The sequence below is a fragment of the Notolepis coatsorum genome (assembly GCF_963971535.1).
Source record: "Notolepis coatsorum genome assembly, chromosome: 5".
NCBI lineage: Eukaryota > Metazoa > Chordata > Actinopteri > Aulopiformes > Paralepididae > Notolepis > Notolepis coatsorum.
Genome location: NC_140169.1, coordinates 13,880,398 through 13,952,486, shown reverse-complemented (window position 1 = coordinate 13,952,486; position 72,089 = coordinate 13,880,398). Strand labels below are relative to the sequence as shown.

Below are 72,089 nucleotides of genomic sequence, written 5' to 3'. Positions count from 1 at the left end.
CAGAGAAGCTGCAGTTTGACAGAGAGGGGGATATTCAGTGTACTGAGAGGTAGACAGAAACATAGGGGAGACGCTTTCTGCTCAAACCATACCACTTGGAAGAAAACACACCTTGTATTTTGCATTTGGCATTTTACATTTATTCTGAAACTTTATTCTTAATTCTGTAACTTAAACCACACACATTTATTCTTAAGATTGTTGTGAAACTATATTCTGAAGACTTTTGGAATACATATAGTGAAATGTTTAATCTGAAAACCTTGGAATACACACAATCTGAAAATAAAAAGAAACCTTTGAATCTTTTATTTTGAAGAACTTTAAAAAAAAAAAAAAAAAAAAATTATTTTGAAAAAATTCTGAAAACTCCTCCCCTTCCGTAACCAGATGTCCCTCTCCCTCCTAAACCGGATGTCCCTCCCCTCGAAACCGGATGTCCCGCCTCCTTGAATCCTCGACCAATCAGAGAAGGGGGCGGGACTTATGGGGGCATAAATCATCTCAAAAGGGGCGTGGTTACAATCAATCAAACTTTCCTTATAAGGAGTGACACATTGTGCTTCCTTAATCTCTCTCTCAGGAGATCAATATTCCCGAAATATAAGAACGCAAAGGACCCAAGCACAGGTGTCACAGTTCTTCATAACTGAAACATCTCCTGAGAATGATTCGGTATGGGATATTACATCTTATTTATCTGGTTGTGTTTTTAACTAGATGTCTGTATTTCTATTTACCTGCCCTGGCAGCCAGGAGCCTACTCTTCTTTGCACTTTATTTTTTATTAATCTTTTAATTTGGGTCACACAAGTGTTTCATTGTATTATTGACCTCTTTCAGTAAAAGTGTTCCCAGGCTTTGTTTTTACAGCACTTTATATTCATACAGTATTATGCTCAAGTTGAGGCTATAGTTCAGCCAATTTATTTAAACAATGTTAAATGCAAATAAAGCCATTTAAACTTTAAGTATGACTAAATGCTTTCTTGACTATATATAGTAACTGTTCCAAAATGCATAGATTTCTATGTATTTTAGGGGTTTGTGGGGCTAGCTCTTTTTAATATAAATGTCATAGATTGTTTTATTTAGATTTCATAGATTTCTATGCATTTCAGGAGTTTGGGGGGCTGGCTCACCAAAATAATTAAATAACATAACCCTAAGCCTAACCCTAAAACCGAAATGAAGTTAAAAAAAAAATAGTGACAAAAAACGCCCCAAAACCGCAACAATTCTTTTTTCGTGCGCGCTACGTGCACGCTCGATGATAGGTGTCCCTTATTTCTATTGGTCAAAGGTGGCAACCCTAGTGGGCCGGTGTGTGGGCCGGTGTGTGGGCTGGTGGGTCTGAATGTCCCATGCTGAATTTGTGTCACTGACTGTACATGTCGGGGTACTTCCCAAAGGTCAGTGAATACCACGACCACAACACCCGAGGGAGTTCCACAAATCATGTGCAACCCAGATTTGTCTCAAACAAGGGACTAAACACATTTCGCAATTATGCCACATAAATGTGGAACACCCTACCCACAGCCTTAAACATTTTTGAATCCCTACCCACCTTCAAAACCGCTCTAAAAAAGCACCTTCGGGAGGCTGCAATTCGAAACTGGCCGCCATAAATGTCCGAACATCCTCCCACCCACCCACCCCCTCCTATTGTACAGTTCCCTCCCCCTATGTATATATTATCTGCTAGGATCTCTGTTTAACAGTACTGTATATTTGCATATCTTGTATGTCACAAATGTAACAGTACTGTATATCTGTATGTCATGTATGTCATAAATGTCATGGTTAGATTAGATTAGATGATTAGATTAGATTTTTATATCTGTATATCTGTATGTTGTGTATGTCATAAATGTCATTATGAATTGAAAATGGGGGACCCTGATGTAAACAAGATGAAAGTCTTTCTCTGGTCTGCATCCCCTTAACAATTGTATCATGTATGTATTGAGTTGTACTGTACTGTACCCATTCTGCAATCTGTTAATTAAAATGTTCAATCAATCAATCAATCAGTAACTCACGATTAGCCACTCTGCCCCTAGTGGCGGCCTGTAGGCGTGGCACTTTGTGGAAGACCAGTTCAGACCATGCCAGAACACTATCTATGATGTGGCATCCTTGTTGTTTCTCTGTATGATACATTTAATTTTTATTGGAATTTTCTGTTTATTTTCTGTTTATTTTCTTTTATTTGTCCCGTATTTATACAGGTACTGTAAGCTCATTTGAGACAGAGATCTATTTTTCAGGAGAGACCTGTGTACAACATAGACATATACTGTAAAAACACATTGGATAAACAAGTACAGTTCAGACAGAAGGTCAGTCGAACATTAGCAAACATGTATATCAAATGAAAAGTACAAGCAACATCTACCCTATCAGAGTTCATAACTGTAAAATCTTCTCATCACACTTATACCGATATATGATATAATATGGTCATCAATATATCGTGCATCCCTATTTGTGTTTGTGTGCATTAATAAACTAAAATGCAAACATTTACAGAGTTGGGCCACGATGGGCCGAACATAGAACAATCAAGCTCCTCTGGTCAGACACGACCAGTGCCACAAATTGCGTTAAAGGCTACCGTCTCATTTCTAGAACATGAAATGCGAACGACACAAAATGTAAAACAGTGGCCAAAGTGACCTTGCCATTTTCTATTACCAACCATTACTTACACACGGTGCACTTACCTCTCACGGCCACAGGGTGCCAATCTTCCATGATGACAGCTGAATGAATGAATGAATGAATGAAAACTTTATTTAACAGATTGCAGAATGGGTACAATACAGTACAGCTCAATACACACACAATTGTTATGGGGATGCAGACCAGAGAAAGACGTTTGTCTTGTTTACATCAGGGTCCCCCATTTTCAATTCATAATGGACATTTATGACATACACAACATACATGACATCATGACAATTATGACATAGGGACATACGTGACATACAGGTATATAGTACTGTTACATTTGTGACATATACGATATGCAAATATACAGTACTGTTGCCCAAAATATATACATGCGGTGGGGAGGAGACTGTCTATTAGGAGGGGGTGGGGGTCGGGGGGTTTGGACATTTACGGTGGCCAGTTTCGAATTGCAGCCTCCTGTAGGTGCTCGTTAAGAGCGGTTTTGAAGGTGGGTAGTGATTCACATTATTTTACGGCTGTGGGTAGGGCGTTCCACATTGTTGTGGCATAATTGCAAAACGGGTTTAGTCCCTTGTTTGAGCCGAATCTGTGTTGAACATGATTTGTGGAGCTCCCTCTGGTGTTGTGGTCGTGGTATTCACTGACCATTGGAAAGTATTTCAACATGTACATGCGTACCTGAGTGGTGTAGTGTATTTTGTAGACCAGGCCCATTGCAAGTTGCTGTACTCTGCCTCTCTAACTATCAGGCCAACCTGACGTTTCATGATTAAAGTTTGGTCTTCTTGTTCCCCAGGACTACCCTGATGGTCAGAGAGAATGTCCCATGACGGGAGAGTCACCTGGCCAGTCCATGCAACAGCTACAGTCAAATGACCCTTGAGCAAGGCACTGAAACCCCTACTTGCTCTATGGCTGTTGCTCCTCACTTTCTTACTGCCCCTGATCTGTAGTGACATAATATTATAGAGTATACATGTGAGAGTTACAGTAGTACAGTTTAAGTTTAAGTTTATTTGGATCCCCATTAGCTACAAATGGCAACAGCTACTCTTCCTGGGGTCCACACAAAACGATAAATACAAACAAACAACATAATTAAAAATAAAACCAACAATAAACATACGAAACAATATACATAACATAATCAAACATACCCCCCCACACCCATCCAACCCCACCCACCTCATTACATTAGCATTATACCAAAATATTGTAAAATGACTAGTAAAATAATAAAAATTTTATATATCAAGCATTGTGCCGAGTTAGGAAAGTGCATGTCTCACTCACAGTCAGAGCTCCTGATAACACCACATTCTAGGGCTCTAAAACCTTAGTTATGAGTCTTTAACCATTTTCATGAATCTTTTTATCAGAACATCCAGATAATAACAAGAATAATGATAATAATAATAATAATAATAATAATAATAATAATAATAATAATAATAATAATAATAATAATAATAATAATAATAATAATAATAATAATAATAATAATAATAATAATAATAATAATAATAATAATAATAATAATAATAATAATAATAATAATAATAATAATAATAATAATAATAATAATAATAATAATAATAATAATAATAATAATAATAATAATAATAATAATAATAATAATAATAATAATAATAATAATAATAATAATAATAATAATAATAATAATAATAATAATAATAATAATAATAATAATAATAATAATAATAATAAATCCCTGACCTTAGCTGAAAGCACTGGTTCTCTGATGGTTCCCCTATAGGGGTCAAATGTCATCATATGAGCTCACCTACAATTTCCGACCAGACGCCGTGACCCTGACCTTCATCTCTCCGCCAGATGGACACGTGACCTCAGTCTGGCCGCGACGCTCGTGACCTTTGACCTATGGGGAGGAAAACAGACTGAGCACCTCGCGGACAGGTCAGGGGTGACCTCACGATCCTTCAGGTGACCCTGATCTTTCCTCTTCCTTCCTTTTTTCTTAAAATGTTTTTGCTCGAGTGAAGTTTGGAAAGTTGCACGTTCTGGTTGACATCAAAACGGGGGGGAAAGGTTTGTATTCTCACAGAGGTCTTGAGAGAGAAAACAAGCGTGTACATAAGCGTCTCGCTTCATCTGAAAACACTCCACTCCTGCAGGGGAGCCTGTGGGTAGAGAGAGCAGAGGGGGCCGGGTGTGGGTTGGGGTCGTTGTGTTGACGTGGTGCTAATGTGACAGGGGAAAGCTGGTGTGGGGAGCCCACAGCACAATGCAGGGAAAGGCGCCACACTGAGCCAAACTGGGCCACACTGCTGGGCCTGCTGCTGCTTTGCTCTTTTCCAGGCCCACTGAAGACATCAATCTAAATTTTTTTTTTTTTAAAGATCGAAGTTAAGACTTCATTGGGTTAAATGAAAGAGAATGAATTGTCATAGAAGATAGTTCCTGAAATGAACGTTTTCACAACAAGGTCTGTGGATTATCTTGATTCTGGAAAGAGATAATGATTTTTTCAAATGTTTTATTATTGTTATTTATACAAACCGAGGGCCGTTCAGCTTCATTCTCTTGGAGTGACGGCAGACAGACGGCAGACTACGGAATACGAGCTCTGTGGTTTCCTGCCATCATCCGGAACCAGGTACTGACTCATCATCAGAACCAGGTACAGACTCATCATCAGAACCAGGTACTGACTCATCATCAGAACCAGGTACTGACTCATCATCAGAACCAGGTACTGACTCAACATCCAGAACCAGGTACAGACTCATCATCAGAACCAGGTACTGACTCACCATCAGAACCAGGTACAGACTCATCATCAGAACCAGGTACAGACTCATCATCAGAACCAGGTACTGACTCAACATCAGAACCAGGTACAGACTCACCATCAGAACCAGGTACAGACTCATCATCAGAACCAGGTACAGACTCATCATCAGAACCAGGTACTGACTCAACATCAGAACCAGGTACAGACTCATCATCAGAACCAGGTACAGACTCATCATCAGAACCAGGTACTGACTCAACATCAGAACCAGGTACAGACTCATCATCAGAACCAGGTACTGACTCATCATCAGAACCAGGTACTGACTCATCATCCAGAACCAGGTACTGACTCATCATCAGAACCAGGTACTGACTCATCATCAGAACCAGGTACAGACTCATCATCAGAACCAGGTACAGACTCATCATCCAGAACCAGGTACTGACTCACCATCAGAACCAGGTACTGACTCACCATCAGAACCAGGTACTGACTCATCATCAAAACCAGGTACTGACTCATCATCAGAACCAGGTACAGACTCATCATCAGAACCAGGTACTGACTCACCATCAGAACCAGGTACAGACTCATCATCAGAACCAGGTACTGACTCAACATCAGAACCAGGTACAGACTCATCATCAGAACCAGGTACAGACTCAACATCAGAACCAGGTACAGACTCATCATCCAGAACCAGGTACAGACTCATCATCCAGAACCAGGTACTGACTCATCATCAGAACCAGGTACTGACTCATCATCAGAACCAGGTACTGACTCATCATCAGAACCAGGTACATACTCATCATCCAGAACCAGGTACTGACTCACCATCAGAACCAGGTACATACTCATCATCCAGAACCAGGTACTGACTCACCATCAGAACCAGGTACTGACTCATCATCAGAACCAGGTACAGACTCATCATCAGAACCAGGTACTGACTCACCATCAGAACCAGGTACAGACTCATCATCAGAACCAGGTACTGACTCAACATCAGAACCAGGTACAGACTCATCATCCAGAACCAGGTACAGACTCATCATCCAGAACCAGGTACTGACTCATCATCAGAACCAGGTACTGACTCATCATCAGAACCAGGTACAGACTCATCATCCAGAACCAGGTACTGACTCACCATCAGAACCAGGTACAGACTCATCATCAGAACCAGGTACTGACTCAACATCAGAACCAGGTACAGACTCATCATCCAGAACCAGGTACAGACTCATCATCCAGAACCAGGTACTGACTCATCATCAGAACCAGGTACTGACTCATCATCAGAACCAGGTACAGACTCATCATCCAGAACCAGGTACTGACTCAACATCAGAACCAGGTACAGACTCATCATCCAGAACCAGGTACTGACTCACCATCAGAACCAGGTACTGACTCACCATCAAAACCAGGTACTGACTCATCATCAGAACCAGGTACAGACTCATCATCCAGAACCAGGTACTGACTCACCATCAGAACCAGGTACAGACTCATCATCAGAACCAGGTACTGACTCACCATCAGAACCAGGTACAGACTCATCATCAGAACCAGGTACTGACTCAACATCAGAACCAGGTACAGACTCATCATCCAGAACCAGGTACAGACTCATCATCCAGAACCAGGTACTGACTCATCATCAGAACCAGGTACTGACTCATCATCAGAACCAGGTACATACTCATCATCCAGAACCAGGTACTGACTCACCATCAGAACCAGGTACATACTCATCATCCAGAACCAGGTACTGACTCACCATCAGAACCAGGTACTGACTCATCATCAGAACCAGGTACAGACTCATCATCAGAACCAGGTACTGACTCACCATCAGAACCAGGTACAGACTCATCATCAGAACCAGGTACTGACTCAACATCAGAACCAGGTACAGACTCATCATCCAGAACCAGGTACAGACTCATCATCCAGAACCAGGTACTGACTCATCATCAGAACCAGGTACTGACTCATCATCAGAACCAGGTACATACTCATCATCCAGAACCAGGTACTGACTCACCATCAGAATCAGGTACATACTCATCATCCAGAACCAGGTACTGACTCACCATCAGAACCAGGAACATACTCATCATCCAGAACCAGGTACTGACTCACCATCAGAACCAGGTACTGACTCATCATCAGAACCAGGTACTGACTCATCATCAGAACCAGGTACATACTCATCATCCAGAACCAGGTACTGACTCACCATCAGAACCAGGTACTGACTCACCATCAGAACCAGGTACTGACTCACCATCCAGAACCAGGTACTGACTCACCATCCAGAACCACCAAGGTACTGACTCTTTACAACCAGAGTTGGTCCCCAGGCGCCGGACTATTCACCTTATTCACCTCGTCGCCATCTTTGTTTTTGGAGATCGCTCTGAATGTATTTCAACGAGCCGATGACTAATTCACCGGCGTGTATTTCAAAACACGAGAACTACGGCAGAAGTAGAATCAGGTAATCATGCGCTTGTAGCATCTGCCAGTTGTTTGGACTATTTGGGTTCTTGACGTGCCCTTTTTTATAATGTTGTGATACTAGTGCTGTCAATAGACAATTTTTTCTTTTACTAATTAATCTCACAATTTTCTGTAATTAATCTAGATTAAAAATAGCATTTTTCTACTTACAGTAATACCAAAACTTGTAACAGATATTTACTTGAGTAAAATCATGGAATTAATGTAAAATCAACACAAAAAAAGTATATTTCGATTCAAAGACTATTTTAATAGCTTTCTTTGAATACAGTTTCTCTCCTGTGAAATACAAATGTTCAACAACACCATCGACATTGACTCAGCTAGACCTCTTTCTTATATCCGCGGTGCTAAGATTGAAGATTTTTCACTCCATAGATTAATCTAGATACATTTATTTTAATGCTTTAAATCATTTAAATTAATCTCCAAAATTAAAGCTTTCATTTTGACAGCCCTATGTGAAACATTATAAGTCTGGTGAACTTGTGGAAATTGAGATTGAGTCAATGGATAGGAACAAAAAGCTAGTTTATTCTGTGCACAGAGTCTCAGTTTGATACAGAGAGCGGATGAGCCACAAGGCCAAGGATACTTTCAGCCTCATAGTCAAAGAAATCAAGGTTTTGCGTACAGGAAGAAAGGTCAGGCAGTTCTCATAAGACAACAGTGTGGGATGAATACTGATAAGCTGCACCTGGCAGGACCTGAGTCCCTAATATTTAGTTCTGAGAGAGTGGTCGGAGTTGTTCCAGACAGAACATGCTCTCTGTACGCTAGATAATTTATTCCAGTAAACTGGTTTATCGTAAATGGAGTAAAGGAATATTACACTAAATATTGCACAAGGAATGTAAGAGGGTGAACATATATGATTTTTCCATAATATTAGCGAAACTTGAGCAATATGGTGACGAGGTGAACAAGGCTCCTAAAGAGTTCGGACGGGTGAAACGCAGAGGACAAACTTCCTGGTCTGTGCAAACATGTACTCGACAAGTAAAGATTCAAATTCTACTGTTTAATCCAGTTTGATGTCAGATATCAGTGAACGGGGCCAATCTTTTATTGTATATTTTGTATAGTGTTTGGACTTAATTATTTTTACTTTTCTTTACTGTATGAAGCACAATCTCAGGGGGCTCATACAGAACCAAGCATTTCACTGTAATGTACATGTACCTTATATGTGACAAATAAAACAAAACTTGAACTTGAAATTATACACTGTTCACCTATCCCCTCATACACACCTTTCTTCATCACATTTCATAAATAAGATATTAGCTACTTTTAGTATTATGTGAATTGTCCGCTACACGTCACATTGTTGTCGCTTAATTTGTTGTGATTTGGCAACTGCTGGGCTGACGCCCGACCCATGCCATTCAGCGCGGTGGCAGGAAAAGACGAGGTGGAGAGAAAAGGCACAGAAAAGAAATGGAAAAAGGAGTGAAATAGGGGGGTGATTATAGCTGAAAGGTGGCCATGGGGATGATGGACAGAGACTGGAGGAGGGGGAGGGAGGGAGGGAGGAGGTATATTCATGCCAGTTAACCAACATGCATTCAAACATCCAGTGAATGCACCCCGACTCTACACACCCATATGCTAATGATGGCCACCATTTAATGTGTCAAATTCACAATTCTCTTCTTCTGCGTCTTCTCTCTCTCTCTCTCTCTCTCTCTCTCTCTCTCTCTCTCTCTCTCTCTCTCTCTCTCTCTCTCTCTCTCTCTCTCTCTCTCTCTCTCTCTCTCTCTCTCTCTCTCTCTCTCTCCTCCCCAAGGCTAATTGCTCTGCATAGAGAGGCTCTGGTCTGAATTAAAGTCCCATATTGTAGCCCGCCTGCCCATCCTACAACCCCAGAAAACACACACACACGCACGTACGCACACACGCGCACACACGCGCACACACGCGCACACACACACACACACACACACACACACACACACACACACACACACACACACACACACACACACACACACACACACACACACACACACACACACACACACACACACACACACACACACACACACACACACATTCAGCATTGCATGCAATCACCGGACCACCTTGGTACACTGAGTGACCCCCCCCTCTCTCTCAATGCTGGGGTACACTGAGTGACCCCCCCCCCCCCCTCTCTCTCAATGCTGGGGTACACTGAGTGACCCCCCCCCCCCTCTCTCTCAATGCTGGGGTACACTGAGTGACCCCCCCCTCTCTCTCTCAATGCCTGGGTACACTGAGTGACCCCCCCCTCTCTCTCTCAATGCTGGGGTACACTGAGTGACCCCCCCCCCCCTCTCTCTCAATGCTGGGGTACACTGAGTGACCCCCCCCCCTCTCTCTCTCAATGCCTGGGTACACTGAGTGACCCCCCCCTCTCTCTCTCAATGCTGGGGTACACTGAGTGACCCCCGCCCCCCTCTCTCTCAATGCTGGGGTACACTGAGTGACCCCCCTCTCTCTCTCAATGCTGGGGTACACTGAGTGACCCCCCCCCCCTCTCTCAATGCTGGGGTACACTGAGTGACCCCCCCCTCTCTCAATGCTGGGGTACACTGAGTGACCCCCCCCCCCCCTCTCTCTCAATGCTGGGGTACACTGAGTGACCCCCCCCCCTCTCTCTCAATGCTGGGGTACACTGAGTGACCCCCCCCTCTCTCTCTCAATGCTGGGGTACACTGAGTGACCCCCGCCCCCTCTCTCTCAATGCTGGGGTACACTGAGTGACCCCCCCCCCCTCTCTCAATGTTGGGGTACACTGAGTGACCCCCCCCCCCCTCTCTCTCAATGCTGGGGTACACTGAGTGACCCCCCCCCCTCTCTCTCTCAATGCTGGGGTACACTGAGTGACCCCCCCCTCTCTCTCAATGCTGGGGTACACTGAGTGACCCCCCCCCCCCCTCTCTCTCAATGCTGGGGTACACTGAGTGACCCCCCCCCCCCCTCTCTCAATGCTGGGGTACACTGAGTGACCCCCCCCCCCTCTCTCTCAATGCTGGGGTACACTGAGTGACCCCCCCCCCCCCCCTCTCTCAATGCTGGGGTACACTGAGTGACCCCCCCCCCCTCTCTCTCAATGCTGGGGTACACTGAGTGACCCCCCCCCCCTCTCTCTCAATGCTGGGGTACACTGAGTGACCCCCCCCCCCTCTCTCAATGCTGGGGTACACTGAGTGACCCCCCTCTCTCTCTCAATGCTGGGGTACACTGAGTGACCCCCCTCTCTCTCTCAATGCTGGGGTACACTGAGTGACCCCCCCCCCCCCTCTCTCAATGCTGGGGTACACTGAGTGCCCCCCCCCCTCTCTCTCAATGCTGGGGTACACTGAGTGACCCCCCCCCCCTCTCTCTCTCAATGCTGGGGTACACCGAGTGCCCCCCCCCCTCTCTCAATGCTGGGGTACACTGAGTGACCCCCCCCTCTCTCAATGCTGGGGTACACTGAGTGACCCCCCCCCTCTCTCTCAATGCTGGGGTACACTGAGTGACCCCCCCCCTCTCTCTCAATGCTGGGGTACACTGAGTGACCCCCCCCTCTCTCTCTCAATGCTTGGGTACACTGAGTGACCCCCCCCTCTCTCTCAATGCTGGGGTACACTGAGTGACCCCCCCCCCCCCTCTCAATGCTGGGGTACACTGAGTGACCCCCCCCCTCTCAATACTAGGATGCTAGCCACCTGTCTCCTGCATGTAGAACCACTGAGCTGAGCTATAGAAACCAGTAACACTGTAACCATGAGGCCTGGATGCTGCTGCTTGGGCAGTAACACTGTAACCATGAGGCCTGGATGCTGCTGCTTGGGCACTAACACTGTAACCAGGCCTGGATGCTGCTGCTTGGGCAGTAACACTGTAACCATGAGGCCTGGATGCTGCTGCTTGGGCAGTAACACTGTAACCAGGCCTGGATGCTGCTGCTTGGGCAGTAACACTGTAACCATGAGGCCTGGATGCTGCTGCTTGGGCACTAACACTGTAACCAGGCCTGGATGCTGCTGCTTGGGCACTAACACTGTAACCATGAGGCCTGGATGCTGCTGCTTGGGCAGTAACACTGTAACCATGAGGCCTGGATGCTGCTGCTTGGGCACTAACACTGTAACCATGAGGCCTGGATGCTGCTGCTTGGGCACTAACACTGTAACCATGAGGCCTGGATGCTGCTGCTTGGGCACTAACACTGTAACCATGAGGCCTGGATGCTGCTGCTTGGGCAGTAACACTGTAACCAGGCCTGGATGCTGCTGCTTGGGCAGTAACACTGTAACCATGAGGCCTGGATGCTGCTGCTTGGGCAGTAACACTGTAACCAGGCCTGGATGCTGCTGCTTGGGCAGTAACACTGTAACCAGGCCTGGATGCTGCTGCTTGGGCACTAACACTGTAACCATGAGGCCTGGATGCTGCTGCTTGGGCAGTAACACTGTAACCAGGCCTGGATGCTGCTGCTTGGGCAGTAACACTGTAACCATGAGGCCTGGATGCTGCTGCTTGGGCACTAACACTGTAACCATGAGGCCTGGATGCTGCTGCTTGGGCAGTAACACTGTAACCAGGCCTGGATGCTGCTGCTTGGGCAGTAACACTGTAACCAGGCCTGGATGCTGCTGCTTGGGCAGTAACACTGTAACCAGGCCTGGATGCTGCTGCTTGGGCACTAACACTGTAACCAGGCCTGGATGCTGCTGCTTGGGCAGTAACACTGTAACCAGGCCTGGATGCTGCTGCTTGGGCACTAACACTGTAACCAGGCCTGGATGCTGCTGCTTGGGCAGTAACACTGTAACCATGAGGCCTGGATGCTGCTGCTTGGGCAGTAACACTGTAACCAGGCCTGGATGCTGCTGCTTGGGCAGTAACACTGTAACCAGGCCTGGATGCTGCTGCTTGGGCACTAACACTGTAACCAGGCCTGGATGCTGCTGCTTGGGCAGTAACACTGTAACCAGGCCTGGATGCTGCTGCTTGGGCAGTAACACTGTAACCATGAGGCCTGGATGCTGCTGCTTGGGCAGTAACACTGTAACCATGAGGCCTGGATGCTGCTGCTTGGGCAGTAACACTGTAACCAGGCCTGGATGCTGCTGCTTGGGCACTAACACTGTAACCATGAGGCCTGGATGCTGCTGCTTGGGCAGTAACACTGTAACCATGAGGCCTGGATGCTGCTGCTTGGGCAGTAACACTGTAACCAGGCCTGGATGCTGCTGCTTGGGCAGTAACACTGTAACCATGAGGCCTGGATGCTGCTGCTTGGGCAGTAACACTGTAACCAGGCCTGGATGCTGCTGCTTGGGCAGTAACACTGTAACCATGAGGCCTGGATGCTGCTGCTTGGGCAGTAACACTGTAACCAGGCCTGGATGCTGCTGCTTGGGCAGTAACACTGTAACCATGAGGCCTGGATGCTGCTGCTTGGGCAGTAACACTGTAACCATGAGGCCTGGATGCTGCTGCTTGGGCAGTAACACTGTAACCATGAGGCCTGGATGCTGCTGCTTGGGCAGTAACACTGTAACCATGAGGCCTGGATGCTGCTGCTTGGGCAGTAACACTGTAACCAGGCCTGGATGCTGCTGCTTGGGCAGTAACACTGTAACCATGAGGCCTGGATGCTGCTGCTTGGGCAGTAACACTGTAACCATGAGGCCTGGATGCTGCTGCTTGGGCAGTAACACTGTAACCAGGCCTGGATGCTGCTGCTTGGGCAGTAACACTGTAACCGTGAGGCCTGGATGCTGCTGCTTGGGCAGTAACACTGTAACCATGAGGCCTGGATGCTGCTGCTTGGGCAGTAACACTGTAACCAGGCCTGGATGCTGCTGCTTGGGCAGTAACACTGTAACCAGGCCTGGATGCTGCTGCTTGGGCACTAACACTGTAACCAGGCCTGGATGCTGCTGCTTGGGCACTAACACTGTAACCATGAGGCCTGGATGCTGCTGCTTGGGCAGTAACACTGTAACCATGAGGCCTGGATGCTGCTGCTTGGGCAGTAACACTGTAACCATGAGGCCTGGATGCTGCTGCTTGGGCACTAACACTGTAACCAGGCCTGGATGCTGCTGCTTGGGCAGTAACACTGTAACCAGGCCTGGATGCTGCTGCTTGGGCAGTAACACTGTAACCATGAGGCCTGGATGCTGCTGCTTGGGCACTAACACTGTAACCATGAGGCCTGGATGCTGCTGCTTGGGCACTAACACTGTAACCAGGCCTGGATGCTGCTGCTTGGGCAGTAACACTGTAACCATGAGGCCTGGCTGCTGCTGCTTGGGCAGTAACACTGTAACCATGAGGCCTGGATGCTGCTGCTTGGGCAGTAACACTGTAACCATGAGGCCTGGATGCTGCTGCTTGGGCAGTAACACTGTAACCATGAGGCCTGGATGCTGCTGCTTGGGCAGTAACACTGTAACCAGGCCTGGATGCTGCTGCTTGGGCAGTAACACTGTAACCATGAGGCCTGGATGCTGCTGCTTGGGCAGTAACACTGTAACCAGGCCTGGATGCTGCTGCTTGGGCAGTAACACTGTAACCATGAGGCCTGGATGCTGCTGCTTGGGCAGTAACACTGTAACCATGAGGCCTGGATGCTGCTGCTTGGGCAGTAACACTGTAACCATGAAGCCTGGATGCTGCTGCTTGGGCAGTAACACTGTAACCAGGCCTGGATGCTGCTGCTTGGGCAGTAACACTGTAACCAGGCCTGGATGCTGCTGCTTGGGCAGTAACACTGTAACCAGGCCTGGATGCTGCTGCTTGGGACGGGGAGAAGAGCAGAGGGTGGCCCGGCCATGTGGGCGCCGCCGCCGCTGCCTTCTCCTCAAGACGAGAGCCGGGGGACAAGTGTCTGGAGTGAGTGTGTGACCAGCATGTACCTCATCTTCCCCCGCAGGCCTTTCTCTTTCTCCAGCGTTGCTCTTGACCGGATCCTACCTCCAGCCAGGCCCGGTAATCCTCTGATCAGCATGCCAGCGGAGCACAGGCGAGGCCAGGCTGGAGCCCGGTGTGGAGGAGGACGTAGGGGCCCGAGATATAGCGCCCTGGCCCCACAGCCACAGTCTCAGCCACTTGTACTAATGCACTGGGGTCCTTGGGCCATTGTTGACCGGGGAGGGAGGGTTGAAGGATGCAGGGAAGGGGGGGGGGGGGGATGAGCTGTACACGTCTCCACACACACACACACACACACACACACACACACACACACACACACACACACACACACACACACACACACACACACACACACACACACACACACACACACACACACACACACACACACACACACACACACACACACACACACACACACACACAGACACACACACACACACACACACACACACACACACACACACACACACACACACACACACACACACACACACACACACACACACACACACACACACACACACACACACACACCACCCCTACTCCATACACCTACAGTGACCCACTCACGCACTGAAATCCCACCGAGTGGAGAAAAGGGTCTAAAATGTAAAGTGCAAAGGTGGGAAATGGGAGGGAAAATTGAATTGAGTTGCATTTTTTTGTTGTCCACGTTTCATATGAGGGACAATAGCTGGACAGACTGGCTGAAAAGATCTGATGTGAAACAGGAAGAGAGGGAGCAGCCTGGGTAAAAAACGAATACAAGAGTGTATGAAAATGACAAAAGAAAAAAAAATGCAAAAGGGAATTGGTGGAATTACAGTCTCCGCTGCCCTGGTCCAGAGTGTCAGGTTCAAGTCTTCACCAAGCCTCGCGAAACAAAGGGCAGCGCGAATTAACTGACTTTGTGAAGACAGGGGATTGTGTGGGGGTGGGGGGGGGGGGGCGGGGGTGGTGGGTCGGTCGGCACACAAACACTTAATACTCTGTACCCCTGTATAGTCTGCAGTGGCCCCAAATCCCCACATTTGTCCAGACAAATTGACTGGACCCCAGATCTTGTTTGCCCAGCTCTGTTGGCCCTGATGAAGAGGGCTTGGGGGCAGCGAGGAATGCCCCCCCCCATCCAAAGACAAACAGCTCATGGGAAGAGAATAAATAATCTAGACGTCCCGGGTTTGAAAATAATAGTTCTCCTCCCCAGAGTCCTCCTAAAATGAAATTGGTATATCAGAATAAAAATGTATGACGTTGATTCTGTGATTCTGAATAGAATCATTTAAGCCTCCTGTTGAATCATTTGAGACACAGTACTTGGAATTCAATTTTGGCCCAATTTATATGGGACAATCATGAAAATGATTTACAATACTGATATTCTTTTTTGTGATAAAATCTTTTTTATTTTCCATTTTTCAAACATGAAACAACACAACTCACAACACAATAATAACCATAATACATAAAAGACATCCAAAAACATAAACTAACACAACAATGATTAGACAATAAATTAGACAGATTATACATTTAACATCCCAAGCCCCCTCCCTCACCAACCATCGCAGCCACGATCCCCAACCCTCGAGAGCCCCTAGTCCGGCACTCCAGCGAGTCAGAGCATCATGCCTCTTTAACACCCCGACCCGCCGAGGGCCGGAAACCAAGGGCCCCCCCACCCCGAGCCTGTGACCCTCCGACACAATCAAGGGGACCCAGAACACATATATAACCAGTTAAAATAAGTGGTCACAAAGTATAAGGAAAATAAAACATTTACTATAAAACGGGCTTCCTGAGCCCCCTCCATCTCCAGGCCCGGCAGCCACGAACCCCAACCCCGGAGGACCCGGAGTCCGGCGCCCCCGCGGGCCAAAGCATCACGCCTCTTTAATGCCTCGACCCGCAGAGACCCCGAACCACGCCCCCCCCCCCCAGTCCGAGCCCACGACCACCAGACCCACAGCCAAAGGGGGCCCAGAAAATATACATAATTAAAATTACAAAAAAAAAAAAACAAGAAAAAGTAGCGTTAAACTTATGGGCGACGCTCATGGGCGACGCATAGCGGCTTGGAGGTGAAATGCAGCCTATTCCACAACATTAATTACTCGGTTCTTTTAAAAACTGAAAAGAAAAATATGATCTATTAACAATTTATTTAGGTAACATAAATAATACTAATTCGTACATAAAAGAAAAAAAAATTATGTAATTTTTTTCAGAGACCCCCACAGGGGGTCTTGACTATGGGGGCTCAGACTATAGCTATGGGGGCTGAGCCCCCATTGGCCCCCTCATAATTCGAACACTGCCTTTCCCTTCCCATCTAGGGTATCTAATGGGTTGTTGTCCAATAAGGAGTAAATTGTTATTGAATAAGGGGGAATGCGTGTGCCATTTATGGCGGTTAGTGCACGCTTTCTGGGTGTCACGCCAAATCTGGATCACATGTGTGATAACAGGGCCAAATCGTAATTTGCATTGCTTAATTGAAATGTTGGTATACACAATATCTTGAAGTCTATGTGGGGACACCATCTTTTCCTCCAATGGTCGCCAGGACACGGCTGCTTGAGCGTCAAACCAAGTGATGAGAGGTCTCAAAGAGTAAGCTTGAAAATAATATTTGAAGTCTGGAAAAATGCTAAACCCCGTCTAGTTTACTCCTCTGTGCAGCATGGGCGTTTGTTGTTCCAGACGAATTTATATGCAGCAGAGTGCAGTTTTTGCCAGTAACCAACAGGAGGAGATAACGGTAGCATGGAGCTGATAAAGTAAATTCTGGGTAAAACATTCATCTTAATTATTGAGGCACGGGCCTGTAATGAGTTTTTTAATTTGGACCACCTGTTGAAATCATTTGTAATCTTGTCACCCAAGCTGGAGTAGTTATACTTTACTGTCTGGCTAATAGTGGGGAATATTTCAATCCCAAAACACTTAAAGTGCTCTACCATGAGTATGTTTGCTGGGAGGATGGTTGCCCGGCAACATCACCTCCTGGTTTGGGAATAGCACTGCACAAGACCGTAGCAGACTACAAAGAGTGACACGTTCAGCCGAACGCACAATTAGAGGGGGGCTGCCCACCCTCCAGAACATTTACAACAAGCGGTGCAAGGGGAAGGCTAAGAGAATTATTAAGGACTCGAGCCACCCGAACAACTGCCTCTTTGAACTGCTGCCGTCAGGCAAGCGATACCGGAGTCTTATGGCGAGCACAGAAAGACTCAGAAGGAGCTTCTATCCCCAGGCCATCAGGCTGCTAAACGAACAATAATCGCTAAACGAACAATAATCACTATGCAACAACCATCAAATGCACACAGCACACACACCCACACGCACACACTCACTCAAACAAACAACACACTGCAGCACCCACTCTCCACACTTTAGATCACACAAACACACTTACACTTTATATTTATTGATAAAGGATTTGCACTACAACTCGTACACCTACTGTGAATTGTACCTAAACTGCACCTCGTCCATTTATGCCTTGCACTATATAGTATTGTATATTAGTACACTGCACAGTATTGTATATTGTATGGTAACTACGTCTACGAACATTGTACATATGTCTAAACTGAACACTGTGACCTCTTTTTTTACTTCTAATTTTTACTATGTTTTTATTTCATACTTATCTTGTCATGCACAGTCTCTGGAGCGCAACAGTAAGAAGCATTTTGTACAAAAGTATTCTGTACTTCTGTATGACAACTATTAAAGAAACTTGAAACTTGAAACTTGAAACCTTCGCAGTCTCATTGAGTGGAAGAAAGGCTGATTTTGGCCAGTTGATCTTAAATCCAGATAGACTGCCAAAATCATCTATTACTTGGAGAAGATGAGGTAGAGAGATGGCGGGGTTCTGCATAAATAGGAGTACATCATCTGCATATAAGCTGATATGGTGATGTGTGCCCTTAATTGACACAGGGGATATAATCTGGGATTGTCTTATGTACTGAGCTAGAGGTTCGAGTGATAAAGCAAAGAGTCCGGGACTAAGAGGACAACCCTGTCTAGAAGAGCGCGAGACAGAGAAGAGTGGCGAGCAGAGTTTCCCTGTTAAGATCATGGCCGAGGGTCCTGTGTAGAGAACTTTGATCATGTGAATGAACCCCTCACCTAACCCCATCCTTCTAAGGACTGCCCACAAATAAGACCACTCCAATCTGTCAAAGGCCTTCATCGCGTCTAACGACATGACAGCCGTAGGGGTTGCGACATCCTTGCTGGCATCAATCACGTGCAGTAACCGTCTGATATTATCCGTGACCAGTCGGCCTCTTATAAAGCCAGTCTGATCAGGGTCAACCAGAGATGTCATATGCTTTTGAAGTCGGATGGCTAGCACCTTGGCATATAGCTTGAGATCGGCTCCGAGGAGACTTAAGGGTCTATAGCTGCCACATTCGGTGGGATCCTTATCTTTCTTGAGTAGGACAGATATAAGTGCCATATTGACATCCCTGGAAAAATTGCCCTCTTTGACAGAGTGTAAAATCATTGAGAGTAATAAGGGACCGAGTACATCCCAGAACGCAATATAGAGTTCCGGTGGAATGCCGTCCCAACCAGGAGCCTTGCCCCGCTGCATGTCAGCAATCGCCTCCCTGAGCTCATCTAGTGTGATAGGTTCAGCTAACCGTTTAGCGTCATCCTCTGAGATTTGTGGTAAGTTAATTTGACTAAGATAGTCCTCCAGCTTGGTATGATCATAGACCACTTCTGACTCGTACAGGTTGGAATAAAACGAGCAAAATGTATCGTTGATTTTGTTGGGGTTGGTGGTTATCTCCCCCTGTTGGTTCTTAATGGCAGGGATATCCGCAAATTGTTCACTGGCCTGTATCTTCATAGCTAGTAGGTGACTAGGTCTAGAGCCATGAAAGTAGTAGTGTTGTCTTGTTCTGTGCATTTGAAATTCAGACTGTTGTCTTAAAATGGAGTTAATCTCCTTTTTCACCACCTTAATTTGGAGCTCCAGTCGGCTAGAGTAGCTGTGCTGCATAGAAGACATCATTGTTTTATGAAGCTCTTCCAATTCTACCAACTTGGAGAGACGACCCTTGTGGAGATTGGAAGCAAATAGAGTGGTGTTACTTCTAATAAACCCCTTAACCGAATTCCATAAAATTCTGGGGTCCTGTACCGATCCAGCATTAAACTGCAAGAATTCAATGAGCTTCTCCTTAAATTGTAGGTTGAATTCATCATTCTTCAGCAGCGTTGAGTTAAAGCGCCATCTAGGGGCACGGGATGTTATTTTACTAAGTGAACCCTTAAGGAGGATGTATTTGTGGTCTGACAGTGCAATGGGCCTCAAGTCAACGTCAATGCTATCGAATAGCCTAGAGCAGGGGTCTCAAACTCAATTTACCTGGGGGCCGCTGGAGGTAAAGTCTGGGTGAGGCTGGGCCCCATCAAATATTCCACAAAAAAAGGGTTTAAAGTATTCCAAAAAAAAGTACAACTGATCCAATCTTCTCAATCTTTAGCAATGACATTTATTCTATCAAAAAGCTGTATCAAATCACCAGCCAGTATTTCAGTTATTCTGGTTGCTGTGCGATCTGAGGAGGATTTGCTTTTGTTTGCCTTCAAACATGGTCTCCATCACTTCAGTCATACATTATTTTATTATGTATACATCAGAGAGAGAGAATGGCTTCTTGCCACTGAGTGAGGACTTGGTTGCTTTTTCTCATTGTGACATAGATTTAACAATAATTCTGCTTGCAGCTTGATATGATGATTTCATTCCATTTATTTTTGTGGTTCTTAGCACTGAATTTTGAGGAAAGGTTGCATTAAAATTAGAGTTGTTCCGATACCAGTGCAGTGCGGCTCAATACACACAATTGTTGGGGGGATGCAGACCAGAGAAGTACTTTCGTCTTGTTTACATCAGGGTCCCCCATTTTCAATTCATCAGGACATCCGTTTAGTTTGCATGCTTGCTGCTGTAAAATGTCTATAAATATATCTATCTATCTATGAAAAGGCATATGAATTGAAGACCACACTATGAATTGAAAATGGGGGACCCTGATGTAAACAAGACGAAAGTCTTTCTCTGGTCTGCATCCCCTTAACAATTGTGTGTATTGAGCCGTACTGTATTGTACCCATTCTGCAATCTGTTAAATAAGGTTTTCATTCATTCACCAGTATCGGAAATTCTAGCCTGACGTCAGAGAGTGACGGAGAGTGATGATTATAAAATCAACGTGTTTTAAAGTGTGATGCTGTTTGTCATTTTAGCAGCAGATACACTTTCTTAAATTCCATTGTCCCCGACAGAGCGTGTGACGGGGAGCTCAGACGGGATGTGTTTTGCTTGCTGGTGACGTGTTATTATACTGTAGCATTAACAGCTGAAAAGCTAGCTAGTTGGAACAACATCCGCTTTAACGTTACATCAAATCAGATGATGGCCTGTCCTTTCTCCAGGACCTGACACTGTCCGTCTATCAACAATAATGCACCCACGGTGAATCGTATTTAAGTCAAGTTGCTACTGCCTAGCGTTAGCTGACTAACGTTATCAAATGGCAATGCGGGGAAGACGAGCTAGGTCAGCTAGCTTAGCTTGCTAACGGTACCTTGGCTAAAGTTGGTGCTATTCATGATCCAGCAATAATGGCTGCAGACCTGCAAGCAAAGTACAGTAAGTTCCAAGTGCCAAAGGATAAGAGTCTGAGGCGGAGTCTCAAAAGAGAATGTTGAATATTTATTTTGCTTCGAAAATCACAACATGATAACGTTACTACTAGCCAGAGCCTCTGCGACTTGGGTGTAGCGAGTGCAACACCGTCTAACGTCCGTGCGGATCATTGGATCTTAATCGTCCAACTCTCGCGCAACGACTCGGCAAACAGTTGCGCGCGGGCCGCATTAACACTACACTTTGATGTCAGGTAGGGGGCCGCAAAATATCATCCCGCGGGCCGCAAATGGCCCGCGGGCCGCGAGTTTGAGACCCCTGGCCTAGAGGAAGAAAAAACATAATCAATTCTGGAAAAAGTTTTATGTCTCGCGGAGAAAAACGAGTAGTCTCGCGCGGTTGGGTTGAGTAACCGCCACATATCAATAACCCCCGTGTCCCTAGACCAGGCACGTAGGGCCACGGTCGCTTGCATCTGATCGTGGGTTTCAGCATTACTGGACTTATCAATCAATGGATCCCAAGTGGCATTGAAATCAGCACCCACTATAAATGAGTACTCAGGTAGTTTCAACATCTCTGTAGTAAGTACAGTATAAAAGTTAGCGTCATACACATTAGGGGCATATGCGGCTATCAGAGCAATTTTCAGTATTCCATTTTAGCAATAGTAATTTGACCTTCTGCATCAGACCACACGTTTAATAGTTTAATATTCAACTTTCGCTTAGCTACTATGGCTACTCCACGGGACTTAGTGCTAAAAGAAGAGGAGCTTATGTTATGATAAAATTTGTTTGCAAGTTTTGCACTGTCAGCCATTAATAGTCCAACTAGGTTGCAGTATGACTGAATGTGATTCCCTTGAAGTAGAGCACCACAACATATACACATCCCCACGCTAAGGTCCTGTTGGGCGAGAGCAAACACATAATAGAGCGAGCCACAAGAAATGAGAAACAAAAATCCCTGTATCCCCCCCTCCCCTCCCCCCCATCAAATATCTTGTCCGATGTCGATCAAACATCATTTGGCACTGTGACCGGGTCACAGCAACCACAACCACATTACGTAACTTAACCATACTAAAATTTTTATATTGTAACGATTTAGAAATAGGCGGACCCCCCTTCGCTCAACAGAGAGAATAAATCTATATAGAGCTCAGTGCATAGAACATTATGCAGACGATAAAAGCACCTGAAACACAGTTTGTCCGAGTTAAACTTGAGTAAAGTGAAGTACTCATAATAACACATGTTGAAATAATACCACGGTGGTAATAAACCTCTAGCATTACCGTGCTGCCATCGTTGAGGTAATGCAGCGACGGTGGCGGCCATATGCACTGCTGTGAAAAGAAAGAAAGTTAAAAGCACGCAGTCTGAGCCATGTTAGCTAGGAGAGCCTTGACCTGCTACCCGCAGACAGCTTGTTGCAAGGGGGTCACCCCCCTTGGTTGAACGGTTCATAAGTAGGAATGCCCCCCGGACCCCGGTTCTAAACGGGAACCGGTACTAAATTAGAAAAAAACATGAGTTTGATTCTTTGATGAGAATGAGTATTGATAAGCTCCGATGTTATCGGTACTGCTATCGATACTCTGGAAATTATTATTACTATGAGTTTTTTTTCGAGGAATTTAAATGTTGCGAACTATCTCTCCTCTCTCTGTCTCTGCACGAGAAGCGAGCCGCAGCGAGCCATTATTACTCACACTCAACTTTTTTTGCCATTGCTATGTCTACTATACATTGGTTTCTTGTTCGAATGCATTTATTTCTATAGACCAGTGTGCCCAACCAGTCGGCCGTGATCGACCGGTAGATCAATGACATGCAATATAATTGATGCAAGCAATGTTAGCTGCTAACTAGTAATAAATAGGCTAAGCTAACTAGCGTTAGCCGTTAGCTTAGCGTTAACCATGGAAAACGCTCAAAGCGGACTCCACGACACCAGTTCCATTCGTGAGAAAAGGGGGTGGGTTACATTGACAAGGCTTGACAACAGAGGTTCAAATATAACTTCATATTTATTGGTTATTTGTTTCTTTATATCGGGCATCCAATTTCCATCACCGTGTGTTAAACTCTTCCTGTGTTTACATTTGAGCGTGACATCATCGCCTACGGCAAGCTTACACGCTGAAAACGCAAACCGTAAACAGAACCCGGAGCGCACCAAGACACACAGCCTCTACTAATAACATGGAGTATTGAACCGTTTTTAACAGCTGGGTATTGGGTGGGACATTCTGATTTAAGAACTTTCTAAATAAAATAGAAAGTCCCAAAATAGTTAATTTATCTGACTGCTTGTATTAATTGATAAAAAAGTAGCCATGTGCAGTAATATAGTTATATAAAAGAAGAATAAAGCAATGTCGATTCTGTTCTTAATAATTTTTTATTTATTTTTGCTAAATAAAAAAGAACCGATAAGAGTATCGATAAAGTACCGAACCGTTAAGCAGTATCGATAAGAGTAGTAGTATCGATAAAATCCTAACGATACCCATCCCTATTCATAAGCCCATACAGTCTGTTTGAGTGAAACTTGTGATATTAATTTCGCCCGGGCAGAGCTGGACAAAGATAATATCCGTAACAATCTAAACGCAGTTCAATGCATAGTTCGAATGACAGACGATAAAAAAATTAAATAAAATAAAAAACCCAATACTCTAAGAGTAAAGGACGTCTGAATTACATTTCAAATAGTCAATATTCATGCTCGTGACTGAGACAATACCGTATAGAGAAGTCGAGTGTTACCGTTCTGAGGACTGAAAAATCTGCGGTCGGCTGTGTTTACAACAGTGCTAGCTTGGGTAGTTAGCTGGTGTGCTAACAGCTCTCGTGCTCCAGAGCCGTTAGCTTAGTTAGCTGGAATGCTAGCAGCCCACGTGTGGAGCCCGCTCCACTCTACAGGGCCGCTAGCTTGGATAGCTAGCATGCTAGCAGGCCTCGTGTGAAGCCAGCCTCAGGTACCTGCTCCGGCCTCTCACTCTCCGTCGCTCGAGGTCTGCTCCACCGGGGGCGGTCTGTTCCTCTCATTCGGGATGTTGGTATTACTTTTCCGAATGAAGTCCTCCGCCTCGGATGGTGACTTGAATAGACGGTTGCACGACACAGCTCCTTGTCCCGTCTTTACTTTCAGCGTTGCCGGGAACAGTAGGTATACCTCCACCCAGGGGTGTAGCTCCAGATTCTGGGCCCCATGAAAGAATGTATTTGTAGGCCCCCAGTGAATGCGAGCGCGCGTAATCGCGCAAGCAGATTTTATTTTGGCCTTTTTTTTATTGATGAAAACGCATAATATGGTTTTCACCTATACATTCGGATCAGCAGTTCAGCACCTGCACTGTTGGTGGGTGAGCCTAGTAAAGGATGTCGCATTGCGTTCATCTTCAATGAATGGACCAATGCAATAGTCTACCAAAGCCCCCCCTCTCTCTCTATATATCACACACACACACACACACACACACCCCCACACACACACACACACACACACTTCAGAAAGAAACATAGTATCAATGAGAGCATCAATAATAGACCTGAGTGATGTCTCAGTGCTGGGCCCTTGGAATCATCCTAAGCTACCCCCCCCCCCCCCCCCCCAGCTACGCCCATGCCTCCTCCACCGCCCTTTCACGTGCTAGATCCATGGCTCTGGCGAAAGCTCTACGGCGCCTCGCTCTGTAGTCACTGAAATCTGCGGCGAATCTCAGGGTACGGCCGTTCATCACCGGAGGGTTCAACCTGGCCTCTTTTAAAATATCCTGTCTTGTCTGGAACCTCAGGCAGCAGAAGATGAATGTGCGAGGGTTTGTACGCTCGCTCTTCATCGGGGTAGCGGCTCTGAAGATCCTGTGCGCTCTCTCGATCTCGGGGCAGGCTAGCTTCGGGAACCACTTCGGTATCATTTTCTCGAGAAACTTAATCGGCGCGTCCTCCTCCACTTCATCGGGTAGCCCGTATACTAACATTGCATCTCCTGCCACGGTCCTCCAGATCTGCCGACTTCATCTCACAAGCCCGCAGTTTGTCCTCCAAGGACGATATCACCGTGGCGTTGGTATCAGCCATCTCCACGACTGTGGATAGGCTCTCCTCCACCACGGCTAACCGTGTGTCTATGCTGGCTACCGTCTCCTGGAGCGCATCCACTCTGCCGGTTAGCTTAGCCACGATAGTGTCTATTTCCTCACGGAATATCGACCTAATGAGCTCCTTATCCATGGTGTTCAGCGTTCCCATCCTGGTCTGTGTCTGTTTAGACATGGTTCTAACGTAAAATTAAATCAAATTGTATAAAAATAAAAATGTAATCAAACTTAATGTGGCTTGGTTGCTCAGCTCCGAAAAATCAGCCAGCCATGCGTTACTGAACGGAACCGGAAGCTCCCTTAGTCCCTTACAATACTGATCTTAAAGGTGCAATAGATAATATTCAGCACTACAGCACCAGCGTGTCATTTATCCAATCGGGTGCATTCCACGTGGGGAAATGGGAAGTAGGGAGGGGATACATGCACATACATTTTGGATACATTTCTATAACTGATCAATTCATTAATCAATATTATTTTGGGGGGGAAAGCAATGCTTTTATTCTGCACCTTTCTAAAATCTCTGTGGAAGTTTTTATTTGTATTTGTATTTTTAATTACACTAAATGCAAAGTATTACCTTTAGCTTTACTTATATATATATATTTTTTTTTTACACACTACAGTAATAATAATAATAAAAAAGACCTCACAATACCATAACAATAATAATAACAACAATAATGACCATAGAAATTATAAAAAACAACTTAAACAACTTATTATTAGTATTACCTTTACTCTTGTGCTCTTTTGTCCTTTTAATCGCAGTCGCTCCCAAAAACAACCTTTCGCCATGGACTGTTTTGAACATTTAACTTGTTTTAACTCTGTATTTCTTTCACCCCCTGCCCCCTATCCCTCAACAGGCTGTGCCTTTTGTCAGGTTGCCATTGTAAATAAGATTGTGTTTTTAACACATTCGGCGCCAGACCCGAGATATCCCGGGTTAACTCGCCATGCGTTGGGCGCCAAGACCAGCGATTTCTCGGGTTTTGGTAGTTTATTCCTTTATTCGATATTTTTATTCATTATTCATCTACGGACCTCTGTGTTACATAGGGAATGAGTCTGAGGTTGCCAAACGGCAATACCGGCCGCATCCCGCTAGATGGCGTTATCAAGCACCCTTTGTACCCTTCTATCTTCGCCTGTGGGACGGCCAAGCGTCTCCGGTTTCATGTTTCCTTGTCGGGCGAGGGCAGCCGTTCTGCCGGTTCCATCGAAGCACGTCAAATAACCCCGATCCATATGTTGTGGTGGATTATGCCGTGGGCCAAATGGATATTGGATGTACCAAATGGCGATCAAACAATTGGAATATTATTTTTGGAATACACCCGATCACAGGTAAGAATGATCTGATGTAAATCTTAGCTTGATCCTGGAATGCTTTTACACCGATCGGGCTGATAAGCGTTTTTAGTGTAATCAGAAACGACGCCCCCCCCTCCCTTTCATGCATTCATGATGGATGATTTCGGGATAATAGCGTATACAGGCAAGAAATGGCAACGTCTATAGTGGAATTGACGTATAGGGCTTTAACTCAGCATTTCATGAATTACCCTAGACAACTCTAAAACCATACTTATATTCACCACGGTATACCATGGGAACGTATGGATGGAAAAATTCAGAAAATTTCACATATTGACCGATAGATAGGTGATGTCAAATGGGCCATAGTATTGTATCCATAGCTAATATAGAATATAGTTATAACTCTACAAACAAGGTGACTCAGTCCTATTGTTTAAAGCGCAGCCTAGTTACAGCAGGCCCTAACTAATAGCTGGCGCCGAATGAGTTAATGACTTACCTGGTTAAATAATGGTTGAATAAAAAAATAAACATCAAAAACAGTATAAATCGAGGACTTTATTATCTAAATGAAAATAAAAATTATCATCCTTCTTTCACTAATATGTTAAAGTGCAGATCAGCGTCAGTGACATCTTCCTTCTCCATTTTACTTCACTGAAATTGCGCATAATTGTACTTTCACTTATAGCCTACTGACAGGAGGGTGAGGATTTATATTTGATTTGAATCCTCAGGGACTGAACATAACACTCAGAAGTCAACAGTGTTGTGCTAGTTACTGAAAAATAGTAACTCAGTTACTTTACTAGTTACTTCATTTCAAAGTAACTTCGTTACTGTACTAGTTACTTACACCCAAAAGTAATGAGTTACTGTGAAAAGTAACTATTTAGTTATTTAAAAAAAAGATTAAAAAAAAAGATTGCTCCCGAGTCCCATGCCCTATAGTACTCAAAATCGGTTGATCAACTTGACAGTTTCCATTCACATCACCGAACTCTGCTAAGCAATGTGGTCTAGATACAAACACAAATCTGACACAAACAAATGTTGTCCCGAGTCATATAATAAGAAGTGCGCCGGTTGAAGGAACAGCCTTGATGTCGCCGGAGCGTTTCATTATAACCATTATAATTCAAGGGTACTACGACTATGCTTGCACCTCATGGTACCAAAGCACCTCAAAGGCGCTTAAAACAAAATTACAAATATCACAAAACAAACTGGTCAGACTACTACTTGACCTGAACCCCAGAACCCACCTCACCCCTGCCCACTTTGACAACCTAGGATGGCTTAGAGTAGACGACAGAGTACAGCAACTTGCAATGGGCCTGGTCTACAAGATACACTATACGACCGGGGTACCCATGTACATGTCAAAATACTTCCCAAAGGTCAGTGAATACCACAACCACTACACCAGAGGAAGCTCAACAAATCATGTAAAACCCAGATTCGGCTCAAACAAGGGACTAAACACGTTTCGCAATTATGCCACAACAATGTGGAACGCCCTACCCAAAGCTAGCGGTAACAGTACTGTATATTTGAATACCGTTTATGTCACAAATGTATCAGTACTAAATACCTATATGTCCCTATGCCATAAATGTCATGTATGTTGTGTATGTCATAAATGTCTATATGAATTGAAAATGGGGGACCCTGATGGAAACAAGACAAACGTCTTTCTCTGGTCTGCATCCCCTTAACAATTGTATGTATTGAGCCGTACTGTATTGTACCCATTCTGCAATCTGTTAAATAAAGTTTTCATTCATTCATTCATTCACCATCTTGCAAGTTGCAACGTTGTTTAAGATATCAATCAAAGCATTGCAACGTTAGAATAGTTAGGATATCAATTGTGCATGAAAGGACTATATTTATATTGTTTGGTTAGTATTATATGAGATTCCCTGGCAGATTTCGTACAGTCAAAATCCGTTGATCAACTTGAGTTTCACTCACCAAAGTCTGCGGTGGTTGAGATGTAGTAACGTTACGTTAGTCCAGTTGACTCCAGCAGCGCCTCAAACATGTTCTTTATCTCGTTTTCCATGTTGTATATTAATTATCTCTCCAAGTAGTTGCTAAATGGTTTGTTAGTTTGTTACTGCATTCTTTGTATGTAGATTCATAGCGAGCGTTTGTTTTGTTTACAATAGAGAGGGTCTATTTCTTTCCGTAGCCGCATTTCTTGCGCACTTCTGATTGGCCAGTGGCCAGACTCGCCTCGTATCATTCTACGCGGGTGGGGATGAGGATAATAATAATAATAATAATCACTACCGCTCGCTATCAATCTACGCCGTATATAACGCAAATAACGCAGTGACGAACCATTCAGTAACGTAAGTAGCGTTACTGAATTTCAAAAGTAATGCGTTAGAGTACTAGTTGCGGCAAAAAGTAACTTTGTTTCTGTAACGCGTTACTTTGTAACGCGTTAGTCCCAACACTGGAAGTCAACTACATATCCTGTACTATGTTTGACTCTTCTGGAGAGTCCACTGTACAGCTAAAAGAAAAGCTACTAAAGGTCCATGTCTGCACTTCAACCTCATTTCACAGAGTACAGAACCAAAACAACAAAGAAGATATTGCTAACTTAAGGCAGATGTAAAAAGCACTGTATATGGTTCTTCGTTGAAAGGATTCCAATTACTAACCATTAAAGGTTATTTGGAAATGTTGAAAAATCACAGTTTCTGACTGAATGGCTTCAAACGACACTCATCACTGTGTCCTTCATGAGACGGTTGGTTGGTCCTCGCTGACGGAGAGGCGCAACAAACACTGGTATTTGGCAAAAACAAAAAAAACTCAAAATCTCAGAGCTCAGATAGTCACATATTTGTCATGTGTAGGTGGGTTTTCCAGCAAACTCACCACTCTCGCTGCCGTTGAATTCGTAAGGGCTGCTACCACGTAGTAGTACTTGGTGGCATCCGCGGTAATATCCCTGAGAGCGAATTGTTCGGCTTGCGCGAACCAAGCGTTGGCACTCTGCGCAGCTTGAGTGAAACTGCGTTCAAAGTTCTGCGATCTGCGTTCTGTTGTTCAGTTGACATGTTCGATATAATCTCCGAAATACGTCCAAGGGTCACAAATGTAGGAATGCAGTAATGACAGCGTAGACGGAGTCGTGTTCCGATGGAAAAACACTAGTTTATTACGCACGCTACTGTCGCACAAACAACACTTCCATTCAACTTTCACTCGTCTGTCTCTCTTTAACTACGTCATCCCCCGCTAAGGGTCATGGGAGATGTAGTAAACACCACAAAAGGCTAGAATGCCGTGAATTATGTCCCAGTAAGTAGCCACTACACGCAAATCATTAATCATACATCCAAAATAGCATAAGTTTATTATTATACACGATGATGATACAGAAAATTACAGAAAAATTAGAAATGCATGGCAAAAGTAGCATTTATTTTCAGTAATTTAGAGACCCCCCAAAGATTCACAAATCATGTTTTCAGGGGAGCTGATGTATGATCTAAGGGAGCCATGGCTCATCCAGCTCCCCCCGTGGATCGCACCCTGCCTTTGAGGTGCTTTGGTACCATGAGGTGCAAGCATAGTCGTAGTACCAGTGATGCGTACCAACCAAAGTTTTGTGAGCAGAAGCGCGTGCACGCACACGCACGGATGTGCACGCGCGTGCACACAGGAATGCGCTGCACTCGACTGATGCGCCAACTCGCAGTACCGACCTGGCTACTTTGCATATCAATAGCGCCGGTCGTCAGGTGTTACATTCCATTCGTAGAGGCAATTAGGCATTGTTTTTAGTCTGTCCTTATGCGAGGGAACATTTATGCGCATGCGCGGGAGCGCGCGCACCCGCCTGGGAGCACGCATGCACGTGGCGTCATTAGCGTGCGTGCAACCAGTGTTGATATGAGCATCGCAACACTGCGTAGTACCCTTGAATGAGTGCTCCTGCCAGAGTCTTCAGGGTATTCTTGTTTACCAAAGAGGAGATCCGGTACAAGAATCGAGTTCGTTGGTTGACTTTTTTTATTACATTGGATGCCATTTTGTCACAGGAAAGATTTGCCTCTAGGATGGAGCCCAGGTAGGTATTTTCATCTTTCCTTGTGACAATATTGTCACCCACTGTAACTCAGAAGCCGTCGGTCTTGCTGAGTTTGTTATTTGAACCGATTGATGCCCCTCTAGCTCATGGAATGACCTCCAACAGTCCTTAAAGCTTGAGATTCTCCCCTCTGTTGCAAAGTTTAAAACCTTGATCTCCAAGCTTTGTCAATCAAGTTGCATCTGCTTTAATTGATTGTTATCCTTACTTGTCTTGTCTTATTTGCGTATGTTTTGCTTAACTTAACTCTGTATGTTTTGCTTAACTTAACTCTGTATGTTTTGCTTTTTGCTTAACTTAACTCTGTATGTTTTGCTTAACTCTGTATGTAGGCCTACATGTGACTGTAAATGAGGGAAACCTCAGTTGCCTTTCGAGTTTAAATAAAAGTTTGAAACAAGGCCTCTCACTCAGAGTTGTGATCCCCAGGGGCCGGGGAATGAATGAATGAATGAATGAATGAATGAATGAATGAATGAATGAATGAATGAATGAATGAATGAATGAATGAATGAAAACTTTATTTAACAGATTGCAGAATGGGTACAATACAGTACGGCTCAATACATACAATTGTTAAGGGGATGCAGACCTGAGAAAGACGTTTGTCTTGTTTCCATCAGGGTCCCCCATTTTCAATTCATATAGACATTTATGACATACACAACATACATGACATTTATGGCATAGGGACATATAGGTATTTAGTACAAATACAGGTCCGAAATATCTATCTAATTATTTTAATCGATTCCGTGACAATCATTCATACTCCACTAGAAGGAGCAGTACGGATTTTATTCTGCCAAGATTTAACTCCCTAATGGGCACAAATACATTTTTATATTCTGCAGCACTGGAGTGGAACAAGCTTCCAGTGGCCCTGAAAAACATCGAAGAGGGGGGAAGTTTTAGACGTGCCACAAAGAAATGGCTAGCCAGTGAAGTATAGAATAGCCATAGGAAGGAGAGGGTAGGAAGTGCTTTTTTTGTATGGGGTTGCTATTATGTTTTATTCTGTTTTTTATTATGATGATCTTTGTTTTATTATGATGCTCTATGTTTTATTATGATGCTCTATGTTTTATTATGATGCTCTATGTTTTTATTATGATGCTCTGTTTTAGTATGTTTTATTATGATGCTCTATGTTTTATGATGTCTGTCCATGTCCAAAATCAGGGACCATGATGGAAATAAGTGCTTGCACTTTCTCATGTTTTTATCCCTTGGATGCTGTCTTTTACTCCACAATAAAAATCAATCAATCAATCAATCTCTTTAAGAGCGGTTTTGAATGTGGGCAGGGATTCACATTCCTTTACAGCTTTGGGTAGGGCGTTCCACATTGTTGTGGCATAATTGCGAAACGTGTTTAGTCCCTTGTTTGAGCCGAATCTGGGTTTAACATGATTTGTTGAGCTTCCTCTGGTGTAGTGGTTGTGGTATTCACTGACCTTTGGGAAGTATTTTGACATGTACATGGGCACCCCGGTCGTATAGTGTATCTTATAGACCAGGCCCATTGCAAGTTGCTGTACTCTGTCGTCTACTCTAAGCCATCCTAGGTTGGTGAGGTGGGTTCTGGGGTTCAGGTCAAGTAGTAGTCTGACCAGTTTGTTTTGTGATGTTTGTAATTTTGTTTTAAGCGCCTTTGAGGTGCTTTGGTACCATGAGGTGCACGCATAGTCATAGTACCCTTGAATGAGTGCTCCTGCCAGAGTCTTCAGGGTATTCTTGTTTACCAGAGAGGAGATCCGGTACAAGAATCTAGTTCGTTGGTTGACTTTTTTTATTACATTGGATGCCATTTTGTCACAGGAAAGATTTGCCTCTAGGATGGAACCCAGGTAGGTAATTTCGTCTTTCCTTGTGACAATATTGTCACCCACTGTAACTGAGAATCCGTCGGTCTTGCTGAGTTTGTTATTTGAACCGAAGAGAATGGACTCTGTTTTGCCCATGTGTAGTGATAGTTTGTTATCAGCGAGCCATATGCAGATTTTGCCTAGTTCCGTGCTGAGGGTTTTTTCAACCTGCAATTTGTTCTTGTCAGAGACCAGCAGGGCTGAGTCGTCCGCAAACAGGAACAAGTTGCAGTCACAGGCTGACGACATGTCATTTGCATAAATTAGGAAGAGTAGCGGTCCTAGTATGCTTCCTTGTGGAACACCACAGCTCACTGTGAGGGGGGGGGGATAGAGTACCGTTTACCTCTACCATCTGTTCTCTCCCCTCCAGGTAGGATTGCATCCAGCTCACTGATAAGCTATCAAAACCAATTGCTTTTAGCTTGTCCATTAGAATGGAGTGATTGACAGTGTCGAAGGCCTTTTGTAGGTCCAGCATGACCATGCCGCAGTATTTGCCCGCGTCCACCTCTTGTTTGATGTGGTCGTTCAAATAGAGGAGGCATGTGTCAGTGGAGTGGGACGTTCTGAAGCCAGATTGGAATTCGTAGATTAGATTTTTTTCCGCCAAGTACTTTTCGACCTGTTCATAGACTATTTTCTCCATGACTTTCGAGATGGAGGTAAGAATAGAAACAGGGCGGTAGTTGCCTGGGTCTAATTTGCTGCCCTTTTTGTGTAGAGGGGTCACTCTCGCAATTTTGAAGTCCTTGGGGACGTGCCCCTGTTTTATAGAGAGGTTTATTATGTGTGTGATGACTGGGGTGATGGCGGCTGCTGCGTCTCTGAGGAATTTGGAGGGGATGTTGTCATGGCCAGTGGCCTTGTTAGGTTGGAGGGCGCTCAATTTTTTGAGTACCTCATCGGTTGTTACCATTTCAAGTTTGAAGTCGTCTTTGTGGACCCCTAGGTTTTTGTAGTATGCTACTATGTGTTCTACCCCATAATGCCCTGAGTGGGAGGGTAGTTTGTTTACCAGTGTTGTGGCTATGTTTGTGAAGAAGATGTTTAAGTAATTGGCTACATCCAGCTTGTCTGTGATGAGCGTGTTGTCCGTCTTTATGTTTATGTTTGAGAATCTGGTTTTAAGTTTTTTACTGCAGCCTAGTTGATTATTGAGTAATTTCCAAAGTTCGCGGGGTTTGTTTTTGTTTTCCTCAGTTTTGTCGTTGATGAAGGGGGGCCGTATGGAGGACGGATCCGCTCATGCCTGGCCAGGGGTCTCTGGTGACCAAGGGCCCTGTTGTCCTGGTCCCCAACGACGACCAATAGGTGTCCCGGTGAGAGCCATTGAGGACGACCACATGGAGAATGATGAAGTGTGTGTTCTACGTTTGTCAAAAGAACAAGGTGGAACCCTGAGGAAATGACCAGCGTCGGTGGGCTGTGCCTCCGTGCCTTTGAGCACTGAGCAGTGTAGCGTGGTACCAGACGAGCACCAGGTCAAAACCCAGCTTTGGAACTAATCCTGTTTGAGGAGGAGACACGCCCCTCCACAGTGGATGGGTTTCTAACCGTCAGCCCCCTGAGGAGGGTCATCGCACATGGTAGCTGGCACCACATGTCACTACAGCCCCTGGGGATTCCATAGTCAGAAGCATCGTTACCAAGAGGGTTCAAATATATATATATATAGATGAAGATGTGTATATTCAGTTAATTATATTGTTTACACTCCCTATTTGAACTTTTCTACCATAATTCTATTGCCTTCTATTTTTGTCTTCTAATATTACCCTGCCCATACCTGTACCTCCTCCCCCCCCCATGCTGCTATGATGCCTGAATTTCCGCAAGGGGATCAATAAAGAAATCTTATCTTATATATATTTATATATATTATATATAATGCAACCCCAGTGGAGGACAGACTTAGTTGAGAATGAGGTTAATTTTTTGTATTTGTCTACAAGGACGTCACGCAAGGGATGTACTTTTTAGTAAAAATGTCCTCCATTTATGTTGATTTTCTTGAGCGAGATGAATATGAAATACTTGAGTTGTGCTTCAGGAAGGGAACTTTTTTATAGCACATTTTATTTGCCAAGCTTGGGGGAGAAGGCAGAAAGCTGTGATCTGTATTTATGTAACGGTTGTGACAACGTCACCTCAAACTTCGATGCCCCGAGTGGGAGTCGAACCCCGGTCTCCCACGCCGCTGGCAACAACACAGACCGCTATACAAAGAGGTGAATCCACTACTTCGCAACATGTCTATCTGTCTTTTTGAGGATGTGAGAGTGAGTTTAACCCATAGCACCGCTACTCACCCCAGCCCTTCTTGACTGTGCTTCACGATACCATCCGTTACACTTAGGTAATGACATGTAATGTGTGAATGTAATAGTAATGACATGTAATGTGTGAATGTAATAATGGGTTTTTGCTTGATTCCCACTCCTCCCGGGCAGTGTGTCGAAGTGTCCTTGAGCAAGACACTTATTCCGTAACTGCTCCCGGTGAGCAGGTTGCCACCTTGCATGGTTGTCTCTGTCGTCGGTGAATCTGTGAGTGAAGCGCTTTGGATAAAAGCTGCTATATAAATGCACCATTTACACAAAAATAAAAGAATCAATCATATGTATATCATTTTTATCCCTGATGTGCCAACACCCTAGAACCATATCAACCATAAAAGTTAGGAAAACTCCAGTAATCTAATGAGAGGAGACAGACTGGATAGCACCACACCAAAGTCACCAGCTGTACAGCATCATAAATGCCTAATGTTTCAAACCTATAGGCCATATTGACCATGGTACTCTGATAGAAGCTGAATTCTCAAAAACTGTTTTGGATGCAGAATAACATACTACTACGAATAATAATAATACTTTTTATTCAAATTAGTGTATATACCTGACCACACCGTGCAGTTGTACAGCCCTGGCCTATTTTTATAATTATACTATATTCTATTGTGCTTCTATGTTTATTTAGTTTATATTCCATTTTATTTTATTCCACCTTTTTATTTTTTATTCTACCATAATTGTCTGTTTGTCAATGTCGCACCAAGAACAACCAAATCAAATTCCTTGTATGTGAAAACTACTTGGTAATAAAGACCTTTCTGATTCCGAGTCTTCCAATTATATAATTTATTTACATGTTTTTAATTAAAAAAAACATTTTTAGTAAAATGAAGGTCCACGCAAAATCTGAAAATATCAAAGCTGTTTAATTTCCAGGAGGAACAATTTGATCTTATGATAAACAAAATACACTAAGATTTATTTGATCTTATGTCATCATAAATCAAAACAGAATCACGAGGCAATGTGAAGCAAATACAAACCTATAAGACACATCAGTCACCTCAAAGTGTCCCAGGCCCAGTTATAACTCTGAGGAGAGTTTATGAAAAAAATACACCCATCACTATTTTGCTTTTGTTTTACTTTCCTGAGGTTCAATTTCCCCTCTCACTACACCGTGGAACTTTTAAATCCATGTTAATAAATCACAACTTGGTTTTGGATTTGGTCTGAAGCGCTTGCATTTGTCTCGAATAATCCGTTCTAAATTACGCCCCCGGTGTGAGGACGACCAATCACAACAGTACCTCTTCACCTTGTGACCTCATGAGACCCGCGTCTCCGTGACGACAACAGCATGTCAATCACAAGTTTAACGTCTGCCACTTTCATCCCTTGTTCAGTTCCACTAAGACTGGTAATTACAGAGTCAAAGAAGTAATGCTAAATCATCTGCAGTTACTTTTTCTCTTGTTGTCGTGTGCGTGTGTGTACAGTGTTAATATATAATTTCCCCATGATACACAATCAGCCTACACACTTAACAAGCACCAAGACCATGATTTGGGAGACTGTTCCAACAAACTACTATTTCTAAACATTTGTGAGAATTAGGTTAGGATGCCAAATAAGCATGAGGGGAATATGGGGCACACACACACACACAGACAGACAAAGGTCCTCCCAGATGTCGGCTACTTACTGAAGAGTTGGGGAATATTCTAATGCCCCCCCCCACAATGTTCCTTCATGCAGAAGAGGTCAAACAAACAGCACATTTACACCAACATGTTCCACTACTTTATTACCCAGAAGACACCCCTGCAACAGCCACATCCTGCTCCGCTGCTCCAGGGAACATGATCTTATACAAAAATACTTCCTTCATCACAGGTGGATAATATACATGTATATATATATATATATATAAATAATTTTTTTGGAATCACATATCTGCACTTGAAATATTTACAATGTCTGGCTAGAGACAATAGAAGGTCATTTCATCACATATCACAAGCTTCGCCTGAACCGGGCGCATACCACACTACCAAATGCTTAACCCTTTCACTGCGACAATAGAGAAGGTTAACCCTTTCACTGCCACATGACAAAGGGTTAACCCTTTCACTACCACACTACAACCGTCTGTAGTGTGGTAGTGAAAGGTTAACCTTCTGTAGTGTGGTAGTGAAAGGGTTAACCTTCTGTAGTGTGGTAGTGAAAGGTTTAACCGTCTGTAGTGTGGTAGTGAAAGGTTAACCTTCTGTAGTGTGGTAGTGAAAGGTTTAACCTTCTGTAGTGTGGTAGTGAAAGGGTTAACCTTCTGTAGTGTGGTAGTGAAAGGGTTAACCTTCTGTAGTGTGGTAGTGAAAGGTTAACCTTCTGTAGTGTGGTAGTGAAAGGTTAACCTTCTTTAGTGAAAGGGTTAACCTTCTGTAGTGTGGTAGTGAAAGGGTTTTAACCTCTATGAGGTGTACAGCCTCATAGGGGTTTACAGAGGTTCCAATGATGACGTCACAATGGCTGATAACTGTGCTTTGGAGGTGTGAACAGTGTGTAATGAATGCTTCCTCAGTATTCTGTTTTGGAATTCCACAAATACAAAACATTTCAAATTCCATTGTTACACGATCATTCGATTATGTTCACTTCTCTGTAATTCTAAATGACACTGGTTGTGATCATACATTTCAAAAAGTTAAAGTGTGTAAAGTTTGCATTGGTTGACATTCTGTAAAGGACTCAAAGTCTATGGGCTCCCTCTACTGGAAGGAGATGGCAGTTGCTTCTCTTGTTTCCATCCATGCCTATTTCAGTCAAAATGTTATCCACTCTGACCGGATTCGTTTTTTCACAGCAAAGCATAGGCTACAGTAAGTGCTATATATATACACCCTCTATTACACACAGCTTCAAATTAACATAGTAGTACCTGAGGACAGCTGTTATGGTTTTACTGTCTTCTACTATCATGCACTCTTCCACTAATTAATCTTCCATGTCTATATTACTACCTACAGTACTATACTGATGTCTCTACTACTATGCACTCAACACTGCAGCACCCAAGTTTCAACACTGTTTGATGAACATTGTTACTCGGCTGAAAGAGTTGTGCCCTTCCTGCTGACTTGTCCTACAGAACCTGTAAGTCGCTTTGGATAAAAGCGTTCAGCTGAATGACAAAATGTAAATGTTAAGAGTTTGATGGTGGAACGTATGGTATGGGATCATATATCTCTCATTAAGCTGCAGGACGGGTCTTGTTTGTGTCTCACTTGCCGGTGAGCTTCAGCACATTGCTGACCATATTCCCGATGCCGTCGAAGATCAGGTGCAACTGGGTTTCACACATGAAGGCCGGAGACGTCACCACCTTGTTGTCCTGGTCCACATGGGCCTCGTGATGCGCAAAAGGTCAAGGGTCATTTTTAGAGAAATGGAAATAGATTGTTACGGTTTGCCTCATGCGTGTGTAATATTGGTGTTTTGATTGATTGAAAACTTTATTAACAGATTGCAGAATGGGTACAATACAGTACAGCTCAATACACACAATTGTTAAGGGGATGCAGACCAGAGAAAGACTTTCGTCTTGTTTACATCAGGGTCCCCCATTTTCAATTCATCAGGACATATATGACATACAGATATTCAGTACTGCTACATCTATACATTTATGACATACCAGATTTGTAAATACAGTACCGTTTGTGATTCAGAAGGAGTCAAGAAAAGGGAGTATATACATTTGACATAGAAACTGTACATTGGAGGAGGTTGTGTGGGGGGGGGGTTGGGTACATTGGGATATTGACAACCATACTGGGTAATTTACATTGGAGGTGGTTGGGGGGGAGAAACACTGTATAAACAAGCAAAACTGTACATTGAGGGGGGGAGACACTGTACAAACAAGCAAAATTGTACATTGGACTGTTGACAAAACCATACTAGGTAAGTGACTGTACATTGGAGGGGGTTGGGTTAGGACATTTACAGGGGCCAGTTTTGAATTGCAGTCTCCCGTAGGTGTCCCTTGAGAGTGGTTTTGAAAGTGGGTAGTGATCCACATTCCTTTACAGCTTTGGGTAGGGCGTTCCACATTGATGTGGCATAATTGCGAAACGTGTTTAGTCCCTTATTTGAGCCGAATCTAGGTTTAACATGATTTGTGGCGCTCCCTCTGGTGTTGTGATCGTGGTATTCACTGACCTTTGGGAAGTATTTTGACATGTACATGGGTACCTTGGTCGTGTAGTGTCAAATTCAAATGCGATGTTGTGTTGTTTGTGTGTTTGATAAGTACTCAGAGCGTCTTAAAAAAGCATCATGAATACATGCCGTTTCCTGGATGAAGGACCTTAATGTGTAAAATGTGGCCTGCAGCGCCCTCTGCTGTCCTATTCCCCCCCAAATTTTATTCAAGTGATTTGATTTTCAAGTTTCTAGTTTGAAGTTGTATTTGTCACATATAGGTACATTACAGTGAAACGCTTGGTTCTGTATGAGCCCCCTGAGATTGTGCTTCATACAGTAAAAGTTTAAAGAATAAAGACCAAACACTATACAAAATATACAAAACTACAGTTCAAAATGCAACAAAATGCAAAGATTTGGTAGAGATGTAGTGCAAATATTTTAGTAATAAATAGATAAAATATGGTGTAGTGTTCAAAGTGTCTAAAGTGAATGTTAAAGGTGTGCAATGAATGTAGAATGGGCGGGTTAGTTAGTGTAGCATAGAGTCATTGAGCCTCCTGATGGCCTGATCTCAGAATCATCTTGGGGATTTGAAAAAGGGGCAGAAGCAGGCGTGGCTGACGGTGCTTCTGGGGTCTGGACGTGTCCATGAAGAACACTTACAGCCTGGAGTGACGCTAAATGCAACTCAGCAATCCAGTTCAAAATGCTGTTTAGGGGAAGCTGGATTTCATATCTATTTGCATAAACTGCAATTAGTGTACATATATATATATATATTTTTTTTTCTAGACTTCACTCAGGTGTATTATTGATATCATTGATACTATGTTTGTTTCTGACTCAAAGTGTGTGTGTGTGCGTGCGTGTGTGAGAGAGAGAGAGGGGGGGTGGGGGGGGTGGGGGTTTGAGTTATCAGCCCTTGTGTGGGTGAATGTAACAAGTTCCTAACGTTTTCTTTCCCCTATTATTTCATGCACTTTATTCATTGTTTTAAATTATTATAATTTTTTTGATCCACTTTTTCTCCCATTTTCTATTCTTCTCCCATCCCAATTTTCGTATCATCCAATTCAACCCTCCCCTGTCTTTGAACGTTGTTTCTTGCCTCCCACAAGCCGGCTGCAATGTGGACTAAGTCATACATAGCACGAGTCCCCTCCGATACTCGAGGTAACAGCAGTCGCATCTTTTCACCTGCGCGGCTCAATCTTTCAGCGTCAGGGGTCTGGGCTTTGGAGGGGCCCCGCCCCCGTCGCTTCCTGATTCTACTGCGCAGGCGCACCAACCGACCTGTAGGAGTCGCTGTCCACAACGCCCGATCCCCACCCATCAGTTTTCCCTCCCCCTAATACTGCCAATGTGTGCCAGTGCGGACGATCAGCTAAACTGAAAGCAATGTGGAGCACTGGGCTCTAACAGGGAGGCGAACCTGTTCAAGCCCAGTCTCCAGTATTCGTGGTGAGCGCCTTGCCCACTGCACCACGTAGCCGCCCCAAATTATTATTTTCTTTTAAGTTATTTTGTGCATCACTCTGTTTTGAATTTGATGCAAATTTGCAATGCATGAGGGTCATCCTTTTGTGTTAAATGGCTGCATAAAGCAAGCATTTGTTGACTCATGTTGATAAGAGTATTAAAACTTGAAAAAGATCAGTTTAAGGTAGATAAAAATAAATAAAAAAAACACTGTTTAATTTGCGATTAATGGCGAGTTAACTATGGACAATCATGGGATTAATCAGATTAAATATTTTAATCGATTGACGGCACTAATATATATATATATATACACACACCACGTGATTTTCTTTTATATTCTCCGAGTTTCAAATGTCTCTCCCAAAGCTGCATAGCGCACCTTTAAAACCAACGAATGAAAAGGAGGAGTTTGAGTGAAAGGATATAGTGACCTCCTTGATGCAGTGCTTGGCCCCCAGAGCCTTGATAGCCTGGGCAGTGCCGGCATAGGGCCACCTCCCTCCTTCCTCCTCCTCGTGGCCCACTGTGACCTCTACCCCAGGAAGTACTTTAGCTGCCAGGACAGGAGCGATGCAGCATAGCCTGCAAATAGACAAAGAAGAAACATCATCATAGTACCTCCTGCTCATTGGCTCCATTATTTTATTTTACCTGCTGATTACACTCAGGAAAAAAACCACCAACATAGGCATAAAGAGAATAGTTAGAGAAATTAATGTGGACATTTAATTAAAAGAACATTTTTCTATTTCATCCAGTTGCAGAAACTAGGTCACATCTTTCATACAGACAATGTGCAAGATTGAGAGACTCAGACTCAGCTTCTTCCCCCAGGCCATCAGAACACTGATCTCTCCACACACAAGCACACATGAACACACACACAACAGGTCACTTTAGGAAAAAGCAAAGGTCACTTTAAAAAACATAAATGTATGTTTTGTATAGTTAGTATAGGATAGTTAGCATAACTGTATATTGTATAGTAGTGTATTAGGGGTGGGGGAAAAATCGATACGTAGTAGTATCGCGATACTTTGCGTGGCGATACTGTATCGATACAGGGACGCCAAGTATCAATATTTAATTATTCATAAAAAATAAAAATAAAGTTTGTACAAGGAAGTTGCATTGTTCATTTCAATACCTGTAATAGTACAGTAGTCCACACACACTGTAGAGAGAATGGCGCTGCAACGACCGGCTGCCTTTCTGTTCGCTCCGTCGAGACTGTGCTTACTTTTGTTAATATTTATAGTTTTAAGAGTTTTGTCTGTACCAACAGTAGGTGCATTTAATGTGTATGACCGCCAGTCACTTATAGACATCGGATTACGGGAAACTTACCGATTGGATTACTCACTGGACCAGCTTTCCGAACCGCAACAATGGCCTGAGGAGATTCTCCGGAGAATGGGACCAGATCCTTTGTTCCTTGATCCCAGGAACAAAGGAACCAGACGGCGTGGGAAGAGAGCTGGGATCCGTAACAGGCTGAGATCCAGACGCCACCGAACGCCATTGCCCAGTATATTGCTAGCCAATGTACAATCAATTGACAATAAACTGGATGACATCCGAGCAAGGATTCAATACCAAAGAGACGTCAGGGACTGCAACGTTCTCTGCTTCACCGAAACGTGGCTCACGCCGGACGTTCCAGACCACGCAATCCAACCAGCCGAACACTTCTTTATCCACCGCAAGGATCGTACAGCAGAGTCCGGTAAACAACGTGGAGGAGGTATTGCCTTCATGTTTAACAACAATTGGAGCGATCCAACTAACGTGAAGGAATTATCCAACCACTGCTGCCCAGACCTGGAATATATAACCATCAAGTGTCGTCCTTTCTTCCTCCCGAGGGAGTTAACGGCGATCATCCTTGTAGGAGTGTATATTCCACCGCAAGCCAGCAACAACGTCGCGCTCTCCAGACTCCACGACGAGGTAAATAGAATACAAGCAGCGAACGTTAACGCCGCCATTTTAGTGCTGGGTGATTTCAATAGCACCAATCTGAGAAAGGTATTACCTGACTTCTATCAGCATGTGACTTGCAACACCAGAGGCGGTAACATCCTAGATCACTGTTACACGCAATTTAAAGGTGGCTACAAGGCTCATTCTGATAGTGGCTTTGGTAAATCAGATCACGCGTCCATCTTTCTTTCACCAATGTACAAACAGAGAATCAAAAGTACTCCTGTAGTCTCGCGAGAGGTGCAGAAATGGGATTTGACGTCAGAGGAGACGCTCCAGTCTGCGTTTGACTGCACAGACTGGAATGTGTTCCGCGACACAGATAACATTAATGTCTACACGGAGACAGTGCTGGACTATGTTTGTACTTTGGTGGAAGAAACAATCCCCACTACCAAAATGAGAGTTTACCCAAATCAAAAACCCTGGGTAGACAAATCCGTCCGTGAAGCTCTGAGAGAACGCACCAAAGCATACAACGACGGCCTAGTGGCAGGCAACATGAATGACCACAAGGTGGCGCGATACAACGTAAGGAGGACAGTGTCAGAGGCCAAACGGCGCTACAGGGATAAAATTGAACTCCAGTTTGAACAAGCTGACTCTAGAGCTATGTGGCAGGGGCTCAAAACGATGACAGACTATAAAGGCGCCTCCCTCAAACTGAACAGTGACATCTCCTTAGCAAATGACCTCAATACCTTCTATGCGAGGTTTGATGCTGGTAATAACAACACCAGCTCACAAGCCACGGCAATGGGGGGGGGGGGGGGGGGGGGGGTCGGCTGCTGATGGAGGCGCAGTGTTCAGGGTAACAGAGCATGAGGTGAGGCGGACCTTTAAAAAAGTGAATATCAGGAAGGCAGCAGGTCCGGACTGCATCCCCGGCCGCGTCCTAAAAGTCTGTGCCGACCAACTGGCCCCAGTATTCACTGACATATTTAACCTGTCCTTAGAACAGGCTGTCATCCCCACCTGCCTGAAGAAGTCCACTATTATCCCTGTACCCAAAAAATCCAAGCCTGCTTGCCTCAACGACTACCGCCCTGTAGCTCTCACCTCCATAGCCATGAAGTGCTTTGAGAAGCTAGTAAAGGGCTACATCTGCTCCTCCCTCCCCATCAACATGGACCCCCTGCAATTTGCATACCGCCCCAACAGGTCCACGGAGGACGCCATAGCCCATGTGCTGCACACAACAGCATCACACCTGGACAAGAGGCAGGGGAACTATGTGAGAATGCTATTCATCGACTACAGCTCGGCATTCAATACCATAGTCCCCTCCATACTCATAGCCAAGCTCAGGGACCTGGGCTTGAACTATGACCTCTGCCAGTGGGTCTTGGACTTCCTGACTGGCAGACCCCAGGTGGTGAGAGCAGGCAACTGCACCTCCTCATCCATCACCCTCAACATAGGGGCCCCCCAGGGCTGTGTTCTGAGTCCCCTCCTCTACTCCCTGTACACACACGACTGTGTGGCTCAGCGGAGTAGCAATACAATCATCAAATTTGCTGACGACACAGTGGTGGTGGGCCTGATCTCTGCCAACGACGAGAGGGCCTACCTGGAAGAGGTCAAGGTCCTGGCGGGATGGTGCCAGGAAAACAGCCTCTCCCTGAACGTCAGCAAAACAAAGGAGATGATTGTGGACTTCAGGAGGTCGGGGGTCAAGGACTACAGCCCCCTCAGCATCGACGGGGCACCGGTTGAGAGAGTCAACAGCTTTAAGTACCTCGGAGCCTACATATCCGAGGACTTGACATGGACCACACACATTGACAGTGTTGTGAAGAAGGCACGACAACGCCTCTACTTCCTCAGGCGCCTAAGGAAGTTCCAAGTCAGTCAGAAGATCCTTAAGAACTTCTACTCATGTACAATAGAGAGCATCTTGACCGGCAACATCACCTCCTGGTTTGGGAATAGCACTGCACAAGACCGAAGCAGACTACAAAGAGTGACACGTGCAGCCGAACGCACAATTGGAGGGGGGCTCCCCACCCTCCAGAACATTTACAACAAGCGTTGCAAGGGCAAGGCTAAGAGAATCATTAAAGACTCCAGTCACCCGAACAACTGCCTCTTTGAACTGCTGCGGTCAGGCAAGCGATACCGGAGTCTCAAGGCGAGCACAGAAAGACTCAGAAGAAGCTTCTATCCCCAGGCCATCAGGCTGCTAAACGAACAATGAACACTACACAACAACAACCACCAAACGCACATAGCACACACATCCACATGCACACACTCACTTTAAACAAACACACTGTAGCACCCACTCCACACACTTTATAGCACACACCCACTTTAAACAAACACACTGTAGCACCCACTCCCCACACTTTATATTTATTGATGAAGGATTGCACTACAACTCGTACACCTTACTGTAAATTGTACCTAAATTGTACCTCATCCCATTTCTGCTTTGCACTATATAGTACTGTACATTAGTACACTGCATAGTATTGTATATTATATGGTAACTCAGAACATTGTACATATGTCTATACCGAACACTGTGACCTCATTTTCTTCTTCTAAATTACATGCTATACTATGTTATTTGATACTATCTTGTCTAGCACAGTCTCTGGAGCGTAACAGTAAGAAGCATTTTGTATGAAAGTATTCTGTACTTCTGTATGACAACTATTAAAGAAACTTGAACTTGAAACACACACGTGCATTCAGTTAAGTTGGAATATGACTGTAATACAAACAGTTCAGTTTGTCAGGTAAAACGTTTTTTTTTTTTTTATACTCAGCGTATCACGATAGTATCATATCGTGAGGTCTCTGGCGATTCCCACCCCTATAGTGTATATAGGACTCATTACCTTTCATTCGTAAACTTAGCATTCTATAGTATAGTATTTTATCCAGCTGCCAGCAGAAGGAAATTAAATTTTAAACACTAATTTGCACGAACAACATTAAAACAAAGGTGCACCTCAGTTATAGGTATCAAACTATGGAACTCTTTGCAGAACGATGAAGAGTTCCACTAATATATTTCACTTCAAACGGTTGTGCAAAGAAAAGATACATAGACAGTATAGCACAGTTTAGTATAATATTGCAGTTTAGCATGTCAGGATGACGTAGCATAGAGTTGCAGTGTAGGCCAGTATGAGTATAGTAATAGTATATAGCAGCGTAACATAGAATAATAATATATTATAATATTGTATAATACTGTACCAATATGGTGTAGAATAAATAGTATGATTTAGTTATATTATAATAAAATAGAAATTAGATAGTATATAGAAGTATAATACATTATATAAGTGTGTGTGTGTGTGTGTGTGTGTGTGTGTGTGTGTGTGTGTGTGTGTGTGTGTGTGTGTGTAAATGAATGAACCTAAATATGTAGTTTGACTGATAGATACACAAAATGGGTTTATTTATGTTGATTTAATTTGGTTGTGTTGATGTTTAAATTTTTGGCAAAATGGGTATATTCTGTTTGGTTTTACACAATAAGTCTATCGGTGTGTTGTGTGTGTGTAGGGGCAGGTATATATACAATGTTTTCTTCTTCCTGTTCCTTTCGGCCATGGTATTTGGTGAATTATATGAATATGTACTGTTGGACTGTGGTAATTCAATGTACAAATAAATAAATGATGATGATCTTAGTACCTTTTATCATGTCTATCTATTATCTATTCTATTTTATTCTATTATTATTTGTATTTTTTGCACAATCAAGGTGGGCATGACCACCTTCATTTCACTACATGTCTCGTGTGTATGTGACAAATAAATCTCTTGAATCTGTCATACAGACAATTAGTTTCAGTTCTCTTACCCAATGGGTTTGCCTGCTTTGTGAAAGTCCTTCAAGACACGCTCTACGTCTTGGTTCACTTTGCACTCTGCCCCGTCCACTGCAAACGTTGACCTAGAATGCAATATTGCGAACGGGGGGGAAAAGATGAGTACATTAGCTCCCAGTTGGCTATTGAAGTATTATATGCTAATTCCGGGAGGGAATTCCTGCGATATATGACACTCCTTTATTTCCTCATACCCAGGTATTCCCGCGGTTCCAGCCCACCCAAACCAATCCACGATTCTGCTCCACTGGTTCTGGGACGGCTCGCCATTCGCCCAATTTTCGCGCGGTAACCGCTATAAAATCCCCCCTTTTTCCCCCTTCCTCAGTGTCTCTATCTCTTTGAGGAAATACAAGGTATGTGTGTTAGTCATCTTTGTTTACATACCATTCATTCATTGTCATGTATTATGCGCTTTGACCAGGGTTCCCAGACATTGCAAAATGAAATTCAAGGAATTTCAAGTAATTTTATAAGCACTATTTTTCATTTTAAAAGGGCATTTAAAAGGATACAATTCACTTTTAAATGCCGTTTTTTATAGAAAAAAAATCACCTACAATTAGTTACACTTTAAATTAAAAAGAAATTATATTTCTGACACTAATTTCACAATTTTGGCTCTGTAGATCACCACAATGGACTTGAAATGAAATAATCAAGATGTGCTCCAAGTCAGGTAATTAAGATAAGGTACATGGTGATAGAAAACATGATAGAGCTCATAAAATTATAGTACAGTGGGGAAGTACATTTTTAAAAATTTAAATAGGCAGTGTAAACAATATAACAATTTAATTAACTCTGAGTATGCGCATATGAGCAAGTAGGCAGTGTAAATAAGTCAAGGTGCAGATGAGGGTATGTATGCCCTCTCAGTTCTATTTGCATTACAATAAATATAGTTACAATAGACACTATAATCTGGACACACAGGTGCAGTATGCATAAGGCGTGATATACTTCATACATTATCTGTTAAGGTAGTCCGTTTAGGTGGGAGTCAGACACACTCAGTGATAGTAGTTCCTAGTAGTTGAATGTCTGGCAGCGGTCCCTGCCCACTGTTGTGGAGCCTGATGGACGCTGATATGAAGGACTGGCCGAGGCGGTTAGTTGAGTGTCGGGGGGGTATGAGTCTGTGGGTGCGGTTACACCTTTCGTTTCATCTTCGTATTGTTGTCATATGCGTTTCGCCGCGACGTCGTGCGCCTCGAGTCACACTTTCGTTTGTTTTTCGTTTTTGTCACCCGAGCACACTGATGTAGTACACTGCCAAAGCAGTAGGTGGCAGTAGGTGGCAAACATGAAGGCAATTTCAACCAATCAGAACTTGAATGTGCCTGCAAAGCAAATGTCAACAAGGCGGCCACCATCTTTTTCCTAGTTACCCAATGCAGCAATTCTTTTTCAGCAAAACCTAATAAAAGTGCAATAAACAAAACGGATACATTCACTGTGTGTTCTGCCTGTCATTTGTTGATGATACAAAAATAGCATCAACACAAGTGACCACCAAGAGCGGATAGTTTAGTCTAAAAAAAGATCGGTAGCATTGTTAGCTGCATGCTAACGTCAATGGAGTATGCCATTATAACAATATAGCATTGTGGCTAGAAGCTAACGTTAGCTCACGCTACTTAGCCAGCACCAAACTGATGATATCGCGAGCTATCAGTAGTTAGATAACATTAGAGACAACGCTGTGTGTATTAAACAAAGGTGAATAGATGACTGGGCCATTTTGTTTAATGCTTGTTAAGTTGAAAGAGGAGCTCTGAGCTAACAGGGTCTGAATCCTGATAGCTCACGTTAGCCAGCTGCTCATGCAATCGGTAATGCTAGCAGAATGAATGGATGTAAACTTTATTTAACATATTGCATATGGGTACAATACAATACGGCTCAATACAAACAATTGTTAAGGGAATGCAGACTGTTGTAGCTTGGACTGGGGTCCTTATAACAATAACTTGACAACACATGGTAGCTGAAGCTATTTGGGACACGGAGCTATGTCCCAAACACAAACACACACACTGTTGTCACCGGAAGGGCACGCAGATGGTATCTACTGCGCATGGGCGTTTTCGCAACAACGGCTCCGTGCAGACTACACGCTGTTGTCGGCGCGTTTTTTTGCGTATCTCCAAAACGCAAACACAATTTAGCGTTTCAGCCGTATCCACAAAAAAACGCCAAAAGACGCATTTCTGTGTAATAGGGACATGAAACGTATTCAAAAACGTATAAAAAAAACGCCAGGAATACACTAGTCTAACCATGGCCTGTGACCATGGCCTGTGACTGAAGTGAACGTGCTTCTCATCTCGACTAGTAGAGGGGGTGGGAGGGATTCTCCAGGATAGCAGCCAGCTTCCTTCTCATCGCCCTCTCTGCCACCACCTCTAGTCTGACCAGCTCGACTCCCACCACAGGCCCAGCGACCATATAGGTAGGAACTAGGGATGTCCGATATTATCGGCCGATATTGGCATTAAAATGTGATATCGGAAAATATCGGTATCGGTTTTCAAAAAAAAAGAAGAAAAAAAAAGATTATATATATATATTTTTTTTTTACATTTCTATAACCTTTATTTACCCAGGCAAGCAAGTAAGAACAAATTCTGATTTTATTTATTGTCAAAAGTATGCATAATGTTGTGTTAATTCCACAACAAGAGATATGTAATGATAATTACCTAACATTATTCAATTTTGGGGGGGGGGGGGGGGGGGGGGGACCCTGCACATATCGGTATCGGTTGATATCGGTATCGGAAATTAATTGTTGGTGTCCCTTGAATTGATGTAGCCCCCCCCAGCATAGAAGAGGACGCTGGCCACTACAGACTGGTAGAACGACTGCAGCAGTCTATTGCACACATTGAAGGATCAGAGTCTCCTCACCCCTGAGGAAGAACAGCCTGCTCTGTCCCTTCCTGTAGAGGCCAGGGCCTGTCCGACCAGTCCAGTTTATTGTTAGGTGTACTCCAAGGAACTTATATGTCTCCACCACCTCCACCTCATCCCCTCTGGGATATTATGTAATGACAATTGCGCGTTGACACGCCCACTATGCAAAACAATTACTTGCACACTGTGCTCCTAAATGATTTTTCCGGTTCGCACAAATCTTATTTTTAGGGGCAAATGCAAGTGAAATGCTCACACTGTAGAGCCCTGTTCATTTGTCATCAGATTAACACACACGCACGCGCGCGTGCGCATGCGATGGGCGACCCACAGGAACATACACATGCACTGAGTCGCTGAAGAAATGTTCTCTGCACTCGTCTTCCCATCCCGTCGTCCTCCCCCCCCAAGGGCAGTCGTGCCCAGGACCAATCCAAGTGCTCCTGTCCGTATTAGTCAGGGACGCAACAGCGTTAGCGATCTGTTGTGCATGTTTTTCCATTGGGTTTCTCTTATCGGGAGGGGAAACCCTTGTGAGCACAGGGAGAACATGCAAACTCCCCACAGAAAGGCCCAGGAGATACCCCACCTGGGTAACTGGCAACACGGCAACCTGGTCCCCAAGCAGGAATCGAACTCACAACCTTCTAGCTGTGAGGTGACAGTGTTAACCACTACACCACCGTTCCCAGAGTCTCTGTGGTGGTAGGCGAGTGCTTAGACCTCTACGCTACCCAGCTGCCCTAAACGATTGACTTCTATGGAATCTGTTAAACGTATTCTTTTGTGTCCGTCGTCATTTGTGTGGGTTGAACTTGTGAACTGGCATTCAAGCAGGTTATAGAAATCAAATCAAAAATGAAAAGCTGTTCGACTTACAGATTTTTGGCTGCCCCAAAGCCCCCTGGGAAAATTATGGCATCGTGGTTGCCGACACTGAGAAGGGCCAAGTCTGTGATGTTGCCGCGGGCAATACGTGCCGACTCTGCCAACACATTCCTGGTGGGAAGACGAGACGTTCACTTACCGGACTGGATGGATTGTGTCATGACCCACTGACTACAAGGAAACAGCATGTCGAGAGTGATAGAATAATATGTGAAAATGGAACATGCTATTTGCAGAAGTCAGACAAGAATATAGATACCAATTTCCTCTCTGTGCGTTCAGTAGAAAGCTATATGAATTGAAAACGGGGGACCCTGATGTAAACAAGACGAACGTCTTTCTCAGGTCTGCATCCCCTTAACAATTGTGTGTATTGAGCCGTACTGTACTGTACCCATTCTGCAATCTGTTAAATTAAGTTTTCATTCATTCATCCGACTGCGAGCTAGCCTAGCTTAGCACAAATGAATGGAAGCAGATTAATTTAAGCCTAGCTTAAAACTCCAGGGAGGTGTTTTTGGCCAACAGCTAGGCTAGCTGATCCGTATCCGCTTCCATTCATTTGTGCTAAGCTAAGCTAGGTTGCAGCTGGATAGCTTTCTAGTGAACGCACAGATAAAAAAATTGTGATCCATCTTATTGTCCGACTCTGGAAAAGTCCTAAAATTGTTCCTTTAACATTACAAAGTGCTCAATAGACCACTGAACTTCACATTGAGCTCATGGAGGAGAGAGCGTGGGGAGAAAATGAATGAATATGGATGAGAGCCTTGACATTAAGTGGTTGTAGCTACGGCGGTGGGGGTGCTGGAGACATGATCCAATATACTTGTATACGCCCGAGTCTCCTGAACATGGCGCGAACAATCCCAAGTCGACTTTCTCCGAGCAGCCTACTCGCTTTTTCGCACCTACTCCCGAACTACGCATGCGCAGATTGATGAACCTAGACTCCGTGGGCAATATTTGCCTAGTTCGGGAGTATGTGCGGAAAAGTGACTATAGCTTGGCAGAGAAAGTGCTGATCGACATGCAATTGGTATCTCCGTGTTCAGGGGACTCAGGCGTATACAAGTCTATTGGATCATGTCTACAGCACCCCCACAGCCGTAGCTACAACAACTTAATGTCAAGGCTCTCATCCACGTTCATTCATTTTCTCCCCACGCTCTCTCTCCCATGATTTCAGAATCCCGGAAATGTTGCGGTGGTCTATACTATAATAGGACATGGGACTATTACTACTGCAAGTCCTGACCTGGATTCCCCAGCAGGCTGGCCCTTGCTATGGTCGATCACATGCATTTGAGAAACATCAGGTGCATACATCTGAACCTCTGCTCCACCTCTGCTCAGGTGCACCAGGATCCTAAAACAAATGCACACACAATATCGTGCCAGGAATAAGAGCAGTAACTGTACGAATCACCCGACTACCCAAATATAATTGAATAGAGTAGTAGGCTACATGGTATACATAATATGCTGGCAGCTGCTAAAATTGCTATAATGTCTTGTTCAGTCATAAAATAGAATAAAACAAAATACAACTCACGCCGATGCTTCGTGGATCTCTGTGCCATCATACACACCACAGCCGGACAGCACCTGTCAAGAGATCATGCAAAACATACATTGGAGGAGAACTTTCATACTGAAGGCTCGTCGCCAGTAATGTGCTGCTGCATACTTCAAGTTCAACACTTACAACTGCGACTTTTGCTCCGCAGACACTCGCCCCTGTATGGATACCAGCATTCACTCCTTGTATTTTCGCCAGGTATGGCACTGATTTGAAAGCCAATGACCTAATTGTGAACATTTTCGCAGAGTAGATTAATCTCACAACTTCGCCGGTCAGTCACACGCTGGACTGCTGTAGTCAACAAATGCGTCGCATTATATCAGCAAGGTCAAACAGGTCTGTGATGTTAGGAATATAAATGTTGGACCTGGTTAATAGTTACCTGTTGTAAATAATTTCAGAGGTCGCAACGTTAACGTGTTTGCATTTAGAACAACAATAAATAATAGTAGAAGCAAAGATAAAAATGTGTAATTTGAATATGACCCGGAAGTATTTGAGACAGAAAATGCGCAGTACGTCATATCCGGCTGAAAACACCTACGCGCCCACGAGCGTGAATACTTTACCCAAGGCACATGCCTTTCCGCGTTCGGTTTGCGCGCCCTGATTGGCCTCTCAGCGCCCAATCGCGTTAGCCCTACTATCGCCGCACTACTCGCTCAATATACTACTATCACTGCATCAGCTTTCAGTTACGCAGTCCTCGCCCATTTCCTTGTATTGTTTTCATCTCCGCCGTGCATCATATACTAAAACTAACTATCACTCAACTCACTATCACTCAACTCGCTACCGCCGTGCACAGTGGTGGACTGGCCATCGGGACGTTCGGGACGAATCCCGATGGGCTGGAACCAAAGTGGGCTGGTCCAAAAAATTAATTAATAATTAATACTTTTTTTTTTTTACTTTTTTTTTTTACTTTTTTTTTTTGTGTGAGTCGGTGTGTGGGCCACTAATGTGGGCCAGTGTGTGGGCCGGTGTGTGGGCTGGTGTGTGGGCCAGTATGTGGGCCAGTGTGTGGGCCGGTGTGTGGGCCAGTGTGTGGGCTAGTGTGTGGGCCAGTGTGTGGGCCAGTGTGTGGGCCACTAATGTGGGCCGGTGTGTGGACCGGTGTGTGGGCTGGTGTGTGGGCCGGTGTAGTGTGTGGGCCATATGTGGGCCGGTGTGTGGGCCATTATGTGGGCCGGTGTGTGGGCCAGTGTGTGGGCCGGCAATAAAACTTATCACAGTTCTGATTTGCCTTAAGATGCAGTTTAAGATGGGTCTTGAACATGGAGTATGTAGGGCACTCTCTAATCACAACTGGTAGGCTATTCCAGTAGTTACCACCTTTAACAGAGAACACAGTTTTTGCAAAGGTAGTATACCGAAAAGGCACCTTACAGTCCCCTCTACTGATGGCCCTGGTGGTAATGCCAGTGTCTGCTTTCTGTTGGATGAACTCATTCAATGGGGGAGGGGCAAGTCCATGCAGAACCTTGTACATGAAGCAAGTATATTTGAAAACTTGGAAATTCTCGAAACTTAGCATGTTATGTTTTTCTAAAACATTACAGTGATGAAATGAAATTGGTTTCCTATCAAATACTTTTATGGCTTTTTTGTAGAGTAATTCTATTGGTGTAAGAGTAGTGACATATGAAAGAGACCAGTTGATAAAACAGTACTCGATGTGTGATAAAATCATTGAATTCAGGAACATCCTTGCAGCATTAACTGGCAGGCAGGGCCTGATCTGCCTGAAGTTTTCGATGTTAAACTTGACTGTGTTTGTCACTTTTTTCACATGACTTTTTGAAGGTCAATGTAGAGTCCAATGTGACCCCAAGATACTTGAATTAATGTACAATGTCCAGCTCCGCCTCTCCCAGAAACACATTAGAGTGAGTGACCTTTACTGGTGACTTTGTGAACATCATACACACTGTTTTCTTGGTGTTAAGTGAAAGACATGCTTTTGTTAGCCAGTCTTGAATGAGACATGAGACATCAGTGAATGAGATTCATGTTTCCTCCCAACCGCGAGTAGGCCTAGACGCGCAGAAATGGAGAACGCAAAAAAAAGAAAGGGTGGAGTTGAAAAAGCTAGAATTAAAAAAACTAAAATTGCTAGTAAAAGACGCAGAACAATGTTCTAAAATTACAGACATGTTTAGTAGAGGAAGGGCTGCGTTCAAGTCAAGTCAAGAGTTTTATTTGTCACGGCATACGGATATACAATGAAATGCGGGTGGTCTTGCCCGCAACGATGTGCAATTGGTACAACATATAACATATAATAGAATCCAATACAAAAAATTTGTGCAATAAAATTGTGCAATAACAGGTAGCAGGTAACAATAAATTTGTGCAATGACGTAGTGCAATACACTGTTACTGTTGCTAATACTAATTTAAAGTGGCCTTTCCTTTTGGCAATAAGTGAGGGTGCGTGCGGCCTGAGTGTTAGTGGTACAGTGGTACTCAATGTTCATTGTTCAGGACTCTGATGGCCTGGGGGAAGAAGCTGAGCCTAAGCCGCTCTGTCCTAGTAGCTGGGGTTCGCAGGCGTCTGCCTGACCTCAGCAGCTGGAACAGGCTGTTATTGGGGTGGTGAGGGTCTTTCATTATCCTGCAGGCTCTGGATTTGCACCTCTTGTTGTATAGAACCTGCAGGGGAGGTAGTGCAATACCCGTGGTACGCTCGGCTGAGCGCACCACTCTCTGTAGGGCCTTCTTGTCTTGTGCCGTGCTGTTTCCATACCAGGCAGTGATGTTTCCGGTCAAGATGCTCTCTACAGCTCCTGAGTAGAAGGACTGGAGTATCTTCCCCGATACTCTGAACTTCCTTAACTGTCTCAGGTGGTAGAGGCGCTGTTTCGCCTTCTTTACTACTGTGTCTATGTGTGTTGACCATGTCAGATCCTCTGAGATGTGGACCCCCAGGTACTTAAAGCTGCTCACCCTGTCCACGGTAGCCCCGTTAATCATCAGTGGTGTGTGTGTCTCCTGCTGTCCTCTCCTATAATCCACGATCAGCTCCTTGGTTTTACCAATGTTCAGGAGCAGGCTGTTGTCCTGGCACCAGCGTTCCAGTACCTCAACCTCCTCCCGGTAGGCCTTCTCGTCGTTGTCCGAGATCAGCCCCACCACCACCGTGTCGTCTGCGAACTTCACTATGGAGTTGGAGCTGAACTTGACCACACAGTCGTGTGTGTAGAGTGAGTACAGCAGGGGGCTTAGAACACAGCCCTGGGGGGACCCGATGCTCAGGGTGATGGTGTTGGAGGTCTGACCCCCCACCCTGACCGCCTGGGGTCTTTCACTCAGAAAGTCCAGTCAGGCGCTCAGGGCGGAGCTCAGACCCAGCTCGATCAGCTTGTCCACCAGTCTGGTGGGGACTATGGTTTTGAACGCTGAGCTGTAGTCAATGAAGTCAATGTGCGTTAGAGTAGCTGCTGCTGCTAATGATGATGAAGTTCAAGTGGAAGGAACCAACAGTAACATGACAGGTGCGTGCAGTAGCCTAGTGCATATTCTACTGTTGGTGTCTGCCGGTTCATGAGGGCTAGCTAGCCTATCACTATCTTGCAGTGATTTCAGTCATTCTATTACAAGACAATGTGCTTTCCGTATTCCTGATTCCTTACAGCACGTGGACGTAAATAGTCGTGACTCGTGAAGTTTTTTCTCTGACTAAAAGTTTAGTTAGCAATGTTAGGACTAGTGCCCACCACAGCATCAGAAGCTAAAGTGCTAACCTAGAGAGCCAATCAGAACCTAGGACGGGCTGCAAATTAATCGGCTACTAATATTATAATAGTAAATACTCAAATAAAATACTATTATGTTCCCTTCCAAATTTTCATGTTGATATAATATTGGTAATCTAATTGATTGAATTGATTAGTTGCCATTTTACATGCTTAAATAAGATGTACCTTAGAATTCCCAACTGTTAGCCATGTTCTCGATCTGTATATGATTAGTCTCATCTACATGTTTGTAAATAACCACAGCTAACTAGCTTAAGCTAACAACTAGGTCAACTACTACCCCGTAGTTAAACAAATGTGATTGCATATAACAGATAACTGCTACAGCTAAGTTGGTAGTTAGCCTATTCCATTAATGTTGAATGTATTTATGAAGGTTGTTGATGGTGGTTGGCGCTGAATAGCAGACATGATTCCGTCAGTCTGCCACAGGGCAGCTGTGTTTGCTGATGCTGCTCACGACCACCAGTAGCGTATGACTGTGTGAGTGTGAATGCTTGATGGTTTCTGTGAAGTGCTTTGTGGAACAATGCTGATATACAGTTAAGAATGAGTAATTTGCTTTTGGTTTTTAAGAAAATGGTTTGTAAAGCTATTTTTGAAAACTACAAGGGTGAATAATACTGTTTTTTTTGCTATTTTCTTTTAGAATACAGTTTGAGTCTTAATTTTTGTAATTTTTGTTAAGAATATAGGACAGGCATATATAAGCATTATTCTTCAGTCTGTACCTTTTCAGTCACTGTAAAATCAAATATTGTTAAATGATGGTGTATATTGTATTGTGTGAGATGATGACTGAATAAACTACTACTACTACTACTACTACTACTACTACTACTACTACTACTACTACTACTACTACTACTACTACTACTACTACTACTACTACTACTACTACTTTGGGTGTTTTCAAAAGGCTGAAAAACGCTGTATGAATTCAAGCCATTATTATTGATTGCTGATGTTCTTCTTATGCAGTTGACTCTGAGGAAAGAGAGAGCGCCCAGTCCAGCACAGCTGACCCTGAGGGGAGAGAGAGCGCCCAGTGTGTGTGTGTGTGTGTGTGTGTGTGTGTGTGTGTGTGTGTGTGTGTGTGTGTGTGTGTGTGTGTGTGTGTGTGTGTGTGTGTGTGTGTGTGCACTGTGCACGAGTGCACATCTAGGGGCGGGGTGTAGATTTGGTCTCCCTGATGTTGACTCCTTAGCCACAGCCTTGGGTTGTTTAATACTGGACGAGTGTTTCATAACGGCCGTTGTGTGGGCCGGTTTCGGGGCCGGTGCGTGGGCTGGTGTGTGGGCTGGTGCGTCTGAATGTCCCGGGCTGAATTTGTGTCCCAGTCCGCCACTGGCCGTGCATCATATACTACTAACACTAATCACTCAACTCACTATCACTCAACTCGCTACCGCTGTGCATCATATACTAACACTAACTATCACTCAACTCAACTCACTATCACTCAACTCGCTACCGCCATGCATCATATAGGCCTACTAACACTAAAACTAACTATCGCCTAACTCGCTACCGCCGAAATGCTTTATGTCAATCTGTTCTGTTATTCCTTGATATAGACTTTATTCTGTCAACCTTGACAATGTGCTATTGATGTAGACTAATCAAAGTATTTTTAAATGCTTTATGGCTAATAAACTAGACTAAATATAACCTATAGAACAGAATTTTACAGCCTAACGTTAATATAGAGAGATGAAAACAATACGTTATTTATATTGATGTGATGCCGATTGATATGAATAGCGCGTTGCACGGCGGTAGCAAGTTGAGTGATAGTAGTATATTGAGCGAGTAGTTAGGCGATAGGCGATTGGGCGCTGAGAGGCCAATCAGGGCGTGCAAACCGAACGCGGAAAGACAACTGCCTTGGGTAAACTATTCACGCGGCCCGCGTGGGCTGTTATTTGCATAGGAGTGTTGCGTAGTGGGATTTAATGGCATTAAATGTTTCTTATTACCTCTATGGTTACATTCTATAAATTAATATATCCATATATTATCGGACGCTACAGAGCCACCAACTTTGTTTTGAGAGAGTTGTTCCCATGCTCAACCAAGATTATCCTTGTATCCAAAATGCTTGGAGGGTGACTACAATAACTATTTATTACCAACAATTTTGTAAATGTTATTCATAACTAGCATAATGTTTTGGCTATTACGATGCAAATCAAGATTAAACTTTGACCAATGCATATATACAGATTACAATATGGGCACAGGTACATTTAGACATTGAACTGATTATTAAAACAGTGTGTTACATATTTATTTACAGATCATCAAATTGATTGATTGATTGAAAAGTTTATTAACAGATTGCAGAATGGGTACAGTACAGTACAGCTCAATACATACAATTGTTAAAGGGGCTATGTACTATAAATGTCATTTTTCAGTCTCTAGCATTGTATTATAGTAATATGAGTTCGTATCAATGTGTTTTAGTGTCTAAATACCATATTGGCGGATTGCTCTGTTTCAGCTCAGCCCCTTTCCTCCTCCAGTAAATCAGGCCATTTTGATTTGAACGGCTGATATACGTCATACGGCCGCTGGGTGATGCGATTGGCTCTGTGGTTGGAGCTAATGCCCGCCCCCATTCTACCTAGACTAGACAGCGAGTGGAGGAAGCCACTTCCTCAGCTGCGAGGCGGAGTGGGGCCCGTGCGCTCTGGAGGGAGAGAAAGGAAGAGAGAGGGAGAGAGAGATGGAGACTCTTGGGGGGGGGGGGGGGGTACCTGCCGGCCGCGCGCCACACACCCCCACCCCCTCCCTCTCTCTCTCTCTCTCTCTCTCTCGCTCTCTCTCTCTCTCTCTCTCTCTCTCTCTCTCTGCCGCGCGCGGACTCATCACCGAGAGGGAGAGAAAGGGAGAGAGGGGGCCTTGTCAATAACGGCCTCTTTTTTTTTTCTCTCTCTCTCCCACCCCCTCCCTCTCTCTCTCTCTCTCTCTCTCTCTCTCTCTCTCTCTCTCTCTCTCTCTCTCTCTCTCTCTCTCTCTCTCTCTGCCGCACGCGGACTCATCACCGAGAGGGAGAGAAAGGAAGAGAGAGGGAGAGAGGGGGCCTTGTCAATAACGGCCTCTTTTTTTCTCTCTCTCTCTCTCTCTCTCTCTCTCTCTCTCTCTCTCTCTCTCTCTCTCTCTCTCTCTCTCTCTCTCTCTCTCTCTCTCTTCCCCCCCCTCCCTCCCTCCCTCTACCAGTGCAGACTGTGGACTGACTGTCACTCAAAGTGCTTATGGGCGGAGCCAGGCCATAACAGCCTGATTTCTTGAGGCTGAAAAATGATGGTTTTGAGTACTTGATTAGAAATATAAAACAATGCATTTTTTTGAAAAAAACCTTACAAATATCTTCAATAGACTAACAGGAATTGTGTAAAGTTGCCCAAATAGTGCTAGGAATAGCAGTACATAGCCCCTTTAAGGGGATGCAGACCAGAGAAAGACTTTCGTCTTGTTTACATCAGGGTCCCCCATTTTCAATTCATCATAAATAAGGCACAGGTAAATTGAACTGATTACAATTAAATTAAATCTTTAAAAGCAAGCAAGCCTAAAAACAATTGAACTGATTACAATTCAATTAAATCATTAAAAACAAGCAAACCTAAAAACAATTGAACTGATTACAATTAAATTAAATCATTAAAAACAAGTAAACCTAAAAACAATTGAACTGATTACAATAAAACAAAGTAAACCTAAAACTAATCTGAAAACTCTACCTCATGCAAAAACTGCCTGATCTTCATTCTAACAAGATATTTTTTGTGGTTATCTAGTCTACCGAAAGCTGGTAGCAGGCTCAATAAAAAATTTTCATCCCCATTGACTGGGACTGGGACTTTCCCAATTATCCCCAGTAGTTCCTGCTGGTAGGTAGTCATGGGGGGCCGCGGGTGGTGGTGGAGGAGGATCCCTGCGGTTCCAGCGTCTATTCGAATACCAACCGGTTCGTGCTTCCGCGTTCGCGTTTTGCGCTCTGATTGGCCACTGACCTACGCTAGTACGCCCCCCTTATCTACACCAGTTATCTACCCCAGTTCGCCTCCAAGAACAGCTGTTTAACAGCTGTTTCCGTGACTTTATGTGCGCTATAGTTCAGGTAAGTTTAAAGTGCTTAGAAATGCCGGTAAATGTCACCGATGTCGGTGGCTTTGAACACTAGTGGGGCAAAAAAACATTGACGCTCATAGTGTAACGGTCTGTATCAGACAAAGTCTGCCACCGCCAGGCATGCGTTCTTCATGGGACGGGGTTGCACTCCGTGCCACCCCATGATAAGTACTCGCTATTTGCATATCAATAGCGCCGGTCGTCAGGTGTGTTAAATACGTTCTCAGATGCATTCACACCTAACTTGTTGTGAAGACATGTGTTACATTCCATTCGTAGAGGCAATTAGGCACTGTCTTTAGTCTGTGCCCAAGCGAGGGGACATTAAATGCGCATTCGCGGGAGCGCGCGCACGCGCCAGGAGCGCGCGTGCACGTGGTGCGTGTCACCCCAGATGATTTCAATAACGCACCACTGGCCACCGCCCTCTACAACAAACAGCCATCAGTCGTTAATTGACTTTTAAATTTTAGACAGTAGAGGTTGAGTACTTTATTATCTAAAGATGGTAAGTTAGTGTTGTGTTCATTCATAGTTAAAGACAGTAGAGGTTGAGTACTTTATCATCTAAAGATGGTAAGTTAGTGTTGTGTTCATTCATAGTTAAAGACAGTAGAGGTGTGAGGTTTCTGTCCTTGCCTTCTCACTCGTTCTGTTCCTTTAACCACCCTCGCTTTGTTTTCATTCATTTTTTCTGTCAAGTATTTCAATTCCCTCGTTCACACGTTTCTCCCCGCTGACGTCATCTGAGACGTCGCTGATTGGTTCCCTCACTTCCCCACGCTTTTCAATCACATTCCCCAGCTGTCACTGCCTTTCAATCAATCGATCCCTCATTATTTATACCCCGTTTTCCCCACCCTAAGTTGTTGGTTCGTCTTGATTTGTCGCTGGATGTTTTTCCCCGTTGCTTCTGTTTCACTGTGCTATTCTCCAGGAATTCCTAGAAGCCTTCGCTTGGATACCTGCTCCGTGGCGCGCGCTCGCCTCCACTGTTGTTCCTGTTCCTTTACGCAGCTCGTCTGGGTGAGTTTTTCTAGATTGACTGTCTTGACCTATTTCCGATTTTCGTGTGTAAACCTTTACACTGAAGTCTACCACCTTTTTGTCAGACAGTCACTCACCCAGCCATTATCGTTTTTGCTCTTTCCTTTTTTGGAATAATATTTTGGGCATCTTCCACCTCCCACTGTGTATTGACACGAAGATATTTTTTCACATTTGGACTGTGTTTGGATTTTTGCTCACTGTGTATTTACACGAAGATATTGTTTCACATTTGGACTGTGTTTGGATTTTTGCTCACTGTGTGTTTACACGAAGATAGTATTTCACATTTGGACGGTGTTTGGATTTTTGCTCACTGTGTGTTTACATGAGGATATTCACTTGGGCTGTTTTTGGAATATTGCACTTCACTGTGTTGTTTAACACGAAGAATATAACACCCTGTCCTCCAGCTCGTTTCAAGTCTGCTCTGTCACTGACCCGTTCCCTCTCTCCCTCTCTCGGTCTTACACAACATCTGAGAGGTCCGCCGTGAGAGTCTGCAGAGCGGTACAGAGGTCTGCTCCTGCTTCCCAAGACTACCCTTCCGGGAGAAGCTGCAGAGCAGCAGAACTTTGCCCCTTGTTCATTGTACCTGTTCTTGTTGACCTGCTTTCCCTGTTTCACTTATTCCTATTATCAAATAAACAAGCCCTCGTATTTGGCAACTCTGAATCCAACTCTCTTGTGTCGTTAGCGTTTGGGGTCGGTGTCAAACCATAACATTACGAACCAACCATGACGACCCCAGCCGACACAGAGGGGGTCAGAACCGCACTTGCAATTCAAGTCGAGTTGACCAGGGATCACGGTCTCCAACTTGAGCGGGCTGCGGCTGCGGTGCAGAACCTCAGGGACCAGGTCCTGCCTATGCAGGGTTCAATGGCCGCTATGGCGGGACAACAGTCCGAGATTCTCGCCCAGCTTAACTCGCTGGGCGACGCCGTTAATACTTTTCATCTCTCACACCCTTCAGGAACATTCCCCGCAGCCCCAGCAGATCTCGCACCTCGGGAACCCCTTCTCTCCGTCCCACGGCTGTTCGACGGTAATCCCGAGGAATGTGCCACATTCATCATGCAATGTGAGTTGGTTTTCCGTCATCAACCAAGCCGTTTTTCTGCTCAGGGGTCCCGAGTGGCTTATATAACCAACCTACTTTCAGGCCATGCTGCCCAGTGGGTCACTTCCTCCTGGGCAATGGAAGCAGATTTTTTGTTCTCCTACCCAGACTTCGTGGCGGAGCTCCGCAGAGTGTTCCACCATCCAGCCCGAGGTCTGGACCCTGGAGCCCGGTTGGGGACCTTCCGACAAGGGAGCAGCAGGGTGACGGACTATGTCATGGAGTTTCGACTGGCGGCGGTGGAGAGTGGATGGAACGAACCTGCTCTTCGCCTAACCTTCATAAGGGGGCTCAGTGACGCAGTCCGGGACCAGCTCGCTACCAGGGAGGTGCCCGACTCCCTCGAGGAGCTTTTTAGCCTTGTCATCCGTATTGACGGACGCCTCCTGGAGAGAAGGCGTGAGAGGACCCGACTGTCACCTCCTGAAACACCCCGGACTCCTGGACGCCCCGTCCCCAACACTACTGATGGTAACAGGCTTCCCCGTCCGGTGCGCGAGGAGGAACCCATGCAGCTGGGACGCTCTCATCTGAGCCAGGCGGAGCGTCAGGCAAGGCTCAGGTCCGGTCTCTGCCTCTACTGCGGAGGTGCGGGACACCGTATCGCCGACTGCCCTATCCGGCCAAAAGATCGGGCTCACCAAGACCCCGGGAGATCCTGGTGAGCCGTTTTTCCCATTCCCAGCGCCGCGCACCACCTGACCATCTGTTGAGCGTCACCCTGGCCTGGGGGGACCAACGTGCCACGGTGGAGGCCCTCATCGACTCTGGGGCAGACGAGAACTTCCTCGACTTCGAGTTTGCCACCCAAGCCAACATACCTCTTGAGGCCCTTGTGAGGCCCTTGGAGATCTTTTCGTTGGACCAACACCGCCTGGCCGACATCTCTCAACGGACCGGCCCAGTCTTGCTGACCATTGCTGGGAACCACGTAGAGAGGATCCAGTTCCTCATTACCCAATCCCCCCTTGTCCCGGTGGTCCTGGGTAGGCCCTGGCTCGCGCTGCACGAGCCCCACATCGCCTGGGCCTCCGGTACCATCAGGGGCTGGAGCTCCTCCTGTCACGCCCGCTGTCTACAGGCGGCGTCTTGTCCCCCGCCCCGGAGACCGGCTGGTGAGTTGCCCCCGGATCCCTCGTTCATTCCTCCCGAGTACCACGACCTCATGGAGGTATTCAGTAAGACCAGGGCTCAGTCCCTTCCACCTCACCGCCCCTATGACTGCACCATCGACCTCCGCCAAGGGGCTCCCCTTCCCGGCAGCCGCCTCTACAGTCTGACTGTCCCGGAGAAGAAGGCGATGGATCTCTACATCTCTGAGTCATTGGAAGCAGGACTCATTCGGCCTTCCTCCTCCCCGGTGGCGGCCGGGTTCTTCTTTGTTGGTAAGAAGGATGGGGACCTGCGACCCTGCATCGACTATCGTCAGCTCAACGAGATCACCATCAAGAATAAATACCCCCTACCTCTCATGAGCTCCACCTTCGAGCCACTGACCCAGGCCTCGTTCTTCACCAAGCTGGATCTCCGAAGTGCCTATCATCTTGTCCGTATCCGTGAGGGCGATGAATGGAAGACCGCCTTCAAGACCCCCAGGGGCCACTATGAGTACCTTGTGATGCCGTTCGGCCTCACCAACGCCCCGGCGGTATTCCAGGCACTCATGAACGATGTCCTCCGTGACATGCTGGAGGTGTTCGTGGTGGTGTACCTGGACGACATTCTTATCTTTTCCAGGACCCTCGAGGAACACATCCTGCATGTCCGCCGGGTGCTGGAGCGCCTCCTCCACAATCGGCTCTTCGTCAAGGCGGAGAAGTGCCGTTTCCACTCCAACTCCGTCGACTACCTGGGCTTCATCGTGGAGAAGGGCTTGACCCGAGCGGATCCTCGCAAGATCCAGGCTGTGGAGGATTGGCCGGAACCCACCACCCGGAAGGAGCTACAGAGTTTCCTCGGGTTCGCAAACTTCTACCGAAGGTTCATCCGGAACTACAGCCAAGTGGCGGAGCCTCTTACCAAGCTGACCTCCCCCGCTCTGCCGTTCGACTGGTCCCCAGCGGCACGCGCTGCGTTCCGCTCCCTCAAGAGAAGGTTCACTTCCGCTCCTATCCTGCTCCACCCTGACCCCAAGAGACAGTTCATCGTGGAGGTGGACGCTTCGGATTCTGGCCTGGGCGCTGTCCTATCTCAGCGTTCTCCTTCCGACCAGAAGGTACATCCTTGCGCCTTCTACTCGCGTCGCTTCCTCCCCGCCGAGAGGAACTACGACACCGGCAATCGGGAGCTACTGGCGGTCGTGGCTGCTCTGGAGGAGTGGCGTCATTGGCTAGAGGGTGCCGAGGAGCCTTTTACCATCTGGACGGACCACAAGAACCTAACGTTCATCCGCGCTTCCAGGCGCCTCAACGGTCGGCAGGCGAGATGGGCCAGTTTCCTCAGTCGGTTCGACTTCTCGCTGACCTTCCGCCCCGGTTCCCGCAACACGAAGGCCGACTCCCTGTCCCGGATGCACTCCAAGGGGGCTCCACCCTCTGAGGACCCATCTCCCATCATCCCGGAGGCCCGAGTGGTTGGAGCCATCACCTTGGGCATCGAGGGTGTGGTGAGGCGTGCCCTACGCTTCCAACGTGCCCCAAGCAACGTCCCTAGGAGCCGTCTCTTCGTCCCTGACTCTGTCCGGTCCCAGGTACTGCTGTGGGGCCATACCAGCCGGTTCGCCTGCCACCCAGGCGTCCATCGCACGTTCTCCTTCCTGGCTCGTCGTTTCTGGTGGCCCACCATGCGGAACGACGTCAAGGAGTTCGTTTTGGCCTGCGCGGTCTGTGCCCGCAGCAAGGCCTCTCACCAGGCACCCTCCGGGCTCTTGCAGCCACTTCCCGTTCCAAGCCGTCCGTGGTCACATGTGGCGCTCGACTTCGTCACTGGTCTACCCTCCTCCCAGGGGAACACCTGCCTTCTGACCGTGGTGGATCGATTCAGCAAGGGGGTCCACCTCGTGGCCCTCTCCAAGCTTCCCTCAGCAGCCGAGACGGCGGACCTCCTGACGCACCACGTGTTCCGCCTTCACGGCTTTCCCCAGGACATCGTCTCTGACCGGGGGCCCCAGTTCACCTCCCAGGTATGGCGGGCTTTCTGCAAGGGATTGGGGGCAACGGTCAGTCTCTCCTCTGGCTACCATCCCCAGACAAACGGGCAGACGGAGAGGATGAACCAGAGCGTGGAGTCTGCTCTTCGGTGTGTGGCAGCCGAGAGGCCGGCATCCTGGAGTCGTTTCCTTCCCTGGGTTGAATACTCGATCAACTCAATGGTCAGTTCCGCCACCGGCCTCTCCCCTTTTGAGGCCTCCCTGGGCTACCAGCCCCCTCTTTTTCCCGCACTGGAGACGGAAGTGGCAGTTCCCTCCGTGCAGGTCCACCTCGACCGCTGCCGTCGCGTTTGGGAGATCACCAGGACCGCGCTGCTCCGGACATCTGAGCGCGCCTGTCGTGGTGCCGACCGGCGCCGGGTTCCCGCGCCGACTTACCGCCCTGGGCAGAGGGTGTGGCTCTCCGCGAAGGACCTCCCGCTACGGTCCTCGGCCAAGAAGCTCAACCCTCGCTTCGTCGGTCCTTTCGAGGTCCTGAAGGTACTCAGTCCGGCGGCCCTGCGCCTGAAGCTTCCTGCATCCATGCACATCCACCCCGTGTTCCATGTCTCCCGGGTTAAGCCCGTCTCCCTCAGTCCCCTTATGCCTCCGGCTCCTGATCCACCGCCTCCTGTGCTAGTGGATGGTCACCCCCAGTGGCAGGTCCGCCGGTTGATGGGCGTTCGTCGGCGGGGCCGGGGATTCCAATACCTGGTGGACTGGGAGGGTTACGGCCCTGAGGAGCGTAGCTGGGTCTCCCGGCAGCTCATCGTGGATCCCGGCTTGATCACCGACTTCCATCGGGCCCATCCTGACGAGCCGGGTCGGCCTGGTCGCCGGGCGGCTCCCGTGGAGGGGGGGGTACTGTGAGGTTTCTGTCCTTGCCTTCTCACTCGTTCTGTTCCTTTAACCACCCTCGCTTTGTTTTCATTCATTTTTTCTGTCAAGTATTTCAATTCCCTCGTTCACACGTTTCTCCCCGCTGACGTCATCTGAGACGTCGCTGATTGGTTCCCTCACTTCCCCACGCTTTTCAATCACATTCCCCAGCTGTCACTGCCTTTCAATCAATCGATCCCTCATTATTTATACCCCGTTTTCCCCACCCTAAGTTGTTGGTTCGTCTTGATTTGTCGCTGGATGTTTTTCCCCGTTGCTTCTGTTTCACTGTGCTATTCTCCAGGAATTCCTAGAAGCCTTCGCTTGGATACCTGCTCCGTGGCGCGCGCTCGCCTCCACTGTTGTTCCTGTTCCTTTACGCAGCTCGTCTGGGTGAGTTTTTCTAGATTGACTGTCTTGACCTATTTCCGATTTTCGTGTGTAAACCTTTACACTGAAGTCTACCACCTTTTTGTCAGACAGTCACTCACCCAGCCATTATCGTTTTTGCTCTTTCCTTTTTTGGAATAATATTTTGGGCATCTTCCACCTCCCACTGTGTATTGACACGAAGATATTTTTTCACATTTGGACTGTGTTTGGATTTTTGCTCACTGTGTATTTACATGAAGATATTGTTTCACATTTGGACTGTGTTTGGATTTTTGCTCACTGTGTGTTTACACGAAGATAGTATTTCACATTTGGACGGTGTTTGGATTTTTGCTCACTGTGTGTTTACATGAGGATATTCACTTGGGCTGTTTTTGGAATATTGCACTTCACTGTGTTGTTTAACACGAAGAATATAACACCCTGTCCTCCAGCTCGTTTCAAGTCTGCTCTGTCACTGACCCGTTCCCTCTCTCCCTCTCTCGGTCTTACACAACATCTGAGAGGTCCGCCGTGAGAGTCTGCAGAGCGGTACAGAGGTCTGCTCCTGCTTCCCAAGACTACCCTTCCGGGAGAAGCTGCAGAGCAGCAGAACTTTGCCCCTTGTTCATTGTACCTGTTCTTGTTGACCTGCTTTCCCTGTTTCACTTATTCCTATTATCAAATAAACAAGCCCTCGTATTTGGCAACTCTGAATCCAACTCTCTTGTGTCGTTAGCGTTTGGGGTCGGTGTCAAACCATAACAAGAGGTTGAGTACTTTATCATCTAAAGATGGTAAGTTAGTGTTGTGTTCATTCATAGTTAAAGACAGTAGAGGTTGAGTACTTTATTTTCTAAAGATGGTAAATTAGTGTTGTGTTCATTCATAGTTAAAGACACAGTAGAGGTTGAGTACTTTATCATCTAAAGATGGTAAGTTAGTGTTGTGTTCATTCATAGTTAAAGACAGTAGAGGTTGAGTACTTTATCATCTAAAGATGGTAAGTTAGTGTTGTGTTCATTCATAGACATTAGAGGTTGAGTAAATATCTAAAGATAAGTTAGATGTCAATGTTTTGGTTTGTTAAATGATAAATGTTAAATGATTAAATGATACACACTGAAATCTACGCTCTCTCATCCTGCTTTCAGCAAACTCCTATACTTCCTGAGTAACTTGCCCAACACTGCTTAATGGTTGTTTAAATATTTTACATGGGGGCGTATAATCCACAGGGCACATTTACGCACACTGTGACATAATATGAGAACGTCCACATTCCAGTTCTACTTTTGTTTTGATGTGAAAAGGGATGCTGCACTTACCACTGACTGAGAAAGTAAACGTTACAGTTCTACTTTATAAAATGCTAATTGTAAATATGTTTGTCAATGTTAATAATATGAGAAAGTCCACATTACAGTTCTACTTTTGTTATGATGTGAAAAGTGATGCTGCATAAGATGACTGCACTTAGCACTGACTGAGAAAGTAAATTCATTAATTGTACTTGTTGTGAAGGGCCAGATTAAAGCTGAGAATCTACGTTTATTGTTTTATATACCTTGTATATTATTTATATATATAAGTTATATCCCTTTAAGCCTGCGTTTGAATCCTAGTAATATTCACTTTCGTCATTGGATAATGCCCTTGACGTTCTCGGCGTCAGACAACGTGCCCCTGAAGTCAGGTTCAAAGGCGAGTCTGGGCATGTTGGAACATGCCTGGTGCCGGCGCATTGATTCGAGACGAGAGCTGAGGCTTGGCACTAGAAAGCCACTTAAGTATATATATCGTGGAAGGCGCAGCAGCAGTAGTGTGATTCTAATGTAGTGTGAAGCAGTTCGTCTAAACAGAGTGTTGTGAACCTAACGTGCGAAGTGAATAGTAAAAGTGTCAGAGTTAATGCAGTAACGTCAAGTTCGACTTAGCTTAATGTGAAGTAAAGAGTCGTCATTTAGTGTGAATCGTGTGACAGCAGTTCGTTCGTGTGCGGAATTACCAAGCAGTTCGTTCGTTTAGTAACTAGTGACACCTTAGCAAGTGTGCGTGGACTTAGTAGTTAGTGCCAGTACACGAGGAGGGCCTAGTCGTGGACCTACTGGACATGTGCATATTGGAACCTACGGCGGCGATTGCAGAACCAGTATTGGTTGGATTATAGTGATTGTGGAACGTACTACCGTGGAGAAGAGCCTCGTTAATACCCACTGTCGTTTGGATTTAACCACCTTGAAGATCTTACCTCGGGCTAGCTTCGAGGACAGAAGCTAGCTGGCTATCGTCATTGCTATTGGGCAATTGGATTACAGCTATTGCTTTGTTGCTGAGCATTTGGATTACAAGGACTGGATCTATACGAGAACCCCTTCTTCTTCAAGTGAACAGACTGAGTATCCGAACATTCTTCTCTCCTCCAGAGCTTACATCTCTGGGAGGATACCCCCTGTCTCCAGCGGCACCATCGTTTGCCCCTATAGTGCCATCCTACGCCAGGCGGCGTTTAGTCTAGTATCCCATTGTAGGAATTATTCATTCCAACTGACTTTGCTACTGACTGACTTTATTCATATTCTTCGCCATACAAGCACTACCCTTAATTCCCATTCTGTACAATTGCTGCATAATAATAAATACTCTAAATGATATTTCTTTGTCACCGTGCCGTATTATTCTGAGTGTCTGCCATATTATAACTGTACTTTCTGGCAAGTAATAATAATAATAATTAGCAGTGGTTTAATCTATCACAATCTTTAATACAGTCAGGGTTTTGTAACCCCTCAGTTACAATTGGTCCTTCGAGCCGGATGGTATCAGTAATCTTAATATCATATTAATAGTGATATGGCCAGCGGTGGACACTCTCCAAACGGCTCTCCCAAACTAGAGCGCCCTAGGCGCCAACGTCAGCCCCCTCCACACTTGGAGGACTACGCTGTCGTTCTACCTCCTAGCTTATCTAAAAAGACGTTAATCGCGGATAAAACTAATAGCTTAAGCATGTCCAACCTAATCGACTTGTCGGCCCCACCAGTAGAGACCCCAGTGGGTTCAAACGAAACTGACTTCGCTCACGGGGGGGAACAAGCGGGACATGACGTGACTATACCCAAAGACAGCGCCACCGGGATAGACCTCCGGAGCGCCAAAGGATAAAGACAGCGCCACTGGGATAGACCCCGGAGCGCCAAAGGATAAAGACAGCGCCACCGAGATGGACCTAGGAACGCAAGAGACCCAAGGGCGCGCACCCGAGATAGACCTCGGCGCGCACCCAAGAGAAGAGTACCGCGTCTTAGAGATGGACCTCGGGGCGCGGGAGAAAGTAAGAAGCAGCGCTCAAGAGATGGACCTCGGAGCACGTAAAGAGAACAGGTCACCACCAAGTCCTGTCAGCGCCAGATCACCCTCATCAGTGTCATCCCCCAGCGAGGCTGACCAGAGACTAGCACAAGCCTTGATCGCCACGCTAACAGCATCAACGGAAAGAGACCGTATCCAGGGTGAGCGCGACCGTCTCCAAGCGCAACAACAGAGTGCGCGCGAACAGTCTGCAGTGGAGCGCGAACGTCTCCAAGCGCAACAACAGAGCGAGCGAGAACGCATCCGACTAGAAGAGAGTCGCCTCCAGGCTGACGCAGCGATGACCATCAGACTGGAAGAGAGGCGCCTCCAGGCTGAAGAAAACATTCAGCGAGACCGCGCCAATGCACAGCGCGACGCCGCCAATGCACAGCGCGACATGGAGCGGGACCGCCTGCAGGCGCAGATGATGGAGCAATTACTCCAGAGGGCGACCCCCCACTCCTCCACCCGGAGCTCCCGGAGATCATCTCTACACGGGTCGAGGGCACCTTCCCCTCCCCGATCAGTCCATACGGGACCCGACCACCGGGAAGACCCCACCTACGTCGGCGAGAAACTAACTAAGAGACTTCAAGGCCTAACGGAGGATGAGGGAGGACATCAAGCCCACCAGCACAAACCTATTTTGGACCAGGAGGCCCAGCACAGCCCCGACCTCAGCCCCGAGCCACTGCGTTACGAACCCCCGACCCAACCCATGGGTGAGTTTAATACACAGTCAGCACCGAGGAGCAGTACCTGGGGGCCCGGCCTCTGGTACCCACCCAGCACTAACCCACGACCACCCGTACGGGGAGACTCGCCCAGGAGGCCTCTCCCCCTACGCGCATCTGTGTCCCAGCCATCCATGGCATCTTACCTTGGAACACCCACGTTCCCAGACTTTACGCGTGAGGACAGAGCACAGTATACGGAACTACGCATGTGTTTAGAGACTATCATGTCCGAGGTACACGACGAGTCTTATATAAAAGAAGCCGTGAAGCCAGACCAGCACTCTCAGGTTCAAAATTTAATGGCAGCCTGAAACAAACATGTTTCGGAATTATGTATTCCTTCTTCAGTGTTATAGCTTGCAATGCACTTGCAGTCAAGATAATGGTTATATACACAGGTGGTTAATGACTTGGCAGGAAATGACATCACAGCGCAGGTGTGCCTGAGTCTATTGGTCCTCAATGACAAAAGAAAAGACCTATCAAAATAGAGTCTGTTAGTAAATACAAATTATACAAATATACAACGTATAAAAGACATATAAAAAACACAAAAGCAAAAGCAAAAATTGCATTACATTAATATACCAGAAACTTGCTATGTAACATGCCTGTAGTTTATAGGGCTAATTGAGCCCCTATACTTATTTACATACTTTTTTCTTTTTTCTTTTTTCTATTAAGCATCAATGGATAAACATACCTCTTGCAGGAAACAACCACTTGGATTAAACCATAATCTTATAGATAAAAGGTACTTAAAGGAAACAGGTTAAAACGTTCTCTTCGTTCATTCCTCTAGGTTCTATGCAATCAAACAGGTGGATATAATAACATTCCCGTTGTAACAGTAACTTATGTCTGTCTCCCCCTCTCGCGGGCCTGTGGACTAACTCAAGTCCCATGTATCTGAGATCGTTAACGGTATGTTTACACCTGGAAAAGTGTCTAGCTACTGACGACTTTATATCTGAATTTCTCACTGAACACTTATGTTCACTGATTCTTGTTTTAAAGGCTCTGGTTGTCTTCCCCACATAAGAAAAATCACACGGGCATTTTAGTAGATACACAAGATTGGATGAATTACACGTGATACGCCCTTTAACAGGTATTTTTTTGTTCGTTTTCGGGTGTGTGTAAAATTTCTCTTTGATCATGCCTTGACACTGTACACAGGCTTGACAAGGAAAATTTCCATCAGGGATATTAGACAAAAAATGTGTAGGTTTCCTTACGGGCAAGTCGGTTTTAACTAATAGGTTGGATAAATTCGCTTGTCTT

The 72,089-nt window shown here is 45.4% G+C and overlaps 1 protein-coding gene across 2 annotated transcripts; it reads right to left on the bottom strand.

Annotated features, from left to right (window-relative positions):
• Positions 1 to 37,138: 37,138 nt before the first annotated feature.
• gatd3 (glutamine amidotransferase class 1 domain containing 3) lies at positions 37,139 to 52,742 on the bottom strand. Of its 2 annotated transcripts, XM_084313765.1 has the most exons (8): positions 52,648 to 52,742; positions 52,389 to 52,488; positions 52,236 to 52,288; positions 51,939 to 52,049; positions 50,672 to 50,791; positions 46,846 to 46,938; positions 41,465 to 41,621; positions 37,139 to 38,757 (listed from the first exon to the last, which is right to left on the bottom strand). In XM_084313765.1, the coding sequence occupies exons 4-8, from the start codon at positions 52,007 to 52,009 to the stop codon at positions 38,629 to 38,631; spliced, it is 570 nt and encodes a 189-aa protein (XP_084169891.1). In that variant the 5' UTR covers positions 52,010 to 52,049; positions 52,236 to 52,288; positions 52,389 to 52,488; positions 52,648 to 52,742; the 3' UTR covers positions 37,139 to 38,628. The 2 variants fall into 2 exon arrangements, with proteins under 2 accessions (XP_084169891.1, XP_084169890.1); XM_084313764.1 differs by lacking the exon at positions 52,648 to 52,742 and having other exon boundaries at positions 52,389 to 52,604.
• Between the last annotated feature and the right edge of the window lie 19,347 nt (positions 52,743 to 72,089).

What these genes read in the sequence shown, in the direction of transcription:
- gatd3 (XM_084313764.1), bottom strand. Translation starts at nt 52,502, where the DNA reads ATGTTCACAATTAGGTCATTGGCTTTCAAATCAGTGCCATACCTGGCG. An exon ending in GAGATCCACGAAGCATCGGC is followed by an intron (nt 52,050 to 52,235) that starts GTGAGTTGTATT and finishes CATTTGTTTTAG; the next exon opens with GATCCTGGTGCACCTGAGCA. An exon ending in TTTGGGGCAGCCAAAAATCT is followed by an intron (nt 46,939 to 50,671) that starts GTAAGTCGAACA and finishes ATTGCATTCTAG; the next exon opens with GTCAACGTTTGCAGTGGACG.